Below are 60,948 nucleotides of genomic sequence, written 5' to 3' on the forward strand. Positions count from 1 at the left end.
GCTCTTGATTGAGATTTCATGGAAATTTCTTCCATAGTTTTTTATTGTTCTTTTGTTTTTAAGTTATTTCTAAAATAAAATCAGGAAGGCTACTAAAGCTGACTTTGAAGCCTATTTTGGTTTTATTAACAATCTACTAAAATGCAGATACTTTATTAATTGGAAGTGATGTCCCCACAAATATGACTGGACAGGAGGTACCTAGAGGGATATTTTTCGCTATCTTGGTTCAATCCTACATAAGGAAGGAGAGATTGAAGAGGATGTTAACCATAGAATAAGAGCAGATTGGTTGAAGAGGAAGCATGCTTTAGGAGTTCTGTGCAACCGTAAAATACCTACCAGTTGAAGGGGAAGTTTTATAAGACAACTGTGAGGCCAGCCATGCTATACGGCTCAGAATGTTGGGCCACCAAGAAGCAGCATGTGCATAAGATGAGTGTAGCGGAGATGCGAATGCTTGGATGGATGTGCGGCCACACAAGGTTAGATAGAATTAAAAATGAAGACATCCGTAAAAAGGTCGGGGCAGCACCAATTGAGGAGAATATGAGAGAGCACCGCTTAAGATGGTTTGGGTATATCCAACATGGGCCTTTGGATGCTCCAGTGAGAAGAAGTGGCTCGTGCCAAGTTGATGGAGTAAAAAGAGGTAGAGGCAGACCGAAAACAACTTGGGTAGAAACAGTGAGGAAAGACTTGATGGCTATGAACATAGCAGAGAACATGACCTTAGATAGGAGAGAATAGAAGAAAATGATCCATGTAGATGAACCCAACTAGTGTCAGGATTAGACTTAGTCAATTTGAGTCGGGTAGATTCTTTCACCTTTTTCATGAAAATTCTCTAAAGGATTCATTAGCTGACCCCAACTAGTTTGGGACAAAGGCTTAGTTGAATTGGGTTGAGTTGAGTTGAGTTGATGTCCCTACAAATCTAATAGGAAATGTTGTATGTCCAATCGTCACTTTTTCCTCGGTGACAATCCCATGTGGCACCCCAACATATCGCATGTTAAGGCCACCATGCTGTAAGTCAAGGCCCTAAAGATCCTACACTCCTAACACCTTTTGTGCCCTCATCAAAAAGCTCATAAAATACAATCCATTCGAGCCCATCCGCTCTACTAGGTTGCTCTTGTCCTGTGCATCTTTAAGCCCACATCTCATGACCGTCCTCCATCTGAACACAAAGCCCTTGAGCCTTGTGCAAGTCTGTCCTAGTGCGAAGCATTCCATTCCACACAAACACCTTCACCCTTCAATATTCTCTCTTCGCCACAAGATCATTACCCTAGTACCTCAAACTGGATTGTCTTCACCTCATGTAGCTCATCGGCCCACGAAAGCAATTTGTCTCAATATAATTTCGCCCTAGCCTGCCACTTGACCAAGGGTATCATAATTGAGCACATGGGCCTCATCATAAGACCTATAAAAGTTGCCCCATAGCACACGAACTCCATAAGCCAACTACGACTTTGACCATCGACTTCAATCAACATTTAAACAGATTGCCTCATCCTTGAACATAATGCATACCGGCTCACCCAACGAGCTCCAATCTTTGATCCCAGCCATTAGGCACACCCTAATGCCTTCTCACTTGGCCTCTTGCCGTATTAGAGGTACCCTGCCACATGGCTTCCCTTCTCTTTTCCTCATGTTTATCTTTTTGGCACTGACACATTCAGCACCTCACCTCTCAAGGGAGGACTTTGCCAGAAAGCCAACCCACTATGTTAACTCTTAGCCATCAGGCCATATAGTTGTCATCATTTGACTACGCAACACTGCAAAGGACCACATCCAACTTTCCATCTGTTGCTTCTGATATCTTTCATAACCGTGTGTAACCCAACACATGCCAATCCATTTTCTAATAGTTGTTGCTCTACGCTTTGTGAAGCTTCAAGAAAATTCACCCCATCAATGTGAATGTTCGCCACATCTTCAATGGGAATAACTTCGCTCATGCCAATTCTAGAAAGTGTGTTGCTCATGTAGAGAATCATCTCACTTTGGCCCTAACACACTGCACTTCTGCTCCTCAACTCGGATATGCTAAGGGAGTCCATACCTTCAAGATTTTGTTCTTTGGTGCCTTGCTATCAGGAAAGTCACACTCAAAGGACGACATTAGGATAATGTCCCCTTTTAGTGCTTAAGGTCCTCTTTGGATATGTCCAAAAGTTATTTGCTTTCTTATAAGGAAATGGATTTGAAGTTAAATATGATTTATTGCAAATAATGGTATAATTTTTTTTGAAAATGATATACCCAAGGGCTTCCAAAGCCGTCTTGGTATCTATTTGCAATGCAAGATTAACTCAAAGTAATGTTATTAACTCATCTAAAGATGCCCCAAGTCTATCAACTTCTTCTTTATTTTTTAAACAGCTACAATAACTTGTTCGTGACTTTTGAGTTGTGTCAAAACTCTTTTTTGATTTGATTCCTTGAGAACATGAAGTTCTAGTCTTGTAGTACTTGCATTATAATTTCTTATTTTGTATACTTAGTTCTTTTTCACCTGTAACACCGCCCACATCAACCAATACCTATGCCTCATAAGGTGATGCCATGGGACACTTGCGATATAAGAAAATAGCCAACGGCGTTGATATCTGCACTGACTTTACTCTCTCCATTCTCAAAACATATTAGTTTTATTCGCGCCCGAATCTTCATATAGTCTCGAAGATGCCTCCTGTTTTTTTACGCCCTCTAATTAACTAATGTTATTTCTCTGTAACTGCAGAATTTGGCTCTTTACAGGCAAAAATTAGATGAAATGTTACACTAGTACTTGAGAAAATGTAAGTTCCAATCCATCTTCCATCATTTTTTGTCATCAGACCTGCATTCTGCTCACTTATATATTCTATTTCTTGCAGGGCAAATCCATCAATATTCACACTTTAGGAAATCAGTTTGGAAGCATTGTGGAACTACACATTTCACTGTCTTGTCTTAGGAAGCTATATACTACCTATGTGGAAGGGAGTTCCATATTATACATACATGTAGCCAGTTCTTTACCGCGATTGATAAGAAACTGCGTCTTTTCTCCTCTTCCTTTCAATCTTACAATCTGGATAAAGCTTGTTCCTTTTTCTTCTATCTCTTTTATGTATTTCTTAATGAATCAAATCCATCAGATTTCTGAATGCATTTTGTTTTTGAGGCCATTATGGTGAATCCTCAAACTTAATACTGTAATAGAAGCTGAAATATACATGCATTGTAATTTTGCATTATGCAGTTCCCATCTTTCTTTTCTTTTTTTTGAAATGGCAAAGATATATTATAAAAATAAGGGGGGGACCGAGATGGACCACACCCAAATGTACAGGGAGGGGAAAGGAAAGAAAAATACAATAAAGCAAAAACATAAAATACAAAATATACTACGGAGGGAGAAAAACAAACCACTCCAACTTCATACGACCAACCCCACTTCTAGCCAACCCATCCGTAGTACTCCTCTGCACGTGATCGACAGTAATAGACGAACTCGAGATTAGATCCTCAATTTCATCAAAAAAGGACAAAAATCTCCGAGACAATGCCACTCTTTTCAACCAACGAATCACATTGAGTGAATCACCCTCCACAATGATATTATCTAAGCACTCTCAATCTAATATCATGATACCATGATATGCCGCCATCACTTCTGCCTCCGAAGCATCACATCTCCCCAAAGGGCCTGAATAGGCCCACACAACCTCTCCACTGTCATTACGGAACAAACCGCCAACCCCAGCAGGACTCGGATTTCCAATACTCGAACCATCAAAATTCAATTTCCACTTCCCAAAAGTAGGAGCCTCCCAATGCTGAATAATCCGGGTCGATTTTTCCTACTGAAGCAAACTACCCTTCATCCCTCCCATAGATCAAATGCCGATACAAAGCGGAAGGATGAAAGACATTTTACCCAAGATATCGATAGTGCAATAATTTTCATGTAAAGCTAATGAGGCGATTTGGCAATCCCTTCAAAAACTTTATCATTTCTCTCTTTCCAAATCACCCACCATGATGCAAGCTAGCATAAGATCTACAAAGTTTTTCCTTTTTTACTCCATTTCACAAAACCCCATTGTTGTTGCAAACTTGGAATAGATAATGGAAATACCCAAGCAATGCCAAACCTCCAAAATAGGAAAGCCCATATCTTATGTGTGAATCAGCAATGCATGAAAAGATGAGCCACGGATTCCCATGTTCCAGTCTTTCTTACATGGGATAGATAACTTGGAATAGATAATGGAGTTCCAGTCTTTCTTACATGTTGCATGATCTACCCATGGTGGGGCCTTGCGCGATTTGGATGATTGAACAAGTCATTTCTTCCTAATTTCCCAATTTCCATCTTAACGCCAAAATGAGATTATATGGTGACGATCTTGCCTATTTTTGCGTGGAAAATTTTAGAAAATTATAACCTGATGATCTGTAGCTGTTCTTCTGCTCTGCCACATTTTGGGTGAACCATAATTCAAAAGTTTACGCCATTGGATAATCATAATCCTTGGATTAGTGGCCTGTAAATTGTGGAATGAAGTATGAAGGGAACAACAACTCATCTTCAGCTGGAAAAATCTCGACAAATTGGAAGTTAAGGATCAAAAAATTGGGAAGATGTATTTGGAGTGGTCTGTCCATGATTGGGCCAAGCAGATGAATGGTTTGGATCATCAAATAGTTAGCTCCCACCTGAACCTTTTTTGGGTGCTTCTAATTTTCATGAGTGAGGACTTTTGGGCTTTAATGGTTTAGGGTATAGGATTTAAGAGTTTAGCATTTAGGGTGTGTTTGTATTGCTGGAACCCAAGTGATGGTTTTCTGATTCTGCCCCTGTTGGAATGAACTTTGGATTGGAATTTTTTGAATTAAATTTTTATTTTAGTTTTTTCCGTTCTCTTTTTAAGAGAATTGGAATAGGAATTAGAATACGATGCCGATTTCTGCCCCTGTTGGGATGAACATTTTATTGGAATTTTTTGAATTAATTTTTTTTTAGTTTTTTCCATTTTCTTTTTAAGAGAAACGGAATAGGAATCAGAATAAGATTCTTATTTCAATTCCTGATTCTAGTAATCCAGATACACTCTTATTAGGGTTTTGGGTGCATTTGGACTATAGTTTCTAGACTTGCCGGCATCATCATCAACTTGCTAGAGTAAACTCCCTTTTTTACCTTTGTCGCATTCCGGTCCGAGTCATCATTTTGCCCTACAAAGTCAATCAAAACTCTTTTGACTCTTACGAGTTATGACCGCATCAAATGAGTACTCAGTCGCGCCACGCCGCGCCGAGTGACTAATGATTTACTTTGGCCGAATTTTGGCCCGCATTACTGATTTGGACAGTTAAAATCATGAATTAGAATCGGCACTCTGTTTTGATTCCTATTCTGATTCCCCTATAAATGGATTGGAAAAAATTTCAATAAAGATTTAATTCCAACCAAGGTGGAATGAATGAGAAACAGATTCCGACCTTTTCCCCCATTTATTACATCCTGGTTTTAATAACGCCACCCTCCATTTAGCATAGAAAGATACAGATGATCAGTCATTAACACACCACAGAAGTTTATTGGGGCCTTTGATCTAGATTAGATTTTCAAGGGTGATGATATTCAGATGATCCTATTGACTCCATCGAAATGGTCATTTGCATTGGCCCACCATACCTTCAAATGAAGGTCTGTTGAATAATCCGTCTTCCTTTGGAAATTAATGACAACACTTAGACCCGTTTGGATTGCAAGAAAAACATTTCCGATGGAAAAATTATCCCCGAGAAAAAATTTTCTTTCCACAATTTAGAGGGAAATAATGAGTATGGTTAGTTTAGGGAAATGATTTCTGCGCTCCGATGTTTTGATAAACATGCACTCCAGCTTTTGTCGTGTAGTATTTAAAGGGGTGTCAGACGAATATTACGGTTCTCAAAAAGCTCTTAAAGCCCTAAAATACTACACGACAAACATGCGGAGCGCATGTTTATCCAAACATTGGAGCGCTGCTGAAATCATTTCCCTTAATTTATAGGGATATCATCACAAATGGAAGGTACCTCTAAATAAAAATTGAATAATGTTGGTTTAAATTATATTTTTTTCGTGCTTTAGAAATAATTTTCCTTTCCAAACTTGTCTAAAAAAATTCCTGCAATCCAAACAGGCCTTAGACTAGGTTTGGCAAGTGATGAAAATGATTCCATGGAATACTAGTGTGCGTGGGCACGTGAGAGTGTGTGTGTGTGAGCGCACGTGGGGCGTTTTGTGGCAATTGTTAGAGGGTGGGGATTGAACGGAGCATGAAAGGCCATGGAGAATACGGGAAGAAAAAAAAACTCTCATATCTCATAGAAAATGATATAATACCCTTATTAATGTGTAGAGATATTTTTTTCACATTTGACATGAGATATGAGTATTTTTATCAAATTTCCGTGACATACGTGTACTTTTTGTTATTTTTATGAGATAAGTGTATTTTATCATTTTCTATAAGATAGGGATAGTTCTATCTTTTCATGTGAGATGTGTGTATTTTGAAGGAAAATGATAAATGCGCCACTTTTCTTCACTTAGGACACCCAACTGCATTGTACCTGGCAATCAAGTCACTTCGTTCCTTCATATGTGAAGTACATCAGCACCTTTTCAGTCATAGATACACTGTAGCTGAGTGTTCCTAGTAATGAAAAGGGGCGCATTTATCATTTATCATTGCCTCAAAAATCATTTCCATAGGAAGATCCTTACCCTCCGATCTGGAGAGGGATTGCACATTATGTAAACCTCTTTAGATCGGAGGGTCGGAATCATCCTATGAAAATTATTTTGGAGCAAACAACCTATTTATGTTGTGGCCCATCAAATGAATGGATCCAATGGACATGGTTCGGATCCATCTGGTGTGCTCAAATCCTATCTATTAATTAGGATCCATAGGATCCTAAGCATACATTGACACCGCTATCCTTTACAAAAGAGCATAAAAGTGTCTTTCTGGCCAGCATTCTTATTTTTCTTACTTTGAGGGAGGACATTTCAGTAATTCTATATTTCATATTAGGGGTTTTAAATGTAAAATCCGTTTATGAAGCTGTATTGACGAGTTCTCCTTCCCTTTGATGGGTTCCGAAAACAATGCCGGGAAAATTGTTTCACCAAACAAAAAAGTAAGGAAACAGAAAACCAGAAAAGTAGGAAACAGAGGTCTCTCTCTCTCTATCTCTCGTGCCCGAAATTCCAATAAGGGTTTCCTTTGTTTGTTGTTTTCAGTTTCTTCTCCGTCCTCCTTACACGTCGGAGAACCTACTTTCCGGCCATAATGAGAATCAGACATCGCCGGAATCTGACCCACGACACTCTTTTAACTTGAATGAATGTCGACGTGGAATCTGACCCACGACACCCTTTTAACTTGAATGAATGTCGACGTCGGGTTCGCGATCCAAATCGGACCACCACCACCACCACCACCAAGATATGACAAAAGCCAACACCGCCCCTGATAATTCAGTCAAGAATGATAAGAAGAAGAAGGTACATTTTCTTAGAAAATTGATAGCTGCACACCCACCTTGTTTTGATACTAGTTGCACGCTTTCTTATTTTATTTTGTTGGGACCCGGGTAGAACTCGTTCTTAAAAGCTGGCCGTTATGCGGAATGTGGCCAGGTCATTATGAGCTCTTCCATATTCATTTCCTTTTCCAATGTGGGATCTTTGCTTTCACGTGGACTCCCAACAATCTCCACATCCACACGGTTCCGTCCTCAAGGGTAAACCAGGGTTATGCTCTGGTTGGGACCCGGGTAGGACTTGCCCTTAAAAGCTAGCCGATAAGAGAAGGGTGCCCAAGTCCATATAAGCCCTTCTTCATCCATATACTTAAATGCCAGAAGAAAATAAATTCAATCTATTAGCCTCTTATTGGAGAGTTAATGACCGCCCCACCCTAAGAAACCAGTACAGGTGATGCTTTGGGATTGGGTCCATAGTGCAATCAAAGCCCATTGCATAATTTTGTGAGAAATTATATGGTGCCCGACCCTGATGTCCACTGTAGGGGGTACAGCAAAAGTGTAGGCTGAACCACAAAAGACCCACCCTCGATATTTGATCCAACAACAACCTCTTAAAAAGTGGACTGCTAGGATAAAATCTCTAATTTTGTTTTCTTTACATCCCTTCTTGTATTGTAATGGATTTTCCTTCTTTCTCACTGTGTATTTTATAATTATTTTCCTGGTTGAAGTCTATTATTCCGAAGCTTTTCGGGACGAAGTGGCGAAATGGGAGAAACCCAGATGATGATATCTTCGGAAGAGGCGAAGTTGTTCGTGGTCTCTCTCTCTCTCTCTCTCTCTCTCTCATTTTACTAGGAATGTACTATGAAATTTCCCAATTTTATCTTTACTTTTTTTTTGTTTATTTCTTATGCTTTTTCCCCCCTTTGTGATATAGACCTTGGAAGGAGATATGCTTCAAGCAGGGCAGCGTTCTTGGATGCACCACCAATGATGAGAAAAAGCTTCTCAGGTAGTGTTCAAAAGATTAAAATCTACCCATCAAAAAAAGATTAAAATCTACCCTCTTTCATCTATTCTCACTATCCTGTTTGTGTTTGACAAAAACCTATCTCAAACACATGATACTATATATCTCAGGGTTCTTGAAATTTAGGCCATTGGGTGATGCATGCAACCTAGAAACCCATCACATTCATACACAAGGAAGAAAAATCACCCATATGATAGAGATATATCTATGTGGTAGCTTACCGACTTTGGTAGACTTTTTCTTACCAGTTTTTTCTCTCCCAATTCAACATAAACACGTGGCATATAGAATTATAGATAAGGAGCCAAAAAGTATTTGGTAAGTGGAAGTTAGCAAATCATGGATTGGAAAGTGTGGGGTTTATATATGGTTTTGAGCTAGTTTCAAAACTCCCCGCAGTCGACTCCTTTTCACCTAGGCTACCTTTTGAGCCCACATTTTGCCATACAAAGTCAATCAAAACTCCTTTAACTCTCTCGAGTACTTGGACGCAACCAAGTACTCCGCTGCATTAACTGATTTCTCAGCCGCATCAGCCAAGTACTCACCTGGGTCACGCAAAATTGACTAGGATTTCCTTTGGCCATGTTTTGGCATGCGTCCGCATTTTAAACATTGAGTGTGAGATAAAATGGTAGCTCTGTGATTTAGGCCCTTGAGCTTCTTCCTTTGTAAACTATTTAAGTTTTCAATTGAATAAAGAAAACAAGAAGTGGGTTAACTTCATGTGTCCCAATGAAAGAAAATATCCCTCACTCTGTTTATTTTGTCCAGGAGACAAGATATAATGGTGTGTGCCTGAGTTTTACTTGTGTTTTATTTAGTTCATATGGTTAATTATTATTTTTTTCCTTTTCTTTTCCAGACAGGCACACGAATTCGAGAATCGAAGGGCTGAATCTATCAAATTTCGATCGTAACATGGCCGAGGTGGTGGAAGTTCAAGACTTTCGGTATGAATTTTCATGTTTTATTTTATTTTATTTTGAGAGGTTCTCTTTATAGCATTATTAACCTCTTATTTTGCAATAATATAAATTTTTTTTTTTTTTTTTGCAGAATATTAGTTGCAACATGGAATGTGGGTGGGAAGACTCCTCATAAGGGCCTCAACCTCGAAGATCTCTTGCAGGTTGAGGGCTCTTCTGACATTTATGTTTTAGGGTATGATAAATTCTAGCCCTTAATATTTTTTTTCCTTGAATGATTAAACGAGAATAAAGACTAGAGAAATTTTATAGTGTAACTCGCAACGAATGTATAGCATTCTTTTTTTCTTTTTTTCTCTCTTTGGGTATAGTTTCTAATCGTTCATGCAAATGCAACTAGTTAAAGGCCTAGTTTCGTCCCATGGGGGAGAATTCAAATGCCACCAGTTAAAGGTTTAATTTTTGATTTAAAAAATGGAACAAGTGACCCTCACTTGTACCTCTGCCGGGTACATAAATTTGAGCATCATCATATAACATATTTTCATGATAACTCTAGGGAAAACATGTCAACACTTGTTTGTTTAATAATGAAAATCACTACAAGAAAAACCCATTTTTGCCACGGAAAATCAATCGTCGCTGTATAACCGTCGCCATAAGTCATTTAGGGTGACCGTTATCTATCTCCTTGATTGTTGTCCCCCTTGTGATGTTTTGCATAATTCAGTCGACTCCTATCATTGGCACTGTCGTCTCGGCCATCCCTCCACCTAGAATCCATTGCTCATTCATAACGATGGATAAATCAATTTTGTCGCTAAATTATTTGTAAACAAACAAATAGAAGAGAGCAATATTGAAAGCAACAAAGTGCAACTACCCATAGTCACAAATATTTTAATTTTTTGTTAATTTTGGGTTTAGATATTAAAAATTAGAAAAATTATTATTTTTAAATATATATAAAATTAAAGTTAATAACAAAATTAGGGGAAAAATATTATCTTAAATTTATTGTGATATTTTAATGACAAAATAAAATATTAAGATATCTCAATAATTTTATACAATCTCAGCAAAATTTTAGGATATTTTATTTTATCAAAAATAACAATATTTAAAATATTTATCATAGATATATTTGTGACAATGCAACTACCTATTTCCATATTAATGGTACAAGTTTTCATGAAAATACATATATACTCTTTTAAATGTGAAGTAATATACATGGATCAATTTTCTAGCGGCACATTTAAGCCATTTTCCAAACTAATGAATTCATAATGAATATGTTATGGTCCTAAGTGGGGACCTAACTAGGTATGGGACTAGGTGGGACCTGTCCTCGCATGGCATAGATTTAAAGGGCCTACCCTAACACGTTCCATCTTTCATTGGGCATTTGACATACTGGTTAGGTACCTATCTTTTGGTAGTAAAGTAGCTGTCAGATCAAGTAAGGATTGCTTGAAGCATTGCACCCTAGCTATCTAGAAAAGACCCATGACTCATGTTACCCTTTCCGTGAAAATTTTTTACAAGAAAAATTTTCCCTAAATGTGATTGATATCTTAGCTCCTTTTTTTTTTTTTTTGGTTAATAATGGTGTTCTCTCCTCTTTGTATTTTCTTCAGGTTTCAGGAAATAGTTCCTCTAAATGCAGGAAATGTTTTGGTTATAGAAGACAATGAACCAGCAGCTAAATGGCTGTCCCTCATAAACCAAGCCTTAAACAGACCCAACGACCAAAGGGATGATCCCAGCTGTCCATCTTCAGAATCCAACGGGTCAAACAAACACAACCCAAAAGACTCAAAATCCCAAAGTGGTCTACTCTTCTTCCAAAAGCCTTCTCTCAAAGTCCTAAGTAAGAATTATAGGGTGGATAGTAGTCTACTTAAGATATGCAATTGTGCTTCAGAATCGTTGTCACAAAGGCAAAGGACGAAAGAACTCAGAGAGTTGATTCAGCGAGTTGACCCGGTTGAAGACGAGTCGTATATGTCCGAGTTGCCCTGTCCGAATCACCTGAGTTATTGCCTGGTAGCCAGTAAGCAGATGGTGGGTATCTTTCTTTCGGTGTGGGTCCGGACTGAGCTCGTGCCACATGTGGGTCATCTTAGAATTTGCTGTGTTGGAAGAGGGATCATGGGTTGCCTTGGAAATAAGGTCACATATACATTTTTTTTCCTATGTTTTTCTTCCTAGAATTTGATTGATCATTGATTATTTGACTATAACTTGGCCCTCATACTAAGGCCCTCTTCTTTTTAGGTTTTGAGAATTTATTTTGGGTCCAAAACTGATTATTGGTCTTAAAATTCTGTTTAATTTTGAGTACAGTAATCAGTTTTGTAGTGAAAATCAATTCTCAAAACCTGGAGAGGACTACTTACCCACTAATAGTCAATTCCTTGTCTGCTGAGATGGCACCCTTTCACTATAATACTTAAAAGAGGAAATTTTTTTAGTAGTAGAGTTGTGGGATTCTCTCTCTTCTCTCCTCTTAACCCACCCTTGACAGCTAGACATACGGGTCTATTTGGATGCACCACTGCGTCCTAATAGAGTAGTGGGTAAGTAGTCAACTAGTAGAACAGTGGGGTAGTCTCTTGGTAGAGCAATGGTGAACCCCATGGTGTGTTTGTTTATCAGGGGTGGATTAGTAGTCTCCTTGTAGAGCACAGTATGATACCCCCCCACCCCTTTCTCTCTCTTTCTGTGAGAATGGTTCACTGCTTCAGGATAAATTTCACTCCCTTTAATGTTTTTCTTTGCCTTTAAACTTAACATTAAGGGGGGGTCCCCTTTTAGTATTAAAAGTTTTTTAGTATTAGTTAAAGAGTGGCACCTCAGCAAAGAAGAGACTAACAAGTAGAATAGTGGGCAGTAGTATTATGGGGTTTTGGCTCCTTTTTGCAACTAAATGTAGTTTGGTTATCAAGGGTGTAGTAGTAGTCTCCTTGTAGAGATAGAGCAGTAGCCTCCTCGTAGAGAGAGAGAGTACCAAAAAATCCCTTTTTAAAGTTTTGAGTAGTAGAGTTAAAGGGTGCCACATTAGCAGAGAAGAGACTGACAAGTAGAATAGTGGGCAAGTAGTCTCCTGGGGTTTGGCTCCTTTTTTGCAACCAAACTTAGCTAACATCCAACTTTACTACAAACTGCTAGTAAAGTCTTCCAAAATGTACAACCATTCATGAATGAGATGAAAATGATTTCCTAGAAGTATAAACCCATTAAAGAAGTAAAGCAAACATCCATAAAGAATCACATTTCTTCCAAAATGTACAACCATTCAGCAATGAGATGATTTAAGTACCATCTAATTCACAAATTGGTGACTGTCAAAAACAGGCCTATAAGAATAATTAATCAAGATTTCAAGTGCACTCTTAACAAAGACTATGAGGTCTCAGAGAGGAAATTTCCAAGGAATTAGCTTCATGGAATCTTCATAATCACATAATTTTCTTTTTTAATTCACTTGCAGGGGTGTATTTCAGTGAGCATGACACTCCACCAGACAACCTTTTGCTTCGTCTGCTGTCATTTGGCCTCAGGAGAGAAGGAAGGAGATGAGCTACGGAGAAACTCCGACGTCTCTGAAATCCTCAAGAACACACAATTCCCCAAGATTTGCAAGACACCCGGTCATCGAATTCCTGAAAGAATTATTGATCATGAGTATGATTGAGTACCAAATTAGATTTCAATCTTATCACTTTCTTTATATTTTTCGACTCTTAATTTTATGATCCTTACATTACAGTCGAATAATTTGGCTCGGCGATTTGAATTATCGTGTCTCTCTAAGCTACGTCGAAACGAGGGTGTTGTTGGAAGATAATGATTGGGATGCCCTCCTTGAGAAGGATCAGGTTTGGTTCTTTCTCAAGAAAAAACATAAAAAATTTACTACTAAAAGCATAATTATAAGGCTTAGTTTATATGAACCTTTGAATTCTAACACATGGTATTACTGAAAATTGATAAATCACAGTTGAGGATGGAGAAAGAAGCTGGAAGAGTGTTTACTGGGTGGAATGAGGGAAGGATTTTCTTCGCTCCTACATACAAATACTCACATAATTCTGACTCTTATGCCGGGGAGACAGTAAAATCCAAGAAGAAGCGCAGAACTCCAGCCTGGTATGTAAAAAATTCTTCAGATATTGATTGAACTTGTTGGGAAGCAAGGCCTTCCTGTCTGTGTGTGAATCAAAGATCAAAGCAACCCACAAACGTGTCTACGTATATGCCTTGGAATATAAAAAACCATTGTATCAAGCCAATTTCCTTGTATACTACCACTGAGAATTATATAGGATCCCAACCCCAACCCCAGTACAATATTTTCACTTAAACACAACTACCATACAATTTTTCAAATGACAAAAATAACCATTTGTTGTCCTTCTAGCAACCCTCGAGACCTCGATTGATCTTATTTTGGGACCCTTTGTGGTCCCATTGTAATAGTTTGGGCCAAATGTCCTCAAGTCCTCTGGCTTTAACTCTTCTAGGCTGGTCTGGACTTCTGGTAGCTTGGAGGTTTGGGATGGTGGTGTTTTATCTGGGGTTCTTGAGTTTCCTCTAGGGTTCTTCTCCTGTTTTGTTTTCACTTTACCTATAAATTTTGAGGTCCTCCCCGGGGCGCTCTTTTCTGGGTTAAAAAAAGAGATCTAACATAACATTGTTATTGTGTTCCCTCTCATTTTAGCATTGTGACTTGTGATTTTTGAGCAGTGAATTTTGGAATGTTGCACTGTAAACAATTGGGTGAAATATGTTTATTGGGTAAGTTAATCGCTCCATGTTCAAATTCCAGGTGCGACCGGATACTGTGGTATGGAGATGGCATTGAACAACTGTCCTATATCCGTGGGGAGTCGAGATTCTCGGATCACAGACCGGTATGTGCAGTTTTTGTGGCGGAAGTAGAGATGGGTAACAACAACAACAACAGAGGAAGGAAAGGCTTTTCTAGTGCTGGTTCTCGAATAGAAGTGGATGAATTCATCCCTCAAAGGCATAGCTTCTATGAGTTCTAAACAGAATCACATTTTTCCCAGCATATTGCTAAGACAGAGGAAGGCTATATCATAATTCATACCTTTAACTTGCCTTGTAGCTCTTATAATAGTGCTTACTTGTCATAGAACTATACAGAAGAAAAAAAAAAGCTCTCGAAATAGTTTTATGAAATATGTTGTGCAAAAGTAGTAGATTTTTGTCACTCCTTTTTTCATTCTGTATATTTTTTTCCTCACTTGGTTTGTTATCTCTTTGAAATTTGAATGAAGAGAACTACCCAGAGTTCAAAACATCCCTCAACTCTAGGAAGAAATGGTAATGGCCATTTTTGGTCTAAACACACTAGCTTGCCTCAGTCCCACACTATCTTGTCCTTGTATTGGGTTTTCTCAAATAGTTTCAAAAAGACAAAGTTTGCAAGGATAAGAACATGATCTGATTTATTGTTCTTTAAGAGATCAACAACCTTCTTATGAGTGTAATCATTGGCCAAACTACGCCTTTTCCTATTTACTACTATATGAATGGATCAATACTCAATTAGCTGTAGTTTTGTTTTGTTTTGTTTCGACATCCGAGAAGTCAAGCAAATGCCCAATCCAAAGACAAACCTAGGCCCACTTAGTCAATCCTACCTATAGGCAAACTCAACCCAAGAGAGGAGGAGAGCTTATGTTAGGGAATATGATTGAAAATTTAACAAATTTTTTTATAATATTAACTATCATAAAACTAATAATAATAATATATCAAATGAATAAAAAAATACTAATAAGAAAGGTTTAAAAAAGGCCTGCAAATGGATCGAGACACAGCGAAAATTTCACTCTCCATACAAACCATCTGCTCTAGGTTGTTCTGCGTTCATCTCCCAAGATACAATGATCCTTCGACTTGTTTTTGTACAGCAGAGCACTCCCTGCGAACTCCCAATAGCTTGCATCGCCAAAATAAAAAAATAAAAAAATCAAGAAGAAACAAAAGACACAGGGTTTTTTCAAAAAAAAAAAAGATTGTGTTTTTTGGGGAGAGATTTATACAAAAAATGGAAGACGACGAAGAGGGTTTTTTGTTTACTTCCATTGCATATTTTTTTTATAATAGAAAGAGATTAAGAGATATGTTGTGTAGAGAGAAGCATGACTTTTGAAAACATCTCCGCGCCTCTCAAATCTCTCTCTCTCTCCTTTTGTTTCTCACTTTATTTCCTTAAAATTGGGAAAAGTCAAAACAAAATAAAGCTTTAAATTTTATATAGGGATTTGCAAGCGTCCATCGAAGAAGGCATTTCGCAGATGATCAGTTGCATCTGAGAGCAGCCACTTCGTTAATGAAGACAAAATCTGCTAAAAAATGAGCATATGTGACTGTGACTGCTGTCAAATGCAACAGACCAACTGCGAAATGCCTTCTGCAATGGACGCTAGAAAATCCCATATATAGAAGTTAGAACAACATGAGTCTAATGGTCTCATGGTCTCATGACCTTGCCCAAAGGCCATCGAAAAAAGGAAAAAAAAAAGGGGGGGGGGGGGGGGGGGGGCGTGATAAATCGACTCCCAAATCTCTCTCTCTCTCTAACTCAGAACAGAGAGAAAGACACATAGGGGGGTAAGACAGATAGGGGGTCGATTTAATATTTATCACTGCCCCAAAAAAATGCTATATGAGCCTTTTTAGGATGCAATTGAAGCTTTTGGAAGTAAAATTCTTTTTCTTAGGAGTCTTGGGAGAGAAAAAATGATCAAGGCCCTGTTTCGTTTGGATTTTGAGAATCGATTGTGTCCAAAGCTGATTATTGGACTCAACAAAACTGCATTCAATTTCGGGTTCCATAATCAGTTTTGGGCAATCAAATCCAAAATCCATTCTCTAAATCCAAAAAGAAAAGGGCCTACTAGATTTTCATACAAAATTAACCTTGAGAAAGGCTTACAACAAGCTAGAATGGAGCTCTCTCAGTGCATTTTTTTCTTCTTCCGGAAACTCAAAAGTTCTTGGCAAATAGATCAACCTAATCGTGGAGTGTATCATGTCAAACTCCATCTCCATTTTTCCTCACCCACCAATTCAAGCAATCTTGTGCTATCCACCATGCTAACCACCTACAGTGTGACAGATTCTTTGGCAGCCATTAGTGGCCGGAAAACAATGAAAAGAACAAATGATTTCATAAGAAGCTCCAAATCCCCCAAACAACTCAAACAAATCCATGCTCACATCCTCAAAACCAACAACCTCACCCATAACCCCACCACAACATTCCAACTCTTATTAACTAGCACCAAGGTGTCACCCTCACCTAACATCTCTTACACCCTATCCCTCTTCAATCAATTCCAAACCTCCCCAAACACTTTCCTTAGTAACACCATGATAAGTAACTTCACCACCTCCACTCCCCCCACCCAAGCCCTCTCCCTATATGCTAAAATGCACCACTCAAACATCCCATAAGACACCTTCACCTTCACCCTCAAAGCCTCCACCCACCTCAAAAACCTCGCCGGTGGGGAACAAGTCCACACCCATGTCATCAAATTGGCGTTCGAATCGCTCCCTTCTTGCATTATTCCCTTATGCATGTGAACACACAATGAGGCCCGATGGCATGCTCTCAGAAGCTGTTTGATGGTATTTTGAAACAACCAATTACTCCAAAAGCTTAAGATGTTAGAATTGGTGTTATTTAGTGATTTATATTTCACTCCCCCTTACATGTGGCCCCTCTTTTTTTGGGTTCGTAGTACACGTGGATTTTTAATATCAAAGAGTTGTTAAGTTTTGAACCCAGGACATGCCGTGAGGCAGTAGCTCTAATACCATGTGAAAGGGTTTTGAACCCAGGACCTGCCTTGAGGCAGTAGCTCTGATACCATGTGAAACAACCAATTACTCCAAAAGCTTTAGCTTTAACCAATTTAATTGACACTTTGAGATGCGATATTTACATGTTTATTTTCGGTTGACACTTAGAGCCATTCACTTCATCTCTTTATACTCAAACTCTGAGGCAAGTGATAGTGGCTTTCATGGTAACGGTTACATAAATAGTCTTGTTATTATGATTGCATTTCGTGTGATTAGATTCTTTTCTAAATGGTTAAAACGGATAGCAAGCTCTATTTTGATAAATTGTTGAAAATATGGTAGTACACTAAGCATGCAGGTGAAAGTAAAAGAAAAACCCCTCGTGACAGATAGGGAAAGAGGTACGTATAAAAAAAGCATGCATTCACATATAGGATACTATGAGAGGGAGGCCCATGGGAGACCCCCTTAGAGCCAACCTTGGGCAAGATGTCAAAAGCCACCCCGAAGAGAGTGTACGGCATTGGGCTGGCAATGCATTCAAGTGGACCTGGCCGACAAGATGGCCAATGAAATCCTACCTTGGTTATACCCTAAATATGGGAGGGGACCTAGATGGTCAAGATCAACGACGGCATATAAATGTCATGAAATGAGAAATAACAGAAAAAGAAAATGAATGAAAGGAGGGTTTGAAATGCCATGTGGTCTTGGGGTAGTCTCATGCATTTTTATTTTGCATGCTTGCATCTTTGCATTTTTAAGTTTGACCCCTATTTCGAGTTATTTAATCATTTATACTTCAACAAGTATCGGACCTAAGAGCTTGGTCTCATGGTCCATCATCATCCCCGCATATGGGGCAATTGGAGAATTGGACTCTTGTCAGAAACTGTTTGACGAAAATGCCACAGATATTCTTCATCGTGGAATACAATGATGGATAAACATATAAGGTGCAGTCAGCCCTACGAAGCATAGATGCTTTTTCGAAGATGGAGGCCACAGGCCCGAATCCAAATCATATCACCGTGTTGGGAGTTTTATCAGCTTGTGCAGAACTGGTGGATCTTGAATTCGGACAATGGGTTCGGACCCATTATATCGATAATTCTGCATTCAAGATTTAATAGTTTACGTGTTAAGAATGAGCTTATAGACATGAATTCAAAGTGTGGGCGTGTGGATTTGGCAATGGAGGTTTTTTTTATGCTATGGAGACTAAGGACAGATTGTCATGGATGGCGATGATTTGTGGTTTGTCAATCAACAAGGAGAGATTGCATTTGAATTGTTGGCAAGGGTGAGTCCGGACGATGTGACCTTCATGGCGGTGCAATGTGCGTCTAGTCATGGGGGAATAGTAAAAGAGGGACAACGATACTCTGAGAATACGGTGAAGAATTATTGATTGAGGCCGAAAATTGAGCATTATGGATGCATGGTTGATATGATGGGACGAGCGGGGGACTTGTACTCAGTGAGGTGGTTCGTCGAGACCATGCCAATGGAGGCAAATGCGGTGGAGTGGAGGAGTTTGCTTGGTGCTTGTCGAGTTCATGGTGGAGCACAAATAGCAGAATGGGTTGAGAAGAACATTGAGGAGATCGATGGCCGATGACATTTGTGTGATTTCGTCGAATGTTTATGGAAGATGGGGTGAGGCGGAGAGGGTGTGAGAGTTGATGAAGGACATGGGCAAGAGAAAGAGATGGGGCTCCATTTCTCTGCGTGGGTGAAAGAGAGAGAGCTGATGATGTTTCATCTTTCAAGTATAATTTATGGAAGACGGCTAATATTGTTACAGTTATCTCTGTTCTTTATGTACTTTCATGGTTTCGTTTGAAAAAAAGTGCAACCCACAACTGGGTTTCAGCTGTTCATGATAGAGAACTAAAAGGTTGTACGAGCTTCACAACTTACCAAGTGAAATTTGCCAGTTGGGTTGAGCCGGAATCTGAAGAAAGTTACAACAAAGGAAGAGAATGGCCAATACATAAATCAACCCTCTTCTAGATCCTGTGCGATGGCAGACAAATTTCTACAAGTTTCGTCATTATAGAAACTATTAGCTTGTTAACCAGGGACGCGTTTTGGGCTACCTTCGAACTTGATGTAACTCTTTCAGGTGGAAAATATTGGTGGCAAAAGTAGCCGTAGGATCCAGTGGTTTATTGATTCAAGCCATTCCATCCGCTGAGCCCTGCACAAGTATAAGTGGGGTTTATGGTTTACTGAAGGGTATAATAAACTGAAGCTGAGAGATATCAGAAAAGCATCCTTCTCCAAATTCCTCGATCTGCAGTTGATAAATGAAATATCACTACATAAATTCACAAAACAAAGCATAGGCATATGGCAAGCCTTCAGGTGGTCTAACAAGTAACAAAAATAAGAAAAGAAACGACTCTTTCATTTCATTGTAATGTACAATACATGAGACAGATGACACTCAGTCCCCTCTGCGATTTTTCTTGAAGTAATCCTGTAACCACTGAACTGTACAGAATTTTAATTTTTTTTTCTCCGAGGATAGCATTCACATCCGCCTTCTTTTTTTCCTTTTGCAGCCCCAAATAATTTAATCCTACAGGTTATAAATATTTCCACCGTCAACCCAATGCATCTGAACCTGTACAGCAGAGCTCCATTCTTCAAAGTGGCAAACACTTCTTTTATTTGTATTTGAAATGTGCCCAGAAGCCACAAGTCGGAGCTCTGCAAGGATTCCATAAGGGGTGCAACACGGGCTGATTTTTAGGAATTCAGGTTGAGCTTTTGCAAAAAAACCGAGTGTTCGGGTTGATCCAATTCATATTTTAGTGAAAGCTCAACCCGACCCTGCCAAAGTTGCCACCCTTAGATTCCACAGTTCCATCTGAGATAGACCATGACACTCAATCTTGCAGCCCATATAACCATGATGAGGAGGTATTTCCATGGTCTTCCAGGCTTGGCAGCACCTCAAAAAAGTACATGTGAGACATTCAGTGACTCCCTTTTACCTTGGCCGTGTTCGTGTCTGATTCCATCTTTTGTCCACGTTTTGCCCCACAAAGTCAATTAAAACTCCTTTGATTCTCCCAGATATGACCGCATCAACCGAGCACTCAGCCGCATCGTGCTGAGTAGACCAGGATTTGCTTTGGCTGCATTTTGACCCGCATCCACATTTTGAAACACTGGTGTGCATGCTGCTTTAAGTCTGGAGACGCTCATTATCCAGAATTGCTCATTAATGGGTATCTTGCTCAAAATTTAGAAGTAATGACGCTCAAATCCCCAACGTGCAGAGAAAATCCGTAAAATCACCAAAGGTCCAATTATGAATCTCTCTTGCATAACCCAGCTAAATTTTGCCTCTTTCGTGGTTTCTCTCCCGATTGTTCCAAATCATTCGAGGAATTATCCTCAGGCGGCTTTAAATTTCTGTAACTATCATTTCTCGAAATCACTGTATTCGACTTCTCGTCATCTTCTAATTGTGTGGCAGGTTTAGGCTCTGGAAGAATCTCCATGTGTCTCTGTCTCAATCCTGCCATTCGTGTTACCTTCATGTTAGAGGAAGACTTACCTGGCAGTGGAGTATAAACTGATGCCTTTGGAACCAAGAAGTCTTTGGGGATTGAATCCATGTCTACAAAACAGTTCCTTGCCTTAGCATCTAAAATCAATGCAGCCCAGTCATCAGATTGCATGAGCGTGTTGCCATTGCCGATGACCTGCAAAGAATAAGATTCATGAGTAGCTAATACATCTGCATCAAAGATTCAAAATGGCACTTTCCAATTAATATTTGAAATAAGACAAAAAAAAGAGCGGCGGGGGGGGAGGGCAATGGGCAGAGTGTTGCATGTAGACACGGACGGAGAGTCAGAGAAGAACCCCAAAATTTTAAAAACGGGGGCACGGCTAAAACAGAGAGTGTGCGTGGGGGCGCAGGACCGGGACGCGTGCGCGTGTGCATACAATGAAAAATTATTGGACTAAGAGTTTGTTTAGGGTTTTAGGTTTCAAGGAGGGGATATAACAGTAAATATTAGTTAAAGAAGAGTTATAATAAAATAAGAGTTTAAAAAAAAAGGTTAACATGATACTTAATAATAAAATAGAATGTCACACTTGACACAGTATAAAAACATATCGACATGTGCACATTAAGTCTAACACTTCTAGCAGTACATTTACAAATGTCAAGGAGTGTTGACATGCGTGCCGGACACAACCCGACATGTGTAAACAATATATTCAAAGTATCAGATAAATTATAGGGGAAAAAAAAAAGCATAGAAACCTTACCCAAAGAGCTCTCCTTGCACGAGTAAGAGCAACATTCATGCGACGAATATCGGCAACAAAGCCAACACCATGATTTGAGGCACGGACACAAGACATGACTATGACATCCCGTTCCTGGCCTTGGAATGCATCCACAGTATTAATATATAGGTCCTTGCCTTCTTCTGAATTTAAAACCTCCTCAAATTCCCGTTGTAGACACTTAAGTTGCAATTTGTAAGGCGTTATTATGCCAACGGAGACCTTGTTCCGACCATAGGATTTCAAAGTCCTCTGAAGATGATCGTACATCCGCAGACAAAACTGTGCTTCATGAACATTCTGATATGAAACGGACCCACCTTTGTGTGACTCTCTTCCATGTGTAACATCATAAAACACGTAAGGTTTCAATAACGGGTCCTTGTAGTAGGTCTCATCAGATAAATTGGCAACACTCTCACTGTCAGTTAGACGTCCTTGGTAAAAGTACCTAGATGGAAAATCACGGATTTGAGGGTGCATCCTGTACTGCACTGATAACAACATCGTAGGGCACCCCGCTTGTTGAAACCTCTCAAAAAGGCTTCTACTATATAGTAAAGTCCCAGCGGCCTTGCTAATAACAGTAGCGGGAAGCTGCTGTGGGTCCCCAACAAGAACACACCGAGCAGCACCAAGAGAAAGAGGAGGGAGAATCGCCACCTCACTGGCCTGGGCTGCCTCATCAATAACAACCATATCAAAACCGTGAGTAAGCCGAGAGAATAACTTACGTCCACTACTAGAAACCGTCGTAAAAACAATCTCAGCCTCATTTGCGAAACTTGCTTCGAGATTCGCGCGAGCTTCCTCCAAGTTAAAATTGATACCAGCGCGAAACTTGGGTTCTAAAATGAGAAGGCGGGACATTTCTACCAAAATTTTATCTCTTCCCTCTACAACTGCCGCAAGATTTTGCAGCAGTGTGTCTCGATTTTGGTCACGAGCGACAAGAACATCAGGGTCCACACCAACAGCCCCTTGAGATCGACCGGCTGCAGCTGCAACATTGAGTTCGCGCTGAAGAATAGCAATCTGATGTGAGAGCTGAGCTTCATGGGCTTTCAACTGGTGCATACAACGTATAATTTCCTCACGCCCTTTAACTAAAAGTTGTTCCGTTCTCCTCTCAACAGAAACAGCCTGAGCCGCACGTGTTTGTGTATCAACGCCAACTCGAGCCACATCAGGTCGATAGACTTTCATCTCACCGTCAATGAATCCACGATCAAGAACGCGTGCTAACAGTTCATCTGTTGCAGCATTTGATGGAGCGCATACTAGCATTCGAGGTTTTGGGCAAAGTTTTGGCAGAGTGCGGAAAAGGTTTTGATCCATGCTCTGCAAAACCTCGTCAATGGATCCTGTGATAACACTCTCGGAAATGCTCTCGTTTGTTTGTTTGTAGCTTTCGGGAGCAAGTTTCTTTAACAGTGCGGTGTAATAGTGTTGGTACTGAACAAGATGGATAACATTTAGCATTCCCCAAACAGTGTGTGTTTTGCCTGTTCCTGGAGGGCCTTGAACCAGGGTAAAGGGCCAAGGATCTTGCCTTTTTGTCATTCCAACACCATTTGTACCGGCAGCAGTATGCATTGCGGCCCACTGAATAGCAGCCAATTGGGGCCCATTGAAAGTCCTATGAAGATGATCAACAAAATTTGATGTGAAACACACGGGCATCGCCGGAGGCTGTTCTCCGTATTTAGGAAAGTGTTCTGGACTAGGCTTAAGAATTGCATTTTGCATCTGTGCAAGCACAAAACATCATCCAAAAAAAAAAAATTATCAGACATTGTTCATGCTAAAGTTACTGAAATTACAAAGCTTTTATTTAATAAACTTGGAGATGGCTGTCACCTGCAAATTGAGACGATGAAATGCATGTAGAGCAATATATTCACGTTGAGTAGTTGCAAGGGAACCGAGCACAGTTAGATACCAGATGCCTTTGGGCTGAAGTTTCCTTAAAACATGGTCACTGCCTATCTTGCTGAAAATTCATTACTTGAAAATTAGGATTTAGATAATAAAATATAGCCAGAAACAGATTAAAAAGGCACATAATATCTAAATAAAAAGACAAGTAAAAAGTATAAGAGCAATGATGGAATGAAGGGCGCCCTTGCAAAAACCAGCTACAAGGGCGCCCCCATTGGTCAATTTCAGCAAAGTCAAAGTGGTTTCCACTTTTTCCTGCACCATCAACTTTTTCTGCGCCATCATCAATGCACTTTACTGAAATTGACCAATGAGGGCACCCATGAAGCGGGTTTTTGCAAGGGCGCCCTTCATTCTATCATTCCTCAAAGTATAATCATTAAAATTTTATGTTAAAAATTTGGGAAACAGAAAACATTTCCAAATGCCCGTGGCAGTAGCAAAAGGCAATGAAGGAAACTAGAATATTACCTACTAGAATCATATGTATCCCCAACATAAAAATGTACAATGGCCCCAGGAGGATCGCGAGTATCAATAGGCGAATGTCGCCTAACTGTACCTGCCACCCGTCCAGTAAACTCGGGATCCACATCCTCTTCACATGAACGAGCATTGTTGTTCCTTTTAGATCCGGCTGCTTGACAATGTACCAATTCAGGTTGTTAATTCTGTGGAAAATAAATGTTTAAAGTACGCAAAGATGGGTAAACGAAAAAAATTGCTCATATACAAACCTGCCCCAGGCCTGGGTGTTGAAAGAGTTGCAACATCGCCCTCCTTAAAGGCCCACTTGCATTCATGTACGGGAAGAACTATCGCATCATACCATCCTATGGTCAATGAATGAATTAGTGTTAATAAATATATTAAAAAAAAAGAAGCTTGGGCAGTCTCAGTAACAAGTACTTGGCACACGGCAATTAAATTATTAAATTAAAGCAACGGGAAAGCACAGTAGTGTTGCATCAATCCTTCAGCTGGAAATAGTAAGCGACTCTAAGCAGCTATCTTGACCAAAGAGTGGAGAACTAATACATGCTTTGATCACAGTTCCAACCATTAAACATTGCAAACACTTGCGTACAATCTACAGATCTCTTTAATGGACACAGATCGCCTTCTTGAAAGAAAGTCACAATTACGCTCCTCCTTGAAAGACACTTGTTGGGCCCCACTTTTGCCTTGTTTACATGATCAGATCGGTTGATCTGAATGGCAACCAGGGACGGCCAAAATCCATTGAGAACACCTTAATTGGATGACTGTAAGCCTTTGATCCATCTAGCCTTGATCAAGGCTCATTTAGGGTTCACCCTTCATTTAGGGTTCCACCAATAAAAGCTGAACTGTTGATTTTTGTACCCCTTTATCTAATGCATGGAATGTCTGTTTGGGATGAGACCAAGACCATGTCGGGCGCCTCATGATGTTCTAAAAGATCAACAGTCTTGATCTCATAGAGATGGCCCATGTGCCCATGTCCTATAAAGTTGCCTTTTATCATTGATCGTAAAAGTGAATTTCTTCATAATCGTTCCCTATTAAATTTCCAAGCAAGCAAAGCAATTCTCTTTTTGGACGGGCAATGGGAACTTTGTATGTTATCAGCTTTGACCTCTCTACGAAGTGTCACATTTTAAAGCCATTTCTATATCCTAGTTAGTTTCAATTCAATGGATCTGAGTTTCTATAGATTTGAGTACATAACTACATATTATAGGCACGCAGTTTCTTTAAGTGTATATGGTCATACCAACATACTTTCGTTGATAAAGCGAGATTCCACTAGCTTGTGTAAATGATGGGGGACCATCCACAACAAGAAGGCATCCAAGTGAGGATCCATCAATTCAAAGTGGCATTTTTTTATTTTTTATTTTATCTTGTGTATTTTAATCAAGTCATTGTAAGCTTGTACTAAAGTGTTGTAACAGTTAGAGGGTATCATGTGTCTATCCTTCATTAAAAGAGAGCACCCATGTAGTTATACTCATCTCTCCTCTTCTCTTGCCATGTGTCACCCAAGTAGTTATACTCATCTCTCCCCCTCTCTTAAAAGAGGATTCTTTGTACATTATTTTAGCAATGAATGATGAAATGAATGAAAGAATTCAATCCTTGTTCAAGTGGAAGTGATTTCCTCCCCTCTTGATCATGGTGTGATGCCCTAGATCCAACCCTAGATCCAACCCTGGAGTAATTCCTTGGCAACTACTGGTGTGATGCCCTAGTGTCTATCCCATTCCTTCGTAAGATTAGATTTCTCTGTTTATTATTCTTCTTTTATCTTCTCTTTTTATTCTACTTCTCTTCTTTAAATCCCAATTTTCCCCTTTCTCGAATTATTGCCATTGAAACCCTATTTTAGATCAGTTTCAACCATTTTAGTTTCAAAACCCTTGGTAGAAATCCCTAAAGAGTTTTGGACCCTAGATCTAGGCATTAAATCAGACTCATTCCCTTTGCTTCTCCAATCTCCTCTCCGCGCCTAGGTCATTCTGCATCAGTTTGGTATTAGAGCAAAACCTGGGTTCAACCTGTTGCAGTAAGATTCCTATAGGGAGGATGACATATATTCAAAAGAATGAAACTATGTTAATGTTATGGTGATAACTCTAAGCCTTCATTTCTAGAGAAGTGTCTCTTTTCTAGCTTGGTGGTGTGACTTCATTTAGAATCTATCTAGATTGGTGACATGCTCTTCTAGTTAGGATTTAACTCAAGCTAGGTTGGGACGACGATACAAGATAGAAAGATCTCTAAGAGACTGATGAACCATTGTTCAATGCTAGATGGAAGAGGGATAAGATTTCTCGACTCAATGGAGTTAAGTTCTTTCATGTAGGAGAGTATGATGATGAACCATCTACAACAAGAAGGCATCCAAGAGAAGATCCATCGATTCAAAATGGCTTTTTTCATTTTTCGTTTCATATTGTGTATTTTAATTAAGTCTATTTAAGTTTGTATTAGTGTGTTGAAACAGTTAAAGATTGACATGTGTCTATCTCTCATTAAAGGAGGGCACACAGGTAGTTATGCTAAGCTCTCATCTTCTCTTGTCATGTGTAACCCAGGTAATTATACCCATCTGTCTTCTCTTGCCATGTGTCACCTAGGTAGTTATACACATCTCACCCCTTCTTCTAAAACATGGTTCTTTGTATAGTATTTTGGCAATAAATGACAGACAGAATGAATAAAAGAATTAAAGCCTTGTGCAAGTGGAAGTGATTTCCACCCCTAAGTTTGATGCCTTAGATCCAACCTTGGAGTGATTTCTTAGCAACAAACGGTGTGATGCCCTAGTATCTTATGCCTATCCTAAGATTAGATTTCTTTCTAATATCTTTTTTTATCTTCTCTTTTTCTTCTACTGGTGTGATGCCCTTTTTCCTTATCCCTATCCCAAGATTGGATTTCTCTCTCTAATATCTTTTGTTATCTTCTCTTTTTCTTACACTGGTGTGATGCCCTTTCTTCTTATCCCCAACACCCACCCCCCTCTTGTGTTGTCCTACATCAATAACTGGCAAGACTCTCGCATAGTTGTGATCTAGTCATGAATTAGTTTTCTTGACACATCAAAACTTTAGGATTTGTTAACTGCAACTTAGCCGATTATGAATATAGCAAGAAAACTAAGAAAAGGGAAGTGAAGAGGAATAAACACAACATCAACTAACATGGGTCAATGACTGAAACCATTGTTGCAAAACTCCCCATGTCAATTATAGACTAACACAAGTGAACTTCATTTTCCCTCGGTCAAGTTATCACCAGAGTCTATTTTTTCCCGACTGAGTCAATAAAAAATCCTTTCGAGTCACCCAAGTTATAAAACTAACCATATTGATCGTTGACTTGACCAAGTCAACTCGGTTTTACCTTGGCCTAATTATGATGCAGAAACAAAAGTAAAGATGGCAAAAAAAAAAAATAGAAACTTGAAAAATACAAGGAATGGAGAGAACAAAACTTCCCATACAAAAATGAGAACTGAAAATCAATCTATCAACCACTTGCACACCAGTAGCTAACTGTGATGAGATCTGGGATGAATCCCAGAAAACCAGAAAATAACTTGAGAAAGCCGGTTAAGAGAGAGAAGCAAACTGCATGATTGTCAATAGATATTCAAACCAATATAACCTAACCCAGCACCTGAAACATAAACAGACCATGGTATTACATATTGTCCGACACTGGTATGTTTCGAACAATATGTACCTGATTTTAAGGTCATCGATAGGATCGTACGCACCCATATATTGGGTCTGGATTATGAATTTCAAAGAATCGGAGGATACAGTCCAATATAGTCTTACATTCCACATGCGTGTTGCATGCATATCACAAAAATGAGCACAATAGGCTTCTTTTTTTTTGAAAGATGACACACAATTGGGTTTTCAAAACCCTGTTTTTCTTAATTCCTTTTCAAGGCTTGGGGAGATTCCTAGAAGGATATTTGGGATTCTCCTCTTAAAATCTTCAAGAAAAAACACTAATCCACTGATTAACAAATTGAAGCACTAGACCATCCACTTTGTGGTTTTCATCTTCGAACTGAGTGCTGTTGTTATTTAATAGTTCTACTAATTTTTATTAATTCTAAAGTTGCTTATTATTTGAGAAAATCTTAAAATTACGAAAACTACCTAGATTTGGAATGCTAATTGTCTATAGGGATAGATCTAGGCAAGTATGGGCTAAATCTTAAACGTATCAACGTGTATCATAATAGCAACTAGATCACATCAAACTTCGCATTATGCTAAATCAAGCCAAAAATAAATAATTTTTTCACTTTTTTAGTTTTTTTTTTACCCGTCCATTTTAACCTTCACAAATCGAAGGGTTGGGATGATCCTATGGAGCTGAATTTTTGGGCACCCTATCTATGTCAGGGCCCATCAAATGAATGGTTTGCATCACCCAAACAATATGGGACCCATTGTATTTTGGCCGACGGAGTAGATAACGTATCTACTACTTGATCAAGTAGAAGCATTGTTCCCTTTTTACTAATGCAAATAAATATTGACTTAATAATCTTTGCAGCATCTGCGGGAAAGAATAGAGTCAACTGAAGAAGCTAAATGTATACCAGAACAAATCAATGAACAATTAAAAAAAATCATAATAGTAACTAGATCGCATCAAACTTAATATTATGCTAAATCAACCCAAAAATAAATAATTTTTTTACTTATGCAATCAATATTAACTTAATCCTTTGTACAAGAAGTACAAATTAAAGAAAAACAAAGAAATTTGGTGTTCTGTCACATGCTCCAAGAAAGGCCCAATATAAGTTAATGTTAAGCAAGTTATGCTCCAAATAAATTATTATAAAAGCATACCTCTTTCTCGCCTCTCCACACTTTTTATGCGGACCATTACATGTGCATCTCTTGAAACTGTTTCTGTGAATTCCTCCAAAGTGCTATATAGCTGTGCCCGACATTCCTCAAAAAGCAAAGGCTCGAATACACTCACATACTCTTCTACAGATTCGAACCGGCCAGGGACACATTGAAGCTCTTTCTCTTCTGATATTCAAAAGATGATTATCGTTATATTAACATATAGACGGGTAACCACTATCTGATATGCCATTCATTTAAAAAAAAAAAAAACTACTACCTGATATGCTCTCAGAAATAAACAGAGAATAACAAATTATGAACCCAATATCTAGATATTGGGAAGAGTCATGCAATTTGGCTCTTGATAAGGAACAAAAAATATTTACCAGGAAGCTTGGTTTTCCAAAACATTCCATGCTCCCTCTATATTGGGCATCTATTTCTAGGACCGAAGGCACAACATACTGACTGAATCACAAGAGAAATTTTATAATCAATCATTCCTATCCTACATGACTAGAGGAAGAGTACATTAGTACCTGTTTATAAGAATAAAGGTGATATTCAGAGTTGCACCAATTACCGGGGAATTAAGCTAATGAGTCACACCATGAAGGCTTGGGAGAGGGTAATTGAGTATGGACTAAGAAAAGAGACTAAGGTGTCAGAGAATCAGTTTGGCTTCATGCCCGGACGATTGACTATGGAAGCTATCTTCTTGATTAGGCAGTTAATGGAGAGATTTAGAGAAAATAAAAAGGACCTTCATATGGTTTTCATTGATTTGGAGAAAGCGTATGATAGGGTTCCGAGGAGTGTTATGTGGTGGGTCCTTGAAAGGAAAAAAGTGCCTACTAAATATGTTGATGTGATTAAGGATATGTACGATGGAGCAGTAACTAGTGTCAGAACCATGGATGACACGTCTGGTGAGTTTCCAATTACAATAGGATTGCACCAAGGATCAACTCTAAGCCCTTCTCTTTTTACGCTAGTTATGGATGAGCTTACGGAGGGTATCCAAGATGAGGTGCCATGGTGTATGTTATTTGCAGATGACATAGTATTAACGGCGAAACCAAAGCAGGAGTAGATGCTGAGTTAGAGTTATCGAGAACTACTTTGGAATCCAAAGGTTTTAGACAAAGTAGGGACTAAGACAAAGTATATGATGTGCAACTTTAGTAATATAAGGAGGCGGGACAAGGATGTAGTAAATATGACTGGACAGGAGTTACCTAAGAGGGATATCTTTCGCTATCTTGGTTCAATTCTACACAAGGAAGGAGAGATTGAACAGGATGTTAGCCATAAAATAAGAGCAGGTTGGTTGAAGTGGAAGCTTGCCTCAGGAGTTCTGTGCGACCGTAAAATCCCTACCAAGTTGAAGGGAAAGTTTTATAAGACAGTTGTGAGGCCAGCCATACTGTATGGATCAGAATGTTGGGCCACCAAGAAGCAGCATGTGCATAAGATGGGTGAAGCGGAGATGCGAATGCTTAGATGGATGTGCGGCCACACAAGGGTAGATAGAATTAAAAATGAAGACATTCGTAGAAAGGTTGGGGTGGCACCAATTGAGGAGAAGATGAGAGATCACCGCTTAAGATGGTTTGGACATATCCAACGTAGGCGTTTGGATGCTCCGGTGAGAAGAGGCGACTCGTGCCAAATTGATGGAGTAAAAAGAGGTAGGGGCAGACTGAAAACAGCTTGGGTAGAAACAGTGAGGAAAGACTTGATAGCTAGGAACATAACAGAGAACTTGACCTTGGATAGATTAGAATGGAAGAAAATGATCCACGTAGAAGAACCCAACTAGAACCAGGATTAGAGCCGGGTAGATTCCTTTCACCTTCTTCATGAATTTTTTCTAAAGGATTCATTTAGCCGACCCCAGTTAGTTTAGGACAAAGGCTTTGTTGAGTTGAGTTGAGAATCATTCCTATTAGTGTCCTCACTTAATGTTTTTCTGTCTCATGAAAAGTTTATTAGTTTCCTAATTATGCCATTTCTTCTTGTAGTTCACATCAAGAAGTTTATTTTAGTTCTCTACTCATATTTATGACTGATTTACTCATCATACTTAGGGCAACAATTCTCTTCGTTTAGTCTCAACTCAACTAAGCCTTTGTCCCAAACTAGTCGGGGTCGGCTAATTTTCTTCGTTTGGCCAATGCATATTAATAAGGGAAAACGGGAAAGTTCCCATTGACGAAACAAAATATCATATGAAAGCTGTATAATCAAAATCCTGATCTTTTGGTAAATCTAAATATGCATACTCCATAGAGTATTCCAACTCTTTATAATGCACTGAATTGATGCTAGGGGTCTAAAATTTAAATTCTAAGGGCCTGTTTGATTCAGGGTTTAGTTTTCCCGGCTAAAACTAAACTCCGAATAAATTGTAATTCGTTATTTGGTGGGCCTTCGTCCCGTATCGTAACAATCCTCGTTGGCGGTTTTATCCCAAAAAGTTAGCGCAAATGAAATTCCAGCGGGGAGGTGGAATTTCACTACGCTGGATTGTAGTTATTTGGGATAAATATCGTGTCCCTAATTTTTAGCCTCTCTAATTTTTAGCCACGTGTAAAGAAATGTAAGACAATTTTTACAAACCGTGGACAGATATAATTCAGGATGGAAAACAAATGTTTACAAACAAAAGATAAAAATAATTCAGAACATGCTATTCCTGTCAACAGGAGGGCGAGACAAGTGCTTATTCCACGTAAAACCAATCCTCAAATCAAACAGGCCCTAAAGATTTGTTATGGGCATATTTATTCATGTATTATCACCGAGATGGATTATGACTTCTGTTGTTCTTTAAAAAATATAAAGAATGACGACTACAGCTCATAGGACCAACAAGAAAATACCGACAAGAATAAAGCAGTTCAAAACAGTGTTTAAAAACGCAGATGTGGGTCAAAATGCGGCCAAGAAAAATCCTTGTCAACTCAGCGTGGACGCGGCCAAGAACAAGGTTGAGGTGGTCATAACTCGGAAGAGTCACAGTAGTTCTTATTGACTCTGTAGGGCAAAACACAGAACGCAGTGGCAAAATGCAGAATGCGGCCAAGGGAAAAGGGAGTCGTCGACTAGGGGGAGTCCACGATGACGCGGGGGAGTTTTAAAACTATGGTTCAAAAGGAAGAAGTTGCAGGAGACATTCACAATGAAATTTCATATCTACTGAATACAAGCCTCGGATGATAGATTCAAAATTAAATGCTTAAAGAACTCCATTACTTTTTAGTATTTGGTAGGCAATGTATGGTCAAGGTCATCAAAACATTAGATGTTAATCAACTGACGCTAACTTCCTGACCCCTACAACTTTTCACCCTCTGATGTTGTAGTTGTAGGGCCTAACCCATGATTTTTTATCATATCAAAATATCAAATACTCAACAAAATACCACGTAGAGTGGCTAAAATGGGGTTGACCATATCAGCCCCATTGTTTATACTCTCTTTATGCAGTATTTGACTTACAAATGTAGAGAGAGTAGACTCTTGGTGTATATATTTTTGGGTTAAATAGTTAAAGCATCTTTAGAAGGTTTCATTAAATAGAGTGTGGGCATGGGCATGGGCATGACAATCCATGTTATCCCATTATATATATCAGATATAAAAGATTGATATATAATACAAGTAAAACTTGGGTTGAGTCTTGACCTCTTAGCTCCTGGCTTTAGGTTCAAACTTCGGGCCAGCCCCAATCCAACCCAACTGGCTGGCCCCCTACACATAAAGCCAAAAAACCAACATACACTCATAACAGCTTTATTGATGTTTTTGTTACAACCAACTTCTAGTAACAAAATAAATCCTCTACCCACCAAGGACCAATGCAAAATTCTTCACATCCAACAATAACATGAAAATAGTTTCCCCTCTTATGACATACACAACCCATATGCCAATGTCACCAACAAAGGCAATAAATTTTCTATCATGGTTACTTGGCTCCACATTCACAAAGAAACACATTAAAATCAACAAGTACAACAGTTATATTACTGTCTTAAACAATGCCGCAAGGTGTTCATATCAATATTCCCTCCTTATCATTGAAATAAAAAGTAAAAACTAAGGTTACTAAAATTATGAGATGATAGCATCATAGCTTCTTAAGGGAATACGGTCAAACAAGTTGAAGCAAAAGAACAATTCTCTGCCCGCCACCAACCAAATTTGGACGCTCCCACAACATTCAACAATACAATGAGCCTTATATGTGATGGGGCAATGGCCTACGCCACCCCAACCCTGATGCCATCCAAACAAAAAAAGAATAAACTTTTTTAAAAAAAAAGTCCATAATGCCAAAACACTAAAGAACAAGAGTATAGCTTTTCATAACTAAATTTTGCACCAAAGTTGACTTGCTCTCATATGTTAACACTGTAAAGGCAATATTTGCCGAAGATAAATCGTAACCCAACTAGAATTACAGAGTAAGTGAGCTCTCAGGCCTAAAATAATCAGAAGGCAGTCATGTAACAGTGAATGTGGAAGGGTGATTCAGAAAGAAAATAATTAAACACAATAAGCATTAATGATTTATTTTACCAATCAAAAGAAAAAATAAGCATCAATGATAAGTAAGATTTCCATAATAAATGAACCGGAACCGGTTAAATGGTGTTGCTGCTCTCTTTTGAGGCAATCCCAGATCAATTGGTTTTGGAGGGCTTCTCCTGTAACCATGCTGGGGTGATTTTGCTCTCTCTTGTGCGGAAGGTAGCATGATCAGCTCTGCAGTCATGAGACCAAGGCACACTTTGCTACAGCCAATATCAGCTCAGGATTAATACTATGCTGGGATAATCACCTTCTGACTGAGTACAATTCCCTCAGTGTTGTTCCATTGGCAAGCAAGAGGGCTGACTTTCCCTGGAGGATTGATGAGCTCTACAGAGAACATTGGATGGTGTTTAGTTCTTACACACATTCAATTTCCTCTTGAGGAATCATTGGTGAAATACTAAAATTGACCCCAGATCATTGTTTTAGGATCCCATCCATCTTAGGATTCAAATTCGGTAGCATGCCATCATTTCATTGCAATAAAGATTTATTTATCAAGAGAAAAATCAAATGAAATGTTTTAAGAATATGTCTGCCACATTTAATAATCAAATTCTTATCACCAGCAAATCAGCTTGTGTGCTAATCAAAATCATCAGCCCAACGGATTGCATAAAGAACAGAGAATGAGAAAAGACTATAAACATCTAACAAAATTAGTCTGATTCTGGGTTTAATACTTAAAAGTGCCCCAAAAAAACAGAGCAAATACAATTCCATTTTCAAGGATTTGAAAAGAAAACAAAACTAATTTTCCATTGTGTATAGTAAGATGCAATTAGTCAAAAATAATCGGTTTGGTCATGAACCTTGATAGAACTACAAGAACACCAAAGAAGTAAGATTAGGGTGTCATCAACAATCCGTAACGACAACCAAACCAAAACACTAAAGAAAGAAAGCATGGTATAAAAGACCAACCAATCAAAAGAAAACAGATATGCAAGTTCCAAGTTGAATAGAAATATATCAGAGGGGCAAGTTGAATAGAAATATATCATGAGGAAATCAGTCTGAAAAAGTCTAAATCCAACAAATCACAAGAACAGAGAATCTACAGAAGGAAAGGTACAACTTCCAAACCTGGATGATGCCAGAACTTATCGCTGGTCACCTCCCGAATAAGACGTTCCACTGATGTGTCTTGATAGAGTGTACTGTTTGCAGTTTGCTTTTTGAAAGGAAGACATTTTTTGGTACCAGATTTCAAATCCATATTTTCCCGGTTTTGACCAACCGTGATCGATTTTCTAGTTGATACATGCTGATTCTTGAGCTGTCTTGAGTCTGTGGGTTGCTTCCATGAACCCTGTCTAGGAATGTGATTTGGATATGCCTCCACAGAAAATTCACTTCCACTGTTTGGCTTCATAGGCAGAACTTCAAATCCTGGATTTATATCCCCATTGCATTCAGCTCTATGATCATTAGACTCCAAGGGAGTACTTGCATCACTACAAATTGGGTCTTCTAGCCTTTGTTCTTTGGTTATAGGCTGCCCCTGCCTTTCCCCTGTGTGATCAACTAGGGCTGGACTAGCACGAAATGTTTCCTTAACGGTACGAGTGGTTACGGGTGATGAAAATATTTGTCTCCTAGGGGTTGATGTTTTAATAGGCCCCGCTTGCTTAACATCCTCCAAATTCAGAAACATGGTCTGCCTGCTCCGTTTTTTTCCTAGCATTGCCTCCTTGTGCTGGTCAAGCTTATGTCTCTTTACGGGATTATTTGCACACTTTAAAGCATGACTTGCTTCAACTCCTTTTACATCTTTTTGTTTCACATTTAAGAAAGATTCCTCTGACCCATTAGGAGTCGCATCTCCTTTAATATTACTATCTAAAGTCGTGCTATTGCTATCCTTAGTGGCATCTAGAACTTCATCCTTGACACTGTCAGTGAGCCCAACACTGTGACAAACATCCTTGACACTGTCACAAGCAGAAAGGACAGTTTTTTCACCCACTCCTTGCTTTTTTAGAGGTTCATTATCGTTAGTGATTATTCCTTCGCGCTTAGCACTAGCACTGCCCCCAAATGGACCAACATTACCCTCCATATCAGACCACTCCCCTTCTTCTCTTTCGACAGCTTGAGCATCGGTAATACCACAAGTCACCAACTTTGTAACTTTCTCTTTAGATGTTGAGGCGCGATCGGAAATCAATTCTGCGGCCTTCTGTGTAGCACACTCTTTAAATCTAACAAAAGGCTGAAAGCCTGAAACAGAGGATGCGTGTGAGAAAGAACGGTTATTGAGCATCCCTTGAGAACCTTCCAATGATACAAACAAGTCAGAGGGAGGAGGACTTGACGAAGGGAGCAATTTTTTAGGCTGAAAACAGAGGACATCATTGGTTTCTTCTACCTCTTCGGTAGGGATTTCGTTGAGATCAAAGAATGGTCTTCCTCGACACCCCATTTCATATGTAATGCATGCAAATTAAACTGTGCTGCTGAACAGGGATGTATGGTGCTCTTTCGGGTTTTCTTTTAAATGGAGAGGCACGTGACATGCCAACAGTGGAGCCAGAGAGTATAGAGCCGTTAATACGATGGAATGCTCATATGACTTGCCAAATGACAGCATCACTGCAAATCAAGGAAAAATTACCAACTAAATAAGCCAACAAGGGGAGAAAAAAATGAGCATGGCGTGTATACATATAGATAGATAAAATAATGTGTCAATGTAGCCAATTGATGTAGAGTATGTTCCAGGAAAAAAATCTTCAACAAGACCAACATCCATAATATGTTTTTTTTAATGGTGAAAATTTCATTAAAAGGACCGAGATGGTCAAAATATACAACATCCATAATATATAGTTTAATCAAATGACATTCATCAAACTCTCTTCATATTCTCTATAGAAAGAAGCTAAAATACGGTGATGCTTTGAACTGGGAAAAAAAAAACCGTTAGAAATAAAATACAGCCAAGAACAGAAACCCCCAATCACGTATTTCCAAAGAACAGAAACATATAACTAAAGTGGTTTTCAACTTTACAGGTGATTGGCTAAAAAACAAAAAGATGATTATTTCATAAAATGGAAAAGCATCAACTCACTTTGTTAATTTTATCTTTTATCCGTCTTTCTATATTTTACTAAAATAGCTCCTTCCACCTAATACTACAATAGTTTCATTAAATACGAGAATAGAGATCTTATAACAAGAAAAGACCCATTTCAGTGAGAGGAATAAGTTCCTAAAGACAAATAATATCTGGTCAAAGAGATCTTATAACAAGAAAAGAAACATTTCAGTGAGAGGAATAAGTTCCTAAAGCCAACTAATATCTGGTCAAAGAGATGGAACAAAGGTATCTTCTGTTGGCAGGGGCGCCAAAGCAGAGAAAAAGAATGGCGGCATAAAAAACAATAACAATATGGCTGCCCTTTAACAAGCTAAAAGGCTTCCAGAAAACCAGCCAAACGTATTTACAGACAAAATTAATTAAAAAGCAACTTTGGTAATTTGGCAATCCATTCTAACATCAACAAACCATACCAAGATACTACAGCTATACCTAATGTTGATGTTTTGGGCAATGATGTCGCAGCTATTACTCAGATGTTCTAAGCACCATGCAGATACTACAAGAAACAGAAATAATAGAGGACACAGACTAATACTTGATTAGTTGTACTGTATAAAATGGGGAGGAGATAATAAAGTATCTCATCAGGTCCACACATGATTTCTTCAAACATCAAGTTGTATACACATTCGGATTTTGGCACTGTTAAAAGGAATCCATTTTGAAGTATCCAAGTACGCTTAAGTAGGAACTCTTGCATAAAAACCCCAAGCAAATAAAGCACTGTTATAAGGGAAGGAGAACATTGAGTAGGAACAACTATTATGATAAGTCCATGAACACAAAGGATCAGATTGAAGTAGTTTGTAACAAAAGTGACTGCCATAACTAAGCTCAAATGACAGAATAGTTATATGAACGGATCACATGTATCACCATCAAGGATTGATCCGGAAAGAAATACAAGAAAAGGCAATCACAAAAATAAGCATGATAGATGAACTCGGCCTACAATTTTACATGCAAAAGTTATTGAAGAGACACAGTATGCTACTCGCTTCCCTAATTTCATGAAAACTGTTGCTCTTAGAAGTCAAAGAAAGCCCTAGAGCATGGAACTAGAAGTCCTAGCAACACCTTCTCCCTGGAACCAGAACAAGACAGATTGTCTTTGATTCTCTTTAACAACGGTTTGAAAGAAAGAGCGAATAACGTGACTTGACTAAGAAAGAGTAGAAGACCAAGATCAGAAAGTCTCGCTTTGATCTCCTTTAGCAACGAAAATGCTTTACCAAAGACCAAGCTTTCAAACAAAGAAAGAGGGTATTTTGATTGGGTTATACTATGTTAGCTCCAGGGATATTTCTAGTTAAATAGCTACCACTAATCTAAGATCCAAACACTTGACATACCAATGCATCTCAAAATTCGATGGCAAAAAGTTGTTCCCAATTTCAACACATAAGAACCGAATCAAACCAAGGTTACCTGGAACGCGGTTCGTTCCGATACGTGGTACGGGAACGGGTACGGGGTACGTTGGTAGCCCGGTACGTGGTACGATGAGGGTAGGATAAGTCGGTTGGCTATTTCAGCTCGCAAGTCGATTTGGAGCGCAAATCTAGGTCGCTCTGGTACTCTTTATATATAATTTCATATATTTTTACAAGAATATCATTATATAGTCTATACTACATATATTTAATAAACAAAACCAAAAGCCTTGTGTATGCCATTCATATATATATATATATATATATATATATATATATATATATATATATATATAGAGGAAACTGTTGGTGCGCTTAAGCTCACCAAACTTTTGGTGAGCTTAAGCGCCCCAATCACATGGGGGCCCACTTTGTTAGGTGATCCAAAGCATTCATTTTAAAGTCCCTTACATGGATAGGGGGTGTACCAAAAATCAGCTCCTTAGGATCATCCTAACCCCTCCATTTGTGGAGGACAAAAATGGACAGACACAAATCTGCCCATTTTTTGTCCTCCACAAATGAAGGGGTTAGGATGATCCTATGGAGCTGATTTTTGGTACACCCCCTATCTATCATAAGGCCTTTAAAATGAATGCTTTGGATCACCTAACAAAGTGGGCCCCCATGTGATTGGGGAGCTTAAGCACACCATAGGTTTGGTGCGCTTAAGCTCACCAACAGTTTTCTCATATATATATATATATATATATATATGAGGAAAGTGTCTCTAGTCTCTCCCCTAGATAAGCTTATCTACTCCTCCCTTTAAAAAAACACAGTGGGCCCACGCTGTTTGGATGATCCAAAGCATTCATTTGATAGGTCCTAACATAGATAGGGTGTGCCCAAAAAATCAGCACCAAAGGGTCATCCTAGAACTTCATTTTGTTGGGCACACCGTGTCCAAAATGGACGCATATAAACGTGGACGTTTATATGTGTCCATTCTGGGTACCACTAGGCACCACAAAACGAAGTTCTAGGATGACCCTTTGGTGCTGATTTTTTGGGCACACCTTATCTATGTTAGGACCTATCAAATGAATGCTTTGGATCATCCAAACAGCGTGGGCCCACTGTGTTTTTTTAAAGGGAGGAGTAGATAAGCTTATCTAGGGGAGAGACTAGAGACACTTTCCTCTATATATATATATATATATATATATATATATATATATATATATATATATATATATATATATATATATATATAATGAAAATTCCAGTTCCAATCCAATTCATAATATATAAAATTTGAAGATCTTCAAATATCACTAAATTAAGTACCAACATATATTGCATTCTCAATCTTAAATGAAAGCAAATAGAAAATAACTGCCCAGTTCTGAAATAAGAACATAAAAATATGAACAAACTAATAATTGTGGAACTCTCTTTTCTTAGTCCACCGAAGTGTTCCCTCTCTCTATGTATCTCTCCCTTTCGCGCGGGTTGCCCCGGTCGCCATTTTTTGGTGATCCGGGTTGCAAACGACCCACGTTTCGGGTTGGCGACCCCAGATCGCGGGTCGGAGGGTGGGATGGCGATCCCGGTAACTTTGAATCAAACCAATCAGATGCCCCTACATCAAAAATAAAGATACCCTAATCAAACAACCTAAATCTACTCTTCAACATAGGCACAACAGATCAAAAGCAAAACCGTCACAAATCCGACTTTAAAAGTGAAGAATCTCCACAACCTAACCCCAAATCCAGCAATTCTCTAACGATTTTTCTAATCAAAGCTCCATACAAGCTCTATACTCCTCTAAATCCCTCTTTCCCTATAAAAGAAAACCCTAAAGCCTAGAAACAAATTCACTGCAGAAACAAACACCGGATTCAAAAACGTTGAACAATGAACGCAACGGATGCCTCAATTCAAACATAAATCCCTCATACTCCAATAAAAAAAAACTGCATTAAATGACAAAACTAAACAACATCAAACAAACAAATCAAATCAACAAAAAAACAGCTTTGATAAAGGATTTCCACTAAGGATCTTAATCTACACCTATAAATCCATCTTTCCCTATATAAAACCCTAAAACCTAGAAACAAATTCACTATAGAAACAAACACCAGATCCCAAAACGTTGAACAATCCACGCAATTGAAACCTCTGATTCAAACATAAATCCCTCATATACTCTAATCCAAAAACTACATTAAATTGCAAAACTAAACAACATCAAAGAAACAAATCAAATCAACAAAAAAAAAAAAAACAGCTTTGATAAAAGATCTCCACTAACGATCTTAATCTACACATCAAACTAGCATCTATCACATCAATATAATAAACCTAAAATAAAATGAAAAACAAATATTTAAATAATGAAAAGGAAAAATCAAAGATTTCTAAATAAGAAACGAAAACGAAATCTTACCTATGCGAAGCTCCGAGTAGAAAAACTTAGAGAGAGAGGGAGAGAGAGAGAATGAGAGAATGAGGGGTATATATAGGAAATAACGAGGCCAAAAATGCCGGCCGGAAATTTCTCCCGTACCCGGAAAATTACTCCGGGGGAATGACATTTGGTCTTTTTAATTTTTTATTGGGGAATGATGAATTCGCTCCTGTCGTAGGATAATTCACACCACTTATAACGTTAAAGTCTGCCACAATTAATGTTAACAGGGGCGCGAATTATCTTATAAGGGGTGCGATTTTACCATCTCCCTTTTTTATTTTATTCACTCATTAGTCATCATAAAAAAATAATAATAGATGAAATTTATTCCTCATCATAGACTCCCTATCCTCCAATAAATTCTCCATTACCTCCTTGAATTTTTTAAGTGACAAAAAGGCCCTTATGAGTTAGGGTTAATTACTGAGATTTTATATGTCGTAAGACGGTATGGTCTAGTATTTTTCAAAAAATACTGTATGGGCCAGACCATAGGATGATCCAAACCGTCCGTTTGGTGGGCCACAACATAAATAGGTTTGTGGCCCATAGGATGATCCCAACTCTACGATCTAAATAGGTTTCCATAATAAGCAGTTCATCCCTCTTTAGATCGGAGGGCTAGGATCATCCTATGGTGAAAGAAGTACAATACTTTTTTTAAAAATACTGGAGTATAGGGGCTTACATCTTATAAAATATAAGGGTTAACTGTGTATGCATAAAGAGAAAACGGTTCCTACACATATGTGTAGAGAGTTCTCTACACACTAGCTTAAAATACAGTGGGGGCCACATTGTTTGGGTGATCCAAGCCATCCATTTTAAAGGCCGTCACATAGATAAGGTGTCTACAAAAAATCAGATCCATAGGATCATCCCAACCCTACGATTTGTGGAGGTAAAATGGATGTCTTTAAACCTTCACAAATTAGTCCATTTTTTGCCTCCACAGTTCGAATGGTTAGGATGATCCAATGGATTTGATTTTTTGTGAACACCCTATCTATGTGAGGGCCTTAAAAATGAATGGTTTTGATCACCCAAATAATGTGGCCCCCACTCTATTTTAAGCTAGTGTGTAGATAACTTATCTACACATGTGTGTAGGAACCGTTTTCTCATGCATAAAAGTAAAGAATTTCGGACTTTACCAAATTTCAGAACTTCAGTTCGAAATTTTGAGAAAATGTAATTTTATTTTATTTTTTTTAAAAAGGAAATGTTACCAAATTTCGGAATTTTGGTCCGAATTTTCAAAATGAATTAAATATTCTTTTTCAATTTTTACCAAATTTGGGATTTCGGTGGGGTCCGAAATAGGTACCGAAACCGAAATTTAAAAACTTGAGTACGACCTATGACATTTCAATGGACGGCCCAACTCAAAGCAAAATGTGACCAAGACTTAGAAATTGGATCTAAAAATCACTCCGAAAAAAGGATCCGAACATATAGGTAGATACGATCCGAAGTGGATCCATGGACACGCCTATTTGTTTATATAAGATAAAAAGAACATGACAAGACATAGGTAGATACGATCCGAAGTGGATCCATGGACACCCCTAATTGTTTATATAAAATAAAAAGAAAATTTAAAGATCTCTTTGTGGTCCCACCATAAATGTGTCACGTGGGGCTAGTAGAAGCGTTGATATGGTGGTAGGTTTGTACAATCAATAGCCTAATGTACATATCTTATTTGTACGATTGAATTACAGTCATTTGATCATGGCTTGCATATATGGACGGCCATCAACATTCCCTATGGAAGATCCCAAAAGCCCCTTTTGATTTAACCATTAAGATCATTCAATTACCTCCATTTTAGCGGGCCCACCACAAATCAACGAACACCTGCGATGCATATTTATGGGCCCCGGAAAGCCTATTAATATTTTTCCAAATATTAAAACATAATATCAAATATAAAGTTAAATTTCTTAAATACATAATTAATATTTTCCTTACGCACATTAGAGAACTATTTAATCATTGTAGGTAGATATGGAGCACCAACCCTTGTAAAGATAACAAAAAGCAGCAAAAGAAAGAATAAACATAAGAAGAAAATATTTCTGCCTTCCTTTCGCTTTAGACCCTGTTTGGATTACAAGAAAAAAAAAATTATTACTCCTTTAATTTCTTAATTAAACTTTTATTTTAGCAGTTAATTTACCCTTAATTAGTAGAGTTTGAATAGAATAGGAAAAGCTACAAGAATCCCAAACATTATTTTCGTTTCAAAGAGTCACGTACCTAAAAACCAGGACTTCCTATGTGTGTGGTTTTACTTTTCATTTAGATGGAATTTTATAAATGGTACTATTTATTGATTTTTTTACTCAAAGTTTCACACATATATAGTCTAATGGTTATGTACATATTTTACTACTCAGTGCTCCATGGAAAACATTGATGTTGGTTAGCCTATGTTATGCTTCCAAATAATATTTCACAATCGCATGGATAAGGAATGCAACTATAATATTTAATTTCTTTTGTCGCCCCGAGCGAGACTGCAACTATAATATTTAATTTCTTGTACCTATCCTTTATGTATTTCCATTAGGATAATTTTGGCATTTCCTGCTCCTTTGAAAAGTCAAAAAGCATTCATTGCTCTCTTTTGCAAGGATGGGCTAAGTTCTTCCACCCTTTTGTATTAATTCCAATTGAATCCCATTCATTTTCTACCTATCCTTTTTACAAGAGTATATGAAATTATGTATTTCCATTAGGGTAATTTTGGCATTTCCTGCTCCTTTCAAAAGTAAAAAAAAGGATTCATTGATCTCTTTTGCAAGGATTTGCTAGCCACAACCGACAAAGGAATTTTGCCCTATGTATGTCGCTTGTGAGACCAGCCACATAAGCTCACTTTTCAGTAGCTTTTGTCACGTTTCGTTGGATAAGTTTCTTCATTTCAGGAAAAACTATTGCTTTGGATGAAGGGCGATAACGAGTGGGACAAGCAGAATTCCTGTGAGGGGTGTGACGTGTCGAGACGAGATGCTTTTATCGGATTGAAACTTTCCGAGAGCGCAAGCGATTAGAGTGGTTGGGAATAAATCTATCCAGTAAATGAGTGTCACGTGGCGATGTTTCGTATCATTTCGTGCAACTTGTCCGGATCGTGTTTGAACTGGTCTTTCTTTCTGTGGGGCTTGCTTGACTCTCTCACGATGGTTTGGCAATTTTATACTCGAGATGCTAGGAAGAAGCGCGCGTGGCCACTTGTTCAGGCATTACTATCAATTGATGGGTCCCACAACAAGACATGGGAATTTAATAGAGACCGTCGATCTTGCAGATCATCATTAAGTGGTCCATATTCGGGTCATGAAATGTAGAACGCACATCCCATTTTGAGGTAAATACTTACCATTTAACTTTTCTTGGTGGAATTACCCCAAAGCAAGTGGTATAAATGAAGGAGCACAATACACGATCAAATTACTTATGATTGCGGGACAAATCAACGGATCAGAACACGTCCACGTGGCATTGAACCATCTAAAGTGATCGCCGGTCTTAGTGCTCTTATACAATCTTCCTTGGATAGTTAGGATCACTAGGGGTGTAAAACGGATCGAATTCGAATCGGATATGGCTATATCCGATTTGATTACAATATACAGTATCCGAATTCGAATTCGGATTCGAATTTGACGGATATTTAATATCTATTACCAAATTCGTATCCGTCGGATATTGTTCGAATTCGGATATTATCCGTATCCGTTTATCCAGTAAATTCGAACATTTTATTGCAGCACTTTATCTTTCTTCTCCTTCTTACTTCTCGAATGAATTTTCCAAACCTTAAAACAGACCTCTACCTTCTGTTCACAAAATTAACTCTCAAATCCTAAAATATATGAGATCCGCTTCTTCCTTTTAAAACAAAGGCAGAGAGAGAGAGAGAGGCGGTGGGGATGGATGATGGTGTTGGTAGTGGTAGTGGTCTTTAAGTTTTTTATTTTTTTTTATATGATGGAATGGGTTTGGGCTATTTTGAACAGGGGAAGTGGGAGTGCTGATTGTGGAAGATGAAGAGAAATGGGGATGGAGATGAGGATTGGGTTAGAGAAATGGAGGTGGCTGTGAGAAGGTGGAGAGGGGCGGCGATGGATTTTGGTGGGGTTGGAGAACCAAGGAATGCCGAAGATGGTGTCTCAGCCTCCTCCTTTCTCCTCTCTCTTGCTTCTCCTTGCAAACCTTAGAAGTCCCCTCTTTTAATTGCATTTTGGGTTTTTATATAACCCTATGTTGGAAAATTGATCTGAGCCGTCAATTTACCATCAATGACCTAGATGGCCTTTTTGCTTTAAAATTCTCTAGAAGCTATGACATCTTCTTTCAATTACCATCATCCATTTGTCACTTTCATCCTACAACCCACATTTATTGCTTTATAAAGAAGCTATGTCAAACTCCAAGAATGCCCTTAAAATGAGAGATTACTTCATTTCCTACCCAAAACACTTTTTGTTTTTGTTTTTTTTTTTCTAAATTGAAAATTCACTTTTGTTTTAGAAACAAAAGATAGTGTCACTACTAAAAATAAATATTAATGATATTATTAATAATAAATAAAAAAGGATTTACTTTTCGGATTCGGATGTTAAACGGATCGGATATACCATTTACCAGATTCGCATCCACTAAGAGCCGGATATCTCATAAACGGATTCGGATAATATCCGCTTGAAACGGATCCGGATAGAATTCGCTTGAAACGGATTCGGATGCGGACGGTAATCGAATTATGGAAACCTCTATAGATTTGACGGCTAGGATTAGCCTATGGAAATGATTTTTGGGGCACAACCTATTTATGTTGTGTTCCATCACATGGACGGTTTGGATCAACTTATGACGTGGTCCGTACAGTTCTTTGCTGGCCCGTGCATCGCACGGGGATTTTTACTAGTATATATATATGAGGAAAGTGTTGGTGAGCTTAAGCTCACCATAAGTAGCGCCCCAATCATATGGGTCTCATATTTTCTGTGGTGATCCAAACCATTCATTTGCAAGGCCCTATCATAGATAAGGTGTGTACCAAAAATCAGCTCCATAGGATCATCCTAACCCCTCCATTTGTGGAGGACAAAAAATGGGCAGATTTGTGGACAAATAATGTCTGTCCATTTTGACCTCCACAAATGGATGGGTTAGGATGATCCTATGGAGCTGATTTTTGGTACACACCCTATCTATGTAAGAGCCTTTCAAATGAATGCTTTGGATCATCCTAACAAAGTAGGCCCCAATGTGATTGGGCGCTTAAGCTCACCAACACTTTCCTCATATATATATATATATATAGAGGAATATGTTCGTGCGCTCAAGCTCTAATAAGGAATGGTGCGCTTGAGTGCACCAATCACATGGGTCCCAGAATTTCTGTATATATATATATATATATATATATATATATATATATAGAGAGAGAGAGAGAGAGAGAGAGAGAGAGGAATATGTTCGTGCGCTCAAGCTCTAATAAGGAATGGTGCGCTTGAGTGCACCAATCACATGGGTCCCACAATTTCTGTGAAGATCCAAACCATTCATTTGCAAGGGCCTATCATAGATAGGTTGTGTACCAAAAATTAGCTCCATTGAATCATCCTAACCCCTCCAAAAGTGGAGGGCAAAAATGGGCAGATTTGTGGTTTGTCCATTTTGACCTTCACAAATGGATGGGTTAGGATGATCCTATGGAGCTGATTTTTTGTACACACCCTATCTATGTAAGGCCCTTTTCTAGTGAATGCTTTGGATCATCCTAACAATGTGGGCCTCAATGGTTTTTTAGCTCAAGCTCACGAATATGTTCCAACGCTCAAGCTCACAATCCTTTTCCTCATATATATATATATATATATATATATATATATATATATATATATATATATATATATATATATTCAAAACGAAAATTCCAGTTCCAATCCAATTCATAATATATAAAATTTGAAGATCTTCAAATATCACTAAATTAAGTACCAACATATATTGCATTCTCAATCTTAAATGAGAGCAAATAGAAAATAACTACCCATCCAACTAGTGTTATTATAAATTGAAGGTCCTTCTAAGTAAAAATTAAATAGGGATGGTTCAAGTTATCTTTTTTTGTGTGCAGGAAACTCTACAAATGTTTTTCCTTTCGAAACTTTTTTCCAAAATTTCTTGCAATCCAAACAAACAAGGCCTAAATAATGATGATGATGATGATGATTGAGGGTTGCTAGGACAAAAGGAATCCCATTGTGGACCCCGATCCGAGAGAGGGGCGGGGGACGGGCCCCACACTGGTCTCTATGGATCATCCACGTGAATGGAGAGCTCTACCAAGGAACTCTCGAAAGAAGAAATGCCTCTCACAGTATGAGTGGCGATATAAAAGGTGAGATACCTCTTGATTCGGGGACTAGCTCAGATTCGAGGCGTACCTTAAACAAAGAAGAGTCGCCATCCAAGGAAAAAGGCAAATGGGCCCTGGATCCCATACTATGCTCTGTTGCAACGGATAACCAGAGATTATAAAAAGAGGGTTCGTGCCTGGTTACGAATTTGGAAGGTCTAAAGAGCACCTCATCCGCCCAAGTGTAAACACCTGGTCTCTTATGCCATTTATTTAATGATTTTGAAGAGTTTTGAGCAAAAGTCATATGAAATGAGAATCAATATCTCCGAGAAGACGTCTATCTAATCATGCATGTCTCGGAGATGAATTATAATCACACATAAAAAGAAATGAAATAAGTGTCGCCTAAGCAAAACTAGGTTATAAGTGACATGCCTAATGGGTGTCTAAGTTCTGGTGAACAAACACATGCATGACACACCAAAAAAAAAAGTATAAGGTATGCGCAATAAAGTAAGAAAACATTGCAAAACATAGAAAATGACTCGATACCAAACAACCCTAAGACTCTAATCTATACCTAGGCCCGAGTCTTTAGATGATCTGATGTTCATCCAAAGAAGCCTACGTATCCCCGCCTCCACGAGAATCAAGGCAACGTAGTTCTTCGCACCTATTCTAAGCTATGATGCCTAAGACATCTAGACCTCTATCCTAGACTCGATCTAAAAGACCGGACTAATTCTTAAAGCTTCTTGTGTGATTATTTAAATTCCAATGGATTGTAGATTTTAGGACACCCTATATGCCCTAACTAAATGCAGGTTAGCCCTAAGCTAATGCAGGTGGTTCCTATAATCTATGTGTAGCTAGGCTGTATATCCTGAAGAAAACAGTAGGATCTATCGCATCTTAGACCTAGTCATCAATTGGCGATGTGGATCGCCAACTGACCGGACGGAGGTGTAGAACTCCTAGGTAGGACTCACTCCTAACTCTAACACAAACAAATAAAACACACAACAAACAAACAGATGAACGAGGGAGCAACTCCCGACTCAAAAACTCTCTAACTAGGACAAGCTCCTAACTCTAGAGGAAGATCCTTTCGAAGAAAACAATATTTTGAAAGATTTTTGTAATTTTGAAAGATTTAAAATGCTTATTTTTAAAGATTTGGCTGGACTTGGGATGTGGATCCCAAGCTGCACTACGTACCCTGTTGAAAGGGATCAAGCCAACGTAGTTCGAAACAAACTTTCCTAATACACTATAAAACTCAACACTTTAAGTTTTTTTTTTAAAGGTTTTTGATGTTTTCAAATGTTTTTGAAGTGCTTTTATATTTTTGACGATTAAAAGTATGTTAACACCCTTTCGACTAAAGGGGATCTGATAGAAGAGCCTCTATACCCACCATATCACGGTAAGGTATTAAAGAGGGAAACGGGATCCCTCAAGCCTTGGGGGGAGGAAGACAAACGAGGGAACTAAAATTCCGATATGAGAAAAATAATCTCAAAGAGATGACCAAAAGCTGACGAGACTTAGCCAGTCTCCAAAATATAGGATATCTAATCTATGGAGTAAAACCTCTAAACAAATAACAGATGATAAGCTTCTAGCCCTAAGGGCAGACTTCTAACCAATGACGCTAAAAAAGGGTACCTGACAAGACAAACAGTGTCTTACAACTCTATGAGAGGAGGAGAGTATGAGGCTAGGTAAGCCTCCTAAAGGTAGAACTCTCTAAATGAGACAAGGCTTGTCTCCAAATAGGGGCTCTGCAAATGAGGCAAGGCATGTCTTATAGACACAAAGATGGGCTCTAAATGAGGCTTGACTCCCAAAGAGAAATGCCTCACGAGACAAGGTATGTCTCCTAATGGGGGCTATAGATGACTCTTTCACTGCCCTAGCAATGAGGGAGCTAACTATCTAAAAGGGCGTCTAAAAGACTAGGCAAGTCTACTATATAAAGGAGGGGGAACACTACTTGGACTGAGTAAGTCCTATAAGGATGGGCTTGGGCTAATGCCTTCATTGCCCCGATAATGAATGAGAAGGATCTAATCTCTAGCAAAATGGAAACCATAGGAAGGTGCGACCAATGAAATTAAATCAATCTCAAGGGACAAAGAAGAAAAGCTAGAAAAGATTGGATAATTTTTCTGTAAACTACCTAAAAAAATAATAATAATAATTTGTGAGTCCAATTCCATCCAATCACACAAATAGACAATATTAGCAACTTTACCCATTTATTCATTCCCTGTAATATTATGGGATACTGAAAGAAAGTCTAACAAACTTTGCATCATAAAAATCTTGTGAACTTTATTAAAAGAAATCCAACCTAATACTATAATCAAATCCAAAATATTTAATTTGAGAATCTTAAGTAAACTTGATTCCATGAATTGGGTATAATATTTAAAGAAAACCGAATAAATTTTTATAACCCACACGAACAGGCTACTTAATAAATGTGCATTGTATGGACTGTTTTTATAATACCCAAGGAAACAATCTCCATATGACATTTAAATGTCTCGGTTACAATTAAAACATGACAGATTTTTATACTATAAATTTCATTGCACTATTCCTTAAATAAAGACTAAGTAAGCCTCAAAGCCAATTTGTGTGTTACCCAAAACATACAGAACAAACCAATTTTATACCTTAAGCAATACGGTATTGTTTTACAAAATAAAAATAAAATCAATTAATTTTATGACAGTTCCCAATTAAAAGAATCCAAATAATACATCTTTTCTACTTATACGTCTAAAAACAAAAATTGAACATTCATAATTTTAAATACACCCAAACTACTTTATGAATTGAACTAGTTCATGAACTGAATCATTTCGTGAAATAAACCAGTTCATAAAATGAAGTGAACTAATAGGATACAGAGCATACCATTATGCACAGAATATATATAATTTATGTCTATTTCCTCATGACTGGTAAATAAAGCATAATCATGGCAGGTACTTTGGACAAAATGATAATAATCATTCAAAATGATCATCCAAATATTCCTAAAATTACATAGCAACAACAGAACTTTACTTGTTATAGATCTTGCACCCATTTGCATTAAACAGATAAGAAAGAACTAATACTACTCAATAAATCAAGGCTTTTTTTCCAACCATAACTTCTAAAAGAAAAATATTCTAATGAAGTACAAAATATCATTGAACCTGTAAATGAGTTAATATCATTCTCCAAGCTACCCCTCATATGGAGCTTCATTTCACGATTTCAAATTTTTTTTTTACACGGACCTTAAAATGTCTAATCTTTCGAGCATCGAGACTTATTAGCCAAGAACTAAACATCATGTTCAAGTTTTACAAGAAAATTCCCAGAGAAGGTATCTAATAATTAATTTTTATAATAAAAACAGCTACAAAATTCCCTATCAGATCTTTAATAATAATAATGATAATAATTTTGGTTGATTATGAAGATCAGATAGTGTGAGAAGGGATAACAGCTGCTAAAACATAGATATATTAACAAAACTGTGTGGACTGCCACAGACATTTTCATGTTTCGATACTAAAATAACAGCTGCTATGGTCATTATTTTATTCCAACAACATAATACGGGTTGGGCTGTTGTGGTAAGGGTTAAAACAAGGGTTAATTCAAAACAAAGGCTGAAACTAGGGCTGATTTCAAAACAGGGCTGATTCAACATAAAAACTGAAACAAAGACTATAAAATTTTCATCAATTCATTCGAGATACATGGAGATTTTAAAGAAAGATATTTTTTTTTTATAAACTCATCACCGAGACATGAGGACTATGATTAAAATAAAATCCAGCCATACAAACTAAGGTACCAAAATATGGTAAATGGGATATCACTCGCAGCTGAGCTATTAGAGGCTAATTATGATGATCTTACTATGCTCTCATAACTACAAGTTTATCCCCTGCCGTAAAGTTCTCTACAAACTTAAAAGGTAGATATACTTAAACTGAAATTGAGCATACATATGACTACAAAGACACAACTGAATCGAAATTGTACACACACAATGAAATAAACTCATCTAAACTATTGCATATATCACTCCAATTTACATTTCTAAGATTAAAGCTTATGTTTCAAGAATAAATGCAAAGGTAGGGCAATACAATTACTGAAAACTAAAAAAACTGAATGAAAGATGTTCTTAGCATCGAGTATATATAAAAAAAAATGGGGGCTGTCATTATCAAGGATATGAGTAATGAAGATAGCCACACTCTCATCACAACATTCATTGCAGGCCAACTTCCATTAAAAACTGTATCATAGAAGGGGAAATATTATGATGTACAATGATGCCAATGTTTCCTTCCTAGCACAAAACAGAAACTGACAGGTCCTTCCTCATGCTTTGGTAGAAAAGAAATATAAAGTATTTGAAACAGGTTATGTGCTAACAGATTCCAGGTTATATGGCAACTCATTCCAGGTTGTATGCTAACAGATTCCAGGCTATGTGCTAACAGATTCCATGTTATATGGCAATTAATTCCAGGTTGTATGCTAACAGATTCCAGGCTATGTGCTAACAGATTCCAGGTCATATGGCAATTAATTCCAGGTGGTATGCTAACAGATTCCAGATTATGTGCTAATAGATTCTAGATTATATGCTAACAGATTCCAGGTTGTGACAATTCAATCACTATGATTTTCATTTCAACCTTTAACAGACCAACTGAGTGATATCATCCTATGAAGGGAAATCGTTAGACACATTTATTGGAACCAGCTAGAACAAGCTATTATAAAATAAAATAAAAATGACTTGAATTACGCAAGCAACAAGCGTCTTACCACATATTTCACCAAAATAGAAGGCATAACCGTTCAGGAATAACAATCAGAGCAACACAATTGAAACAAAAAGATAAAATTATGCAAAAATAAAACAGAACGCATGTTATTCTGTGAAAAATCAAAGATAAAAATAATTAAACTAACCTCCAAGGAATAAAAACCTTAAGTATCGACAGCTAGGTAACTAAAGTATGTAAGGGTGCATGTTATAACATGAGAGCCACCATTGTCATATCAAAAGACAAACTGAACATATTATTTAACCTAAATAACAAGTAGATTTAGGGTTCTGTTTGGGGCATAACTACGGTTACTCAACAAAATAAGGGCTGTTATTATTTTCATAAGGTAATATAAATACCAATTCATTAATAGTCATTAAATCAAATCTACAAACATTAGTTTATTGGTGTTGCAAAGAGACAAAATATCTTCATATATAACTAGAAATAAAAGCTCATTCGTACATAATTCAAGATGATAACCAAAGCATAATTATGTTGACATCAATGGATCAAGGTATAGAGGCAACAACTACCTTATCTAATTAATAAAACAATGGGAACATAACACAAACTTAAGGAAGGGAATCAGGCATAAATATTTCTATAACCCTACCAATAAGAAAAGGACTGCTACAAACATAACCGTATTTCAAGAATTAATCTCAAACAGCCACCTGAGCTATTGCAATTTCTAAGAGATCATAATGAGCAATCAATCAACCATGAATAAAAATTAGAGCTTTTGTCCAATAAATCATACAAAAATAATACACGCTGAAACTTATAAAAAGCAAAAGAAAAAAAAAAAAATGATATTGCAAAAAAAAAATTACAACATTAACATATTGAATCATAATGTTTACTAACCTTAATCCTACATTTTCGGATTACAAAAGACCTACCAATTGACTTTCTCCTTTTCTTAAAAAAAAACTCATTTACATTTTTTTTTTATCAAATATAGGGACAACTATTTAAGAGTTATAAAAAATCAAGGTACATAACCATACCATTTTTCAGAATGTGAGATTCAAAACAGAAAAATCATCTTTTAAATTATAAACAAATCATATGTTCATCGTTCAAAAGGAAAACTGATCATTCTAGTTGTACATCACAATTTAATGAGCATTCTATTTCCCAATATTACTTCAATTAATTTAAAATTGCATAATGTAAAGAAATCGTAATCCACATGTAATCTCAGCATATCCAAAAGTAGATCAAATCCATGGCTAAAAAAATAAAATCAACCATCACAATATTGCCTATGGCTCAAAACTGAGATAAACCTTTCTAAAACCAACTCAAGCAGTAAACACCATTAATCATCTTAAAATCTGATCATGAAACACTTGCCTCTATTTTTTTTATTCAGTCATACAATACTCAAATTTCTTTGACATATAAAGTAAAAGTTCATAAAAAAAAAAATTGAAACAATGAGACTCGTGCCACTAGTCAGGTCAAAATATGAAAGCATTAAACCTCTAAAAATCTTATAAAAACTATGGACAAATATACACAATTTATAGCTTATCACAAACAGATCTCATGAGTCTCATAAAATTGATGACAGAAATTATATAACACGGATCTCTCATCATATAAATCTCAACTAAAGAACAAATTTTATTACTATACATCTCTCACAATCTGCAACAAAGATGAGGAATCGTAGAGATCAGCTACCGAAAATAAGTTTCTCAGAAAGAAATATCAAATTGCAGAAATCATGCTCAGAAGAATAAAAAAATATAATCAATTCATAGGCGAACAAATCCTTACACTCTATATAAAATAAACATACCTTTCACCAAACTGTTCTCTTTCTTGAGCTAGAAATTCACTTTCACATTTGAACAAAGCTCTGATCTCAAACTTATGCCTTTCTTGAGCACGAAAAGTGAGGTTCGAGTGTAGATATTCCAAGACAATATAAGAATCTCTCAGACTTAGGGATTAATTAAAAGAAGCAAAACAGATCTAAGGTTTCAGGTGAAAAATGATCGGATCTAGACTTTAAAAGTTTAGGTCTAGGCTTTAATAACAGAAATCTGGAAAATCATCTAACTCAAAGATTTTGCAAAGGCAGATCTATAGCTCTAGGGTTTGGATTCAAAAACTGAATACAATCTGAAATTGATGAACAAATAAAATCATCAGATTGCAAAGATGACAATTCTAACAAGAAATCGGCCGGAGATCTAGTCGGAGAAGACAATCGGAAAAAGAAAAAAAACACAGGTTAGGGTTAAGAGTTAGAAATCTGAGATTCAGGGTTTGACAAAAAAGGTATAGAGAAAAGCCTAAGGTTCTACGGAAGAATAAGGAAGATGAATGGCAAGAGGATACCGATCGGAGCCTTGCCGGAGAAGAAGAAGAACACGATTTAGGGTTTCGGTTTTCAGATCTACTTTCTCTCTCTCTTTTCTCTCTCTTTCTCTCTCTAAAAGGAAAAAACGAAAAATAAGAATTCTCTTTTTTTTTTTAAATGAGAAGGGCACCTCTGTATTTATAGGTATACTCAATAATCTTTCGCCCCCCCCTTTTCTGCCTCCAGACACTCCTTTCAGGTCATTTCATTTGTATTTTGCTTAAAATGGGCGGTCTATGAAAAATTGATAACTGAAAATTAAGAAAATAATGTTCAGGCCCTTAGTTGCCCAGAAACACCTCTCTACTGCCAAATACACCAACTGGACCACCCCTAAACTAGATAAACCACACTCCTTCTGGTACCTTATGCTCACACTACATTACCTACTTCGCTCGTTGACGAAGCAAAAAACCGTCGGATTTCGACGAAATTTTAAAGGGATTTAATTGGGATCTTAACCCACACTAGAGTATGATTTGGGATATTAGATCATCTATTTGAAAGATTTTCTAATCAAACTAGGCTCTTAGGGTTCGGTCAAAATGGGGTGTCTACACCCATGCTGAAAAAAAAATCAAGGGATCCTCTATGGTGAAAAGTGCGCAACTGTGGACCCCGATCCGAGGACGAGTGAGGTGAGGGAAACTAGTCCCCACACCATCCTCTGGATCATCCACGTGAATGAGAGCTCTGCCAAGGAACTCTCGAAACGGATGCCACCCTCATAGCATAGCACGAGTGGCAATATAAAAAGAAAGAGATATGTCTCGATCCGGAGCCAAGGCTTGAAACCAAGACATACCTGAAATAAACTCAGAGTCGCCATCCATGGATATGCCGTGGAACCCTAAAATCAAATCCTCTGTGCAATGGATAACCAGAAATATATATGGGTTCGTGCCTGGTTACGAATGGGGAAGGTCTGAGAGCACCCCCAATTCGTCCGAGTGCAAGCACTTGGTCTCTTATGCCATTTTTAGCAACTCCAAAGAAGTTTGAATAAAAATCATGTGAAATGGGAACAATCCTCAGGACTCGTCTACCTAAGCATGCATTTCCTGAGGATGAAAATAATAAACACATAAAATAAAATGAAAGATGTGCCACCTAAGCATAGCTAGGTTATGAGTGACAAGCCTAATGGGTGTCTAAGTTCTGATGTGCAAACACATGCAAGATATAGCTAAAGGTATGAGATCAGTACAAAAAAATGAGAAAACATATCAAATCATACAATAACTACACAACAAATCCTAAGACTCTAAATTATTAGCCTGAGTCCTCGGATGGTCTGGTATTCATCCAAAGAAGCCTACGTATCCCCGCCTCCACGAGAATCAAGGCAACGTAGTTCTTCGCACCTATTCGAAACTATGATGCCTAAGACACCTAGACCTCTATCTTAGACTCGATCTAAAAGACCAGACTAGTTCTTAAAGCTTCTTGTACGATTATTTAAATTTCAGTGAATTGTAGATTTTAGGACACCCTGTATGCCCTAACTAAATGCAGGTTAGCCTTAAGCTAATGCAGGTGGTTCCTACAACCTATGTGTAACTAGGCTGTATTTCCTAAGGAAAACAATGGGATCACTAACGCATCTTAGACCTAGTCATCAGTCGGCGATCTGAATCGCCAACTGACCGGACGGAGGCGCTCCTATAACTCTAGGACAAACCCCTAACTCTAAAACAAACACAAACAAGCACACAACACATCGAAAACGAACTCCTAACTCTAAAACTCTCTATCTAGGGCAAACTCCTAACTCTAGAGGAAGATTTTGTTGAAAACAAGGTTTTGAAGAAAAAAGGTTAAAGCTTACAAAGTTTGGCTGGACTTGGGATATGTATCCCAAGCTGCACTACGTACCTTGTGGAAGAGGATCAAGCCAACGTAGTTCGAAACGAACTCTCTACCTATCAAACACTTACAGCAAATCAACCATTTTTTATGTTTTAAGTTTCTAATGTTTTTGAGATTTTTAATGATTTCAATGTTTATGGATTTTTAAAATTTCTGATGTTTTCACCCTTTTGGTCAAAGAGCGGAGGGAATATACAAAACAACACCCTAGGGACGAACCCTAGAGTTAAAAGGAGAAACTAGGCTCTAATAATACCATTATAAGAGCAAATGAGTCCAAGACTCTCTAATAGCAGTAACTGACGAATAAATGAGTCAAAGACTCTCTAATAAAAGCAACTGAAGGATAAAAGAGTTAAAGACTCTCCAAAGAGAGCAAATGAGAGATACAAGAGTCAAAGACTCTTCAAAAGAGAGCAAATGAGGGATACAAGAGTCAAAGACTCTTCAAAGAGAGCAACTGAGGGATACAAGAGTCAAAGACTCTTCAAAAAGAGCAACTGAGGGATACAAGAGTCAAAGACTCTTCAAAAAGAGCAACTGAGGGATACAAGAGTCAAAGACTCTTCAAAAAGAGCGACTGAGGGATACAAGAGTCAAAGACTCTTCAAAAAGAGCTGGAAACACGAGTCAAAGACTCCACTGACAACAACACAAGTCAAAGACTCCACTGATAACAACATCACACAAACAAATGAGTCAAAGACTCTTTTAAAGAAAAGGAAACACGAGTCAAAGACTCCACTAACACCAACTAAAGGATAAATGAGTCAGAGACTCCCTAAAAGAAAAGGAACACGAGTCAAAGACTCCACTAAATGCTAATTAAAGGATAAATGAGTCAAAGACTCTCTAATAACACTACATTAAAGACAAATGAGTCAAAAACTCTCCTATAACACCACCTAAAAGGCAAATGAGTCAAATACTCTCTAATAACACCATCTAAAGGATGAATAAGTCAAAGACTCTCTAATCAAGGGCTAACTCCTATGCGAATGAACTATCGAATAAGGAGAAGCTCACAAGCAAAAGGAATAAGAGACCTTGTGCATATTTGGCAAAGTTAAAACACCCAGCCGGACTGGACAGCTACCAAGCCCTAGGGTGCAACAAATGTGCAACCCAATACCCATAAGGGTAGGGGTATGAAGCCAAGCTGAGTAGGGTGTTCTTCCAAAACCAAACGAAGCACAAAGAGGAGAATTAGCGAGAGAATGAGACCGGACGGGTCTCCCAAACACACAAAAGATGGGCTCTAAGCAACCTTATCAATGCCCTTGCAAGGGGGAAGCAAGGCTAAGACAACTAATTGACCAAATTGGTCTCTAATTAACAGAGGCACAAATTGAGGTGCAACCTCAGAGAAGATTCTACAAATGAGGCCAAGCAGGCCTTCTAAAGGCTAATTACTTATAAAGCCAAGACAGATGACTCCCTAATAACAACAATAAAGATCAAATGAGTCAAAGACTCCCCCGATAACACGAATGATTCAAAGGCTCTCTAAATGAGGCGAGGCATGCCTCCTATGGGTACACCATTTATCAAAATGAAAGCAACCTCCTTGAGGTTAAGCTAAAAATGAGGCTTGCCTCCAAAGGAGGACTGCCTAACGAGACAAAATATGTCTCCTAGTGCAGGGTTCTAGTATCTAAAGAAATTTAACAGAAATCTATAAGACTGCGTTATTCTATCCAAAGAAAGAAGAAAAAGTTATCAGATAATCGCAAATTCCATTCCATTCTTATAAAAATAAATCAAGTGCTAAGCAAAGAAGAATTTACAACCTATAGCAATCATAAAATGATAAACAACATTAATTAGTCCAGACCAGCCGCTGGATAGCCTAATAAAGCAAAAACAATATCAAACACTTCTATGCCTAACCACAAACACCACCCCAATATGGGGATGAAATCAGATAATGCTAAAGTAATCATCTGATATCATAATACACATGATAATATTTCTAATCCCGCCTTGAAATCAGACAGTACTCATGTCGATAATATCGAATAGAGTAGTCATCTGATCTCCTTCTTTCCTAAAACAATTTATTTAAATAAAATTAAACAAATATGATAAGCTTCAAGATAATCTCACCTGAACAGTCCATTCATTATTATCTTCAGAACCTAACTCAATGCTTAAGATAAGAAGAGTATTAGAAATATCAAAAGATTATGATAATTCCAATTAGTAAAAATTTCAGTGCATACAGGGGACATCAACTTGTGCAGATCCAAGTGCGAAGCGGTGAGCTACAAAACATAAAGACGGGCTCCAAGTAACCTTATCATTGCCTAGAGAAGGGTTCTTTTAAAAAAACGGTTAAAAGAAATCCAAAAGGTTGGGTAGGCCTACTAAACAAAAGAGGGGAGCGCTACTTGGATTGAGCGAGTCCCCTAAAGATGGGCTTGGGCTATCGCCTTCATCGCCCTTGCAATGAGGGGACCTAACGTCTAAAGGTCTCTAAAAGACAAGACAAATCTACTATACAAAGGAGGGGAGAGCTACCTGGACTGAGCAAGTCCCCTAAGGATGATGGGCTTGGGCTAGCGCCTTCATCGCCCAAACCCACAATGACTGCAAGCATAGAGCAATGCGAGGAAGGCAACATGGTCCGGCATCAAATCACTACATTTAATTATATCAAATACTCTACATGAGTTATCCACATTTCCACATCTTGCATATATAACCACAAGTGAACTACCACGAGAGCCATCCATGACCAGACCCTTCCTAATTAGGAATCCATGAACTTGTTTTTCCTTTTCTCATGGTAGATAAAGAGGCAATAGCTGAAAAGACGCTCACTAAGGTTACTGTATCAGGTTCAATATCAGCCTCTTACTTATCACAAAACAAATCAAGGGCTTCATTTGCAAGCCCATTTTACACATAACTAGAAAGCATCGAATTCCCCGAGACATAATCTCTATTATCAATCTCTGAAAAATTGATAAGATCTCAGATCTCAGAATGATTTTAGGGTGAAAGGGAAAGGGAAAAGTAAGGATTATGATAAGATTTCAAACCCATTAATTTCGAACGGAACCTTTTCATATTATGAGAAGCTCTGAAAATTAAATTCTTAATCTTGACACACCCACAAGATCTCATAATGATTTTAGGGTGACTTATGAGATAATATAATGTGATCTCACAAAGTTCAAATATACCATACCAGTGCCTTTAATCATGCATTAATGCATTCAACAAGAGTCAAATATGAAAGATTTGGCAAAAATGAAAACAGAGATGAGAATTATAAGTGTTGATCATTCCATTAGATATAAGTTAAGCCAACAGAAAGCACTCACATATAGCTGTCTGTCAAAGATTTCCTCACCTCATCAACAATTGCGCTTGGTTAAGCTTCCCTCAATTTGAAAATGCTCTCAATGACAGAGAGCTCAGTTGCAGTAGTGTCTGAACCACAGAAAGCCGTCCAGTCATTGACAATTATACCAGCAGCGATGACTTCGCTGCCTCTGTTTACAGTTCCGGCCACAAGAGGAACTTGAAGCAGCGTTGAAAGTTCGTCAAGGTCCTCTATCGATGTATGAGGGTGTATCAATCCGCCTCTGTTGGAGAATGCACAGTAACTACTCACGAGAATGTTTCCGGCAATTGTCTGTCGGAAAACCTCTATTCCAAGAACATCAGCAATCAACTCCTCAGTTTCCCTGTCCAGATCTGTATGTGTAAGAGCGACATGATCATTGCAAGCTATACAATTTCCGAGAGCTGATAGTCTCTCTTGAATGCGCTGAACAACCACTTGATCTGGTAAACTGTTCTTCAAATCTTGAAACTCTTGGTCAGTGGTATTGTGTGGCACAAGAAGCCCGTTCTTGTTTCCAGCACAGGCTTCCAATTATTCTAGTGCCTGCTATGGAGGTCTTAACCACTGGGATAACGTCTGCGAACTCAGATTCAAATGTGCTATAGAAATTCTCAGACCCTCCAATTGCTACCAAACAGTAGGCATTCGTCAATTTTGAGAAGACACCAACTTCACAAGAATTCTCAAACTGAATCTGAGTTGCCATGATACGACCATAACCAAGACAAATGCAAACAAGGGTGGCAAGCAATAACACCCTCTCAGCCAATCTCCTTCTTCTCCTTCCTTGCTTCACTGGCCCGGATCTTTGATGAAGAGGATCGAATCGGAGGAACGACCGGAGCATGGCCGGAGTTAAGCCGGATTCCGGGAGAAATCTCACCGGAGAAGATGAGAAGTTAGGCTTTCTAATGGTTGAAGCTAGGGTTTGAATGGAATATGGGATTTGAGGCTTTGATGGAGATGAAAATGGGAAAGGTATAGGTGAAATCTGTAAGCAATCACTAGATATGATGGAGGTAATGGAGGTGGGAATGAAGGTGAGAGGTGGCTGTGGAATGGGGTCTGCCGGATTCCGGTGGTGGGGATAGGATCGGAGATGGATGGCTGGGATAAAAAAAAATGAGGGAAAGGGAGGTTGGATGGTGGTGGATGATGGCGATGGAAGAATGTTGGCCGGAGGAGGTGGGGAATCGGCCGGCGGGAAGGGTTTTCTTCTTCTTCTCTCTCCCTCTACTTTTTCCAGAAATCGCCTCCTCCCCTCGGCTCCTCCTCTGAAAAAATGAAGAAAAACCCTATTTAATTTATGAAAATCTCAGATCTAGATCTGAGATTTTCTCTCAAAATCTCAGATCCATATCTGAGATTTTCTCTCAGATTTTTGAAACGAAAATCGATTTTCCCTCTTCTCCAAACCTCCGTCCGATGGCTTTATCAAAAGGAAATGATAAACTTTGACCCATCTATTTTACCCCTGGACAGCCCCCTTGTAGATGATTCACTCCCCTTTTGGTCAGCATTGTGCCCC

General features: G+C 38.1%; 3 protein-coding genes and 1 pseudogene across 10 annotated transcripts in view; 2 read left to right on the forward strand and 2 right to left on the reverse strand.

Annotated features, from left to right (window-relative positions):
• Positions 1-3,264, forward strand: part of LOC143857973 (2,3-bisphosphoglycerate-dependent phosphoglycerate mutase 1-like) — a 9,377-nt gene extending 6,113 nt beyond the window's left edge. For all 3 annotated transcript variants that reach the window (XM_077368540.1, XM_077368541.1, XM_077368542.1), the window contains exons 8-9: positions 2,762-2,819; positions 2,898-3,264. In XM_077368540.1, coding sequence (XP_077224655.1) covers positions 2,762-2,806 — 45 coding nt within the window. In that variant the 3' untranslated portion in view covers positions 2,807-2,819; positions 2,898-3,264. The remainder of the gene's footprint in view (positions 1-2,761; positions 2,820-2,897) is intronic.
• A 3,991-nt stretch (positions 3,265-7,255) lies between these two features.
• Positions 7,256-15,111, forward strand: BST1 (DNAse I-like superfamily protein). Of its 5 annotated transcripts, XM_077368873.1 has the most exons (10): positions 7,256-7,573; positions 8,289-8,376; positions 8,498-8,572; positions 9,459-9,546; positions 9,653-9,757; positions 11,163-11,697; positions 13,019-13,212; positions 13,298-13,406; positions 13,529-13,677; positions 14,357-15,111. In XM_077368873.1, exons 1-10 carry the CDS (start codon positions 7,460-7,462, stop codon positions 14,577-14,579), a joined length of 1,680 nt encoding a protein of 559 aa, XP_077224988.1. In that variant the 5' UTR covers positions 7,256-7,459; the 3' UTR covers positions 14,580-15,111. The 5 variants fall into 5 exon arrangements, with proteins under 5 accessions (XP_077224988.1, XP_077224990.1, XP_077224991.1 ...); XM_077368875.1 differs by lacking the exons at positions 7,256-7,573; positions 8,289-8,376; positions 8,498-8,572 and adding an exon at positions 8,975-9,227; XM_077368876.1 differs by lacking the exons at positions 7,256-7,573; positions 8,289-8,376; positions 8,498-8,572 and adding an exon at positions 8,975-9,214.
• A 4,654-nt stretch (positions 15,112-19,765) lies between these two features.
• LOC143858190 (putative helicase MAGATAMA 3) lies at positions 19,766-40,600 on the reverse strand. 2 transcript variants are annotated; one of them, XM_077368829.1, is made up of 8 exons: positions 40,552-40,600; positions 34,698-36,206; positions 29,004-29,192; positions 24,372-24,467; positions 24,106-24,271; positions 23,554-23,686; positions 21,673-23,442; positions 19,766-21,095 (listed from the first exon to the last, which is right to left on the reverse strand). In XM_077368829.1, the coding sequence occupies exons 2-8, from the start codon at positions 36,034-36,036 to the stop codon at positions 20,697-20,699; spliced, it is 4,092 nt and encodes a 1,363-aa protein (XP_077224944.1). In that variant the 5' UTR covers positions 36,037-36,206; positions 40,552-40,600; the 3' UTR covers positions 19,766-20,696. The 2 variants fall into 2 exon arrangements, with proteins under 2 accessions (XP_077224944.1, XP_077224945.1); XM_077368830.1 differs by lacking the exon at positions 40,552-40,600 and adding an exon at positions 38,149-38,288.
• An 18,669-nt stretch (positions 40,601-59,269) lies between these two features.
• On the reverse strand, positions 59,270-60,668 carry LOC143858285 (eukaryotic translation initiation factor 6-2 pseudogene; annotated as a pseudogene).
• Positions 60,669-60,948: the final 280 nt, after the last annotated feature.

This window comes from Tasmannia lanceolata, unplaced genomic scaffold (assembly GCF_043159265.1).
Source record: "Tasmannia lanceolata isolate RefF3 unplaced genomic scaffold, GAP_Taslan_0.1 ptg000025l, whole genome shotgun sequence".
Classification (NCBI taxonomy): Eukaryota; Viridiplantae; Streptophyta; class Magnoliopsida; order Canellales; family Winteraceae; genus Tasmannia; species Tasmannia lanceolata.

Bases quoted from the DNA above. Each gene is read 5' to 3' on its own strand.
- BST1 (XM_077368873.1), top strand. From the start codon at position 7,460: ATGTCGACGTCGGGTTCGCGATCCAAATCGGACCACCACCACCACCAC. The intron at 7,574-8,288 runs GTACATTTTCTT...TCCTGGTTGAAG, and splicing joins AGAATGATAAGAAGAAGAAG to TCTATTATTCCGAAGCTTTT. The intron at 13,678-14,356 runs GTATGTAAAAAA...TTCAAATTCCAG, and splicing joins AAGCGCAGAACTCCAGCCTG to GTGCGACCGGATACTGTGGT.
- LOC143858190 (XM_077368829.1), bottom strand. From the start codon at position 36,036: ATGGGGTGTCGAGGAAGACCATTCTTTGATCTCAACGAAATCCCTACC. The intron at 24,468-29,003 runs GTATGCTTTTAT...CATTGACCATAG, and splicing joins TGTGGAGAGGCGAGAAAGAG to GATGGTATGATGCGATAGTT. The intron at 24,272-24,371 runs GTTTGTATATGA...ATTGTCAAGCAG, and splicing joins AACACCCAGGCCTGGGGCAG to CCGGATCTAAAAGGAACAAC.